Source organism: Vigna angularis, chromosome 3 (genome assembly GCF_016808095.1).
Source record: "Vigna angularis cultivar LongXiaoDou No.4 chromosome 3, ASM1680809v1, whole genome shotgun sequence".
Classification (NCBI taxonomy): Eukaryota; Viridiplantae; Streptophyta; class Magnoliopsida; order Fabales; family Fabaceae; genus Vigna; species Vigna angularis.
This window is the reverse complement of record NC_068972.1, coordinates 10,348,236-10,409,183: the sequence shown is the minus strand read 5'-3', so window position 1 is coordinate 10,409,183 and position 60,948 is coordinate 10,348,236. Positions and strand designations below refer to the sequence as shown.

At 30.9% G+C, this 60,948-nt stretch overlaps 4 protein-coding genes across 4 annotated transcripts; 2 read left to right on the top strand and 2 right to left on the bottom strand.

Annotated features, from left to right (window-relative positions):
* Positions 1–1,344: 1,344 nt before the first annotated feature.
* LOC108321956 (probable U3 small nucleolar RNA-associated protein 7) lies at positions 1,345–8,402 on the top strand. Its single transcript, XM_017553879.2, has 8 exons — positions 1,345–1,546; positions 1,876–1,941; positions 2,029–2,118; positions 2,543–2,675; positions 4,424–4,542; positions 4,952–5,019; positions 5,931–5,979; positions 7,231–8,402. The coding sequence occupies exons 1-8, from the start codon at positions 1,490–1,492 to the stop codon at positions 8,254–8,256; spliced, it is 1,608 nt and encodes a 535-aa protein (XP_017409368.1). The 5' UTR covers positions 1,345–1,489; the 3' UTR covers positions 8,257–8,402.
* A 9,557-nt stretch (positions 8,403–17,959) lies between these two features.
* Positions 17,960–20,137, top strand: LOC108321980 (probable phytol kinase 1, chloroplastic). Its single transcript, XM_017553904.2, has 6 exons — positions 17,960–18,327; positions 18,810–18,877; positions 18,987–19,118; positions 19,232–19,347; positions 19,439–19,553; positions 19,738–20,137. Exons 1-6 carry the CDS (start codon positions 18,034–18,036, stop codon positions 19,919–19,921), a joined length of 909 nt encoding a protein of 302 aa, XP_017409393.1. The 5' UTR covers positions 17,960–18,033; the 3' UTR covers positions 19,922–20,137.
* Positions 20,138–20,938: 801 nt separating this feature from the next.
* On the bottom strand, positions 20,939–33,123 carry LOC108321979 (3-phosphoinositide-dependent protein kinase 2). The gene is made up of 11 exons (XM_017553903.2): positions 32,475–33,123; positions 31,237–31,417; positions 31,020–31,072; positions 24,955–25,056; positions 24,772–24,880; positions 24,608–24,686; positions 24,109–24,274; positions 22,842–22,976; positions 22,547–22,710; positions 21,723–21,945; positions 20,939–21,401 (listed from the first exon to the last, which is right to left on the bottom strand). The coding sequence occupies exons 1-11, from the start codon at positions 32,652–32,654 to the stop codon at positions 21,318–21,320; spliced, it is 1,476 nt and encodes a 491-aa protein (XP_017409392.1). The 5' UTR covers positions 32,655–33,123; the 3' UTR covers positions 20,939–21,317.
* A 4,255-nt stretch (positions 33,124–37,378) lies between these two features.
* On the bottom strand, positions 37,379–42,668 carry LOC108321988 (glucosamine inositolphosphorylceramide transferase 1). Its single transcript, XM_017553918.2, has 4 exons — positions 42,106–42,668; positions 41,720–41,842; positions 39,364–39,531; positions 37,379–39,220 (listed from the first exon to the last, which is right to left on the bottom strand). The coding sequence occupies exons 1-4, from the start codon at positions 42,439–42,441 to the stop codon at positions 37,535–37,537; spliced, it is 2,313 nt and encodes a 770-aa protein (XP_017409407.1). The 5' UTR covers positions 42,442–42,668; the 3' UTR covers positions 37,379–37,534.
* Positions 42,669–60,948: the final 18,280 nt, after the last annotated feature.

Sequence of the window (60,948 nt, the reverse complement as noted above, 5' to 3'; positions counted from 1 at the left end):
TTAACAGACTAATATTATGTGATAACTTGGGGACAATTGTTTTACCATTACAAGTGTACAACTCATTATAGTTCGACAATAACACATATTCGAATTTTGAGTCTAGACGTCTTACCTGTTTAGGTGTTATAGTTTGAAATGAAATATAACATGTTATTATGTGAATGTTATATGTTATTTTTTTATATTAACTTACTCATACTGTATTGGTTGTTGTATTATTTGAACGATCACACGATATGTTTGGGTAAAATAAAATCATCTTAGCACGAAAAGTATTAATATTGAATGTTTAGTGTATTTAGTGATATGTATTTAGTTTATATTTTGAAAAATCGTTTATAAATAAGTAAATAGTTTTAATCAATGTATATTAATTTTAATTATAATTATTTTAAATAACTATATGGAATTGTTCTAATATGATTAAAAATGTAGTGTTCTTGATTGTTTATACTATTTTATAAGATATTATATGATTATATTATCACTTAATAATTAATAATTATAATGATAAATTGATTTTTAAATTGAAAAGAATGATTTCTAATTGACTGAAGTAATTGTATCACAACTTACATTTTTTAAAAATTACAGTGATAACATATAATTGGTTTCTTTAATCAAGGTCCGAGTTTCTATTTCCAACAGGTTAAAAAATTTGTGAAAATTAAAGTTTGCAAGTTATAAAATATCCACATTTATTTTTCCGTTTTTACTCACGATATATATTAGCTTTTAATCATACTGTAAGTAACGTAGTTTTTATTAAAAAAGTAAATATAATGTAAAAAATATTATAAGTATATTACTTTTTATCCATGAACCTTACTCGTTTGGAAACAAACAAGTGATATAAATCGACAATGGTGACAACTTTCTTGGGAATGATGTTGCAATTTTATCCTATATAACCTAACAAAATCTATTATACATGATTTTTTCTAGAAATATTTTTCAGTTTTTAGTTTAAACCGGTAAAATAAAGCTAAAAGTTATATAGATAGCAAGCAATAATGAACTAAGAAAAAGATATTACATTATTATTTATTTAAATGATTTAATTTTGTTTTTCCGATTTGTGACTATACCGGAAAACCAATATATTTTTAAAATTAAATATCAAATTGACTATTTGCATAGAGAAAATTAAAATTTAAGATTAAATAATTTAAGTAAAAAGATGAAATAAAGAATGATTTAGCGAAAAATATATTTGAAATTGTTAAATATTTTTTACAATGTCAAATAACCTATTTTACTCTCTTGCCATAAATGCCAGCAAACTAAACTAAAATTACCAACCAAAAAATTATTCCATAAAATATAGCCGTAAATAATAGAAATTAGGTGGTAGACGAGGCCAATTTCTTTCAAAACCCCAACACAAAACCCTCTAAGCCTGCGACGCCGTTTCCCCATCTCTCTCTGTTCTTCACTCCTCCGCCGTCTGCTCCATCGTCCAAAGAGACCGAAGCCGTGCCTCGAGATGGGGAAGACTGAAGAGAACGATGCTCTTACAAAGAACAAACCTCCCACTGAAAAGGTACTTCCGAACAGAGTTTAATGGAACCTAACTTAGTCTATGAATATTTCATATTGTCATTGTCGTTTCCCTATTATATTGCATTTTGTTCGTAAACGAATGCTGAAACGAAAGGAAGCCATCTTTGGATCTGATTTAATTTATTAATTACACTTTTGAGCTCACAATTCGGAAAGAGGAGTCGTCATAATGGTGTTTTAATATTTTAGTATAGTCTTATTTCTTTGTTAATCCAGGAGCATGCTAAATGTCTGGTATTTATGCTTTGTATTCAGAGTTTTTTTTTATTATTATTTTTTTTATATTGATTTGATAATATTGCTTTGCAGGATATTTTGGCCGAGCTTGAGTTGAAAATGAAGAAGTATCTGAGAGGAGAAAGTGCTAATTTGGAGGTACAAGTCATTGAGATTGCTGGAATTGAGACACTGGTGCTTGATAATGGAATCTTTTAGACTTAATTTGTAAACTATATTTTGCAGGTTTTGAAGGATAAAAAGCTGAAGGGTCAACTAGCTGTTAAAGAGCAGTTATATGGAAAATCCGCACAAGCTGCTGCCAAGGCCGAGAAGGTATTACATTGAATTTATCTTTTATATATTTTGTTTTTACATATCATATGCAATTGGATTGTTCTCTCAAGGTTGTTCATGGGTGTGGACGAAAGCTCTGTGCAAAATATCGACTTGTCATGTTTGGTTTATCGTGAGATGACATGATTTAATGCATAATCATGTTTCAGTGTTTTGCTTCATGGTGGATCATTGTTGAGCCTAGCCAAGTTACTAGTTTCTGGCCTAGGTTTTACTTTACTAATGAACTAGTTGAAGCTTATGCTCTAAATTGGTATGAAGAGAAGTTAATTAAACCCGAATTGCATGGAAATTTGAAATATGACATTTATGCAATTAGTTAATTAGGCTGTTAGGTTACAGTCAACATTGATGTTTTTGTGGTTAAATATCCTTCCTATTAAGTAAAATTTCAACTATGTAGTGGCTTATGCCTAGTGAAGGAGGTTATCTAGAGGCTGAAGGCTTGGAAAAGACATGGAGGATCAAACAGGAGACAATAGCTCATGAAGTAGATATCTCAAGCTCACGGAAGCAGTATGATATTATTTTACCAGGTACTATTAATGATTTTTTTCATTTTAACCTTTTCAATATGTCAGTATTAATTTCTTCTCTGGTGACCTACTTGTATCATTATATACTGTAAATAAAAAATGCTCGATGTACTTGTTAGAAAAAATGTAGTAGTGAGGATATGGTAAAATTTAATTAGTCTGTTTCCTTATTTTTTATCGTCATTACCAATTGGATATGTGGTTTTTTCTTGATCTGTTATTGATCCAATGATATCTTCACTATTTTCTCGTCAAGAAAGTGAGATCATATAATTTGATTATGTCATAAAGTTTGTGTGTGGAAGTAGCAGCACACTGGGTTTGAATTGGTCCCTGGGGCATAGTTGTAAAACTCGGACTGGAATTGTAATCAGTCTGGTCTGTGATGACTTCATTGATTCAGTGTTAAAATGGTAACCTGCTTCCGGTTTAGATGTTAACCCATTAATTCATCAAACTGTGCAGCAGCACATTACCCAACGTTGTCCATCAAGTCCAGGCGTATGTGAATTGAACCTGCTAAGAGGAAAATTCAAATTCAATTTAATAATTGCACTAGCCTAGATTTGATCTCAAGTGCACAAGTTTGGAGCTAATTCCCTGATCACAAAACCAAAGCATTTATTTGGACATGTGATAATGTGACTTATATATATATATATATATATATATATATATATATATATATATATATATATATATATATATATTATACAACTTTTATTTATAGACCAGTTCATATGGTTCAATTATTGATTCATTGGTTCAGTCAGTAACTCATCGACCTAGTACCTTGACCGTTTCAATGACCAACTGGTTTTTAAAACATTGCTATGGGTTGTTTGATTGTTCCTGCCTGTGAGAGGCTAGACTTATGGACTATGATTTATTTCATTGTTCTCTCAGAACCTTCTCCATTCATTAGCCATAAAGCCTATGTTTACCTTGAGGCAAGGAATATGTGTATACCACTACTGATTATTGCATGTAAATTATTTAATGGTGTATTTACATATATTTCATTAATATTAAGAATACATTGAGCATGACATGTGATGCTTGTATGTATGTTGTTCATTTTCTTTTCCTGTTGTATAATGGAAAACCCGATTTCTTTGGCTACCAAGCCAAACGGTTGTTGTGCTATAGGTCAGATTGACCTTTTACACTCAATTCAAGTACATACAAACTTGAAAGCAAATCTGTTTAGTTCAGTAACTTAATGAATAGTTGGGACTTGATGTGAGATGCAGGATGCATGAACCTTATTTTCTCTCCTGTTCTGACTAAACGAAAATCCTTGTTTTTGGTTTGCAAGGCCAAATCATTGTTCTGTGGGCGAGATAAACCCTCTACAATCAGTCCAAGTGCATAAAAAGGGGAAACTGATGTAACTTGCACATAATTACTTGTATATTGTTATAGGTAGCAGATGGTCTTGTTTGTAAGCCTTTTGCTCTTAAGTCCCGATTCTTATTACTGATAAACCCTTTAAGAGATTTTTGCTCCCTAACTGTCTTTCATATTAAATATTATAATTTAATGCAATGAGTTCAATTTCAGTAAAAATTATTGTAGCTGTGTGCTTCATAATTAAGTGACTAGTGAGAAAGTTGATGTTTATTTGATGTAGTTTTTTAGTTTAGTTATATCGTAAAAATAATATTCCTTTCTTTTTTACTTGCTCTTGACTCTGTTATCTTCTTGATTGGCCATTTATTGTATTTGTTTACAATCCATATTTGCAGAACTTGGTCCATACACACTGGATTTTACTTCAAGTGGCCGGTACATGGCTGTGGGTGGTCGAAAGGGCCATCTAGGAATAGTGGACATGATAAATTTGAGCCTAATTAGAGAGCTTCAGGTATGCCCAATCCTAGTTGAGCTTGCTATGCAGGGTTTTACTATTACTAACTAATAAATTTCATAATATGTTTTATGTTCAAGAACATTGTTTGAGTTCTTCTTTTCTAGTGGTATTGTTCATTGTGACATCTATACATGACATCATTTAGTGCTGATATTGACCACTGAAAATAACCAAAACAATGTTTGTTGAGGTTTTTGTAAATAGTTGATTGTTAATTGCCATAGCATTTTAAAACATATTTTTGGTGAAAAAGATTTTTTTTTTCTTTTCAGAAAACGATCCTAGGTTCATGCTAGCTGAAAACTGGTTACAAATACAATTGACCATATAAGGATTTTTTTAATCAGCTGACCATATAAGGATATTATTGAGTTTTCCAGAAAACTGTTTTTTATTGTTTCAGGTAAGGGAAACAGTGCGTGATGTGGTATTCTTGCACAATGAGCTCTTTTTCGCTGCTGCACAGAAAAAGTAATTTATCTTCCTTTATTTGGTATTCCATTGTTTAATCTAAGTAACAACTTGGTTCTAACACTAATTTGATTACTATTGAATTAATGACGTTGACATGTAATCATGCTAGTTACATGTTTATAAGTATTTTGGCATGTGACACTTTCATAGTTCGGACGTCAACACCATTAATTCAGAAGTAACAGAATAACTGCGTGCACCAGGTTAACATATTTATTAAATGTTGAATATCAAAAACATTAAAATGTTTTTTGGAGGTATCAATTTTAATGTTGGAGGCACTAAAAATTTATTCAACCCTTAATTTATGTTGTTACAACAAATGCATCTCTTAAATCTGAATGGTGAAATAAGTGTGGTTGGGGGAGGGGTATGGTTGGAAGTTCCCAAAATAAAAGAGTGACATGAATAAACTTTAATTAAAAAATTTGGGGCAGGGAACTTCAATTTATATGACGCACCCCACCTACACCTGCTATTCAATTTTGCGGACACTTATTAACTAATTATATGTGGCTTTGAAGAAAATAGCATTCATTACAACAATGCATAATTTTTAGAGGTTTTTCTTGCAATAAATTATAGCCAACGATGTGTTCTTTTAGGATTAATTTTATTTTTCCCCTTGGGAGGTGAAACGAATTTAAAAACTATGGTTACCTAATTCTTGTTTTTATGTTTCTTAATTCCATATGCTTCCTGCTTAGTACTTAAACATGAATGTCAGACTTCAGTTCTTTATATAATCTCTTAGATTTTTACTTTTATCTCTGGTTTTGTGGTAGTGTGATGAGCTAATCAATCCATGTAAATCTTGTGATATTCGTGTTGTTTTTCTGTAATGTGGAACCCAAAATAAGATATCCATGAATTCATGTATATGATGACTTGAATATTGAATTTGACAGGTATCCATACATCTATAATCGAGAAGGCACTGAACTTCACTGCCTTAAGGTTGGTATACTTCTTTTGCAATTACTTTTTTTATAAATTTTAGCTATTAGTTCCATTCTTTGGAGTGTTTCTGCATACGCTCATACGTGATGAACAAGTGTTTGTCTTTTGTATTTAAACTTTTCATTTTGGTATACTTGACATTTAAATATCACATTTAGTTGATATTTTTCTTTCCAATGTTATTCATCTGAAGATTCAATAAACTCTTTTACTACCCAGAAACCTGGTTACGTTATGACATGCAGATCCAATACCAGTACTGCTTCACATTGCTATTAATCCTAATTTGGACACTGTTAGGAGTTAGGAGAAAGGGGAGGGAAAATTAGTTAGGACCTATCATTCTGTAAATTGAGCACTTGCTCTTTGTAAAAGGAAGTATTTATTTTGAAGAGGAAACTGTTTGGGGAGAGACCTCTTTCCTTTTTGTTTTCTTTTGCAATCAATCAAGGAATACAATCTTTCTATGCTTCTCTGTTTCCTAATTCGAGTTAGCAGGCACCCGTTCATTTATTTGGTTAGGCTGGTTAAATTATGTTGAATTTAGGATTGAGATACCATTAGTGGAACTTAATGATGACATTTCTATCGAGAATGTAACAAGTAAGCACTCGTTATTTTGAGAAATCAGAACTATAAATCTGTGCAATCAGTCATATTTGAATAGAAGATTAATGGACATTTCTTTTTAAGTGATCATGTGACAAATAATTAACTTTTCATTTTGATAATCCAAGTATGATTGTATGACTTTATAGTTTTCATTCGTTACAATAAGAGTTCTCAATTGATGCACCCCCTTTATATACTAGGAGGGATTATAACTTACGCCACACTAGATCATCAACTTATACACTCTTATATATGTATGTATGCATAGGATTTTATTTTTTATTGATCCAATCCTTGAATTATAATTCTCTGTTACTTTGATTGTGTGCATTGATACTTGTCAAATATAAGAATATGAGACCATGGTACTTGTTATCATATTTTTTGAATTGTAGATTATGTCAATGTCAATTTTGATGTACACATTAGTGAGATATGTACATTGCGTGCATTGATATTTGTCAAATATAAGAATATAAGATCATGGTTCTTGTTATCATATTTTTTTGAATTGTAGATTATGTCAATGTCAATTTTGATGTACATTAGTGAGATATGGAATACTTTTGGTGTAATGTAAGATTTTGGACACATGGGATGCTTCCTTATAGGACAAACGGTTTCCTTTTTCTCCAGGAACATGGTCCGGTGTTGAGGCTTCAGTTTCTGAAAAACCATTTTCTCTTGGCTACACTCAATAAGTTTGGGCAGCTTCGCTATCAGGATGTTACAATGGGTTCAATGGTTGGTAATTTTCGAACTGGCTTAGGACGTACAGATGTGATGCAAGTAAACCCCTTCAATGGAGTTGTTTCTTTAGGTCACTCAGGTGGTACTGTCACCATGTGGAAGCCGACCAGCTCTGCTCCTCTTATCAAGATGCTATGTCATCAGGGGCCTGTTTCAGCGCTGGCATTTCACTCAAATGGCCACTTGATGGCCACTGCAGGAAAAGATAAAAAAGTCAAGCTTTGGGACTTAAGGAAATTTGAAGTTCTTCAAACCTTACCTGGTCATGCAAATACTCTGGATTTTAGTCAGAAGGGTTTACTTGCTTGCGGTAATGGCTCATTGATCCAGGTTCTGCGAGATGTTTCTGGTACACAAAATTATTCCAGGTACATGACTCATTCCATGGTGAAAGGTTACCAGGTAGGAAAATTAATATTTCGACCATATGAAGACGTTTTAGGTATAGGGCATTCCACGGGTTGGTCTAGTATTCTTATTCCAGGAGCTGGAGAACCCAACTTTGACTCATGGGTTGCAAACCCGTTCGAAACTTCCAAACAGAGAAGAGAAAAGGAAATACGGGCTCTACTTGATAAGCTTCCCCCCGAGACTATCATGTTGAATCCCAGCAAGATTGGAACGGTGAAACCAAAAAGAGAGAAGCCAACAAAACAAGAGAGGGAGGCTGAGGTGGAAGCTGCTGTTGAAGCTGCTAAGGGCATGAAACTGAAGAAGAAGACAAAAGGAAGAAACAAACCTGGTAAAAGGGTACAGAAAAAGCAAGAGGCACTTAGTAGAGTGAAGAGGCCCTACTTGGAGCAGAAAATTCAAGAAGAGGAAAACATGTCAAGAAAGAAGCAGAAAACTAGTGAGGGTGTTGAACTACCAAAATCTTTACAACGGTTTGCTCGTAAAAAAGCATCATCGTGATCTAACTTTCCAGTAGCCTTGTATTCTATATTACTGTTCTCCCTTTGATTATAAGCTTGTATTTGTTTGTTGCCCTTCATATTTGTAGCCCTTTATAGTATCGAAGTTGGTGTTTTTGTGTCCTTTAATTAAAGGGCATATCCAAATTTTGCCTCAGAGACCTCTTGATTAGAATTTTTTTAATACTAAAAAATCTTTACCTACACAAAAAAGTGCTCGGAAAACTTTCTTAACTATTATGCTGTGTTTGTATGCACAGATGGTATTATTTATGCATTTGTGAAGACGAGATTATGAGATATACTGTTTATTTTCATTGATTTGGAAGAACTGCACAGCGATGATTTGGGGATTATTGAAAATTCCAATATTTCATTTTGTGCATTGAGACGATTTGTAATTAAATCTTTACTTTACCCTTATACAATTATTATTTTTAATTGAAGTAATCAATTGTAGAGAGAAGAGAACTAAATAATTTGTCTTCCATGCATAGAAGTCTAAGATAATTTTTTTTTTTGAAATCTTAATTTAGTTAACCATTTAAATATTTATTTTTGTGCAATTTTTTCAAAAATGTCCGAGTTTAATTTTTTTCTCTCAGGTAATTCTTGTCGTATTATTTTAAATGTTTTTGAATTTGAAATTTTATTAGACAATGTAATAAATTTTATAAAATTAAGAGATTAAATAATACAAATGTTTATATTATATAATGGTGATTTATGTAGGTAAAGTTTATTTGTAATTATATTTTGTGTGGATGAAGTTTAAAAAAACATAATTTCACTTTACTTAATTTGTTCTTGTATTTTTTTGTTTTTTAATATTTAAAATTCATTTTATCAATAAATATAATTTTGTATTACTTTTAGTATTAAGAATATTTTGGTAATATTTAATTTCTACTGTATTAAATTTTATACTAATTTTTATATATTTTATTTTTAAATCTACGCTGTCTGGTTCACTTTCAAATGTACTAAAAATAATCATCAATTTATCTTTAAGTCCCTTTAAATTCGTTTACTTATTTTTTTTTTCTAAATCAATTATCTAAAATGAATACTATGATTTGATTGAATAAAAGTGGTCTGGACTGGATCTGTGTAATAGAGAAGGTGTCACTCGAGTGTGATAGTACAATAGCAGAGCAGCAATGATTCTTTTTTCGTTTTCATTTACCTCTTATTATTTAACTAAAAGCATAGTGTATTTTTTGTTACTCAACATGTTGCTGAATTCTACACCCAGAGGAACCTTGTGCCATCGTCTTACTCATGGTGGATTTTATTGTGTAGGTAACACATGCATTTTTATTCCATTGAATCAGTAAATGAATGTTTATCACATGGATTAACCACACTTAATAACGTTGTTTATGGTTCTAAAACAATAAATAAAATGTATAACTAAATTTAAATATAATATAATAAAAGTAAATTGACATTATTATTACTATTATTAATAATAATGCTCTCATTGAATCATTATTATTACTTTCCCAAGTCAATTGTGATTGTTAATATTATTATTTTATTTTCTTTCATAGTCATTACCTCTATTTATATCTCTAAATAACCACTCCCTTGTCCATCTTTTCGACTGCTGTAGTTTTCGATAGTTTTATATTTTTATGAAATTGTTGTATTTAAAATTTAAGATAATATTAATTATTTTTTATTTATTTACCCACTTATTCTTCACTTGATATTTAATTAATTTGCATATATCAATTAATTGCAATATAGAAATAAAAAGAATAAATTAAAAATTTGTACAAATATTTTGATAAAATAAAATAAATTTTTATATTTGTTAATCTTGAACAAAACTTGAAAGAAAAAAAAACAGAAAACTTCACCTACTATTATTATAACTATTATTTTCATTCTTTAATATAGTCTCCTCTTATCATTATAATTGTTGTGATTCTTCCTCTTATATTCTCCACTATTTCGTGAATATGTATTAGAGCAAAGACTATTTATTACTATCTTGCTATGTCATTCATATATCATTATATATATTCTAATATAATATGTACGCACAACTACCTTCCACCAACTATCCAATATATAGGTACATCCATAAACGAGAATTAATACTTATAAGATATAAATTTATTGGATGACATTTATATAAAAGAGTAATGGTTATAAGGTTTTCTCTATATAACTTGAATTCTTAATATAGTTTTAAAATCATATAAAACTTATTTTAACAATGTTGAATTTATTGTTATTATTTGTTATCGGATAACAATTATTATTTAGATTTTCGTTTGAAATATATATATTTTAACCTGAGAATGTGTTAAAATTTTTACATATGAAACAAACCATATATAAATGAGTATTAATCTTATTTTATACTAATCACCAACTCGAATGCTAAAATGATCCTGTTTAGAAAGACAAAAACTATCTAACCATTACACCATATGACAACAAAAAAAATGCACCAAAAAAGGTTGTTTATGCTAAATCTGCAACTCCATTTTAACACCTTGTATCAAATTTAGAATGGAACAAATGCAATCAAACTAGAAAGATAAATATTTAATAGATTCAAGAATTAAAAAAAGTCCTATAATGGAAACAAAATTCAAAAAAGGGAAGTCAATTTACACTTTCAATATTTATATATTTTTAATTTAATAAAAAATATAATTAAATAAAAATATGAATAAAATAAAAACATCATTCATTATTATTAAATCAGCATTTATCTATTTTTTTATTTGATTTCTAAAACTAGAATACAATATAATACAAAATTCACTTCATATTGTATATTAATTTGTGAATTGTACTTCAAGAATAAATTCTTTATAAATAAAATATGAAGAGAAAAAAAGAAAAAAAAAAGATAAAGAGGCACTTGAAAATACAATTAAACTATAAGTTGTGATCACCTATATATATAGATAGATAGATTTGCTATTAATTATTAATGTAATAGAATTGGATGAGAGCAACTCTAAACTTAAAAATCTTTAAATAAAAACAAAATTAACTAAAAAAAACTGAAACACCATCCTTATTTACTCATTGAAAACTTGTTTGGATGTATAGAGACAAGTAGACCCAAAATATTTAAAGTTTGTAAGCTTTGTTGGATAATTGTTGAAGGGGTGTTGGCAGAATGAAATAAATTTATGAAGGAAACTTTCATATTAGGCTTTGGTACAACCCAAATTTAATTCTTTTTTTCCCATTATCTTGAGTCTTTTTCCATTCATACATACAAAAAACATAGGCATAAGATCCATCATCTTTATATCTGCATTGAAAACCTAACTCACAGCTACAAAATTTCATATTTGCAAAAAAATTTAATCTAACCAAAAATCCAAATTTACAAAAATTAGGATAACCAGAAATCTCATTCAAGATCCACATGGGTCATGTTCACTGTTATGAGTCTCAATAAAAAAACTCAATGAAAAACGTAGAAAACAAATTGAATGGTGAAAGAAAGAAAACTCACTTATGAATAATGAAAAAAAGAAGGAAGGAAAGGAGAGTCAGAAGAGAGAAAAACAACTTCTACAAGGATAAATGTTTAACAGAGTATAAAATTTTAGAAAAAAATAACCCTAAATTCATTTAGACTTCGTTTAAAATTAAATAAGAAAACATCAATATCATTTTTTAAATTAATAAAAAATTTAGACACTAATTCTCTAATAATCGAAACTGAAACTGAAATATGTGTTTCGATTTTTATTAAAATTAAAATCTAAACAAGTTAAATGAATTTTTACACTAATATATTATTTTTAATCATTCTAATAAAATTTCAATTAGAATTGACATAAAGAAAATATGATACATAATTTCTTGTTTTACCATTTTTCTTATAGCATTGCAGCTCAAACATTTTCCGATTTTTTTTTTCTTTTATAACATAGTTTTAAATATTTACGTAGATATCACGGTTTTATAGATAAAACGTAGACAGTGTACGTTTAATATATTTTATTATTTTTATAATTATTATTAAATTAATAAAAATATTAAAACTAAAAGTAATAATAATAAATTAATAATAATAATATGAAATGTTATTTAATATATTATAAAATATTAAATCATATTAAAATAATAAAATAAATTATTTATTAATTAATTTTAATTTTAAAAAAATAAAAAAATGTTAGACGGTTTTTGAAGTTTAACATATTTTTATTTTATTTTATTTAAATTTTAATTAATAATTAACTTATTTTAATATATTAATATAACATTTTTCAATTTAAAAAATTTCTTAAATTAATTTTAGTATAAAATTTAGAAAATATTTAATTTATTTTAATATAATTTAATATATGTTACTATTTTAATAATTATTTTGAAAATTATAATAGTAATAATAAAACTAAAAATAAATATAAATATAATAATAATAATGTAAAATTTGATTTAATATAATATAACATATTAAATAATATTAAAATAAATTAATTATTTATTAATTTTAAATTAAAAGCAAAATTTAAAAAATATGTTAAAAGTACATATCCTTTAATGGTTTTTGAAAATCATTTAAGTAGATTTCGAAAACTTTTAACCTCTCACCAATTTTTGAAAATCGAGTCTTAAACAATTTTCGAAAACCACTTCACAAAAATTCATTAAAAAAGAAAATCAGAGTTCGATTTCCGAGAAACCAAATTTTAACATATTCTTTTAGTAAAAATTTTGAAATAAGAAGAACCGAATTCACATATAAAAACTTTTACAAAACCGTGCTATTTATATAAATATTATGTAAATACAAGCTCTGATATGCTATCACCTAAATTAAAAATAAAACTGTTATAAAAGAAAAAAAATCACATGTTGCATGTTTTATATATGTCCACTTTAATATATATTTTTCAATATAAACACATTGAAATCATACCTTTTTTTTCCTAAAACATGATTGAAAAAAATTCACATATTTATTTAGAATTCATCCAATTTTCAGTAAATTTACCCATTTTTATAGATAAGAATTATTGGGGCATGTAACATAACCCATGTGGAATCAGAAAAATAATTGATGGGACCCCATGGGTAAACAGTGGTGCAGGTTTTGCACAAGGTTTATTCATACCCCCACACACCTGCTCAACCAGACATTTATCATAAAAATTAATACTTTGAGGAGACTTTATTTTGTAAGATTGAATCATGAATAAAATTTATATACAATTCTATAAATTACTTTTTATATGTTATTAAACTTTTTTATTTCTATTCAATTTTAAATTCTTAATTACTATAATATTTATAAAATTATTAAAATTAAAAATAAGATTAATTCATAATAATTTATAATATATAAATAAATATAAATCTGACTTTATGAACTAATTTTATAAAATTAAGTTAAACTTAAATTTCATCCATTATCTTACAATTAATTTTACAAAATTAAATTAAACTTAAAGTTTACATATTCAATATTTATATTTTAATTATTTTATAATTAATTTTATAAAATTAAGTTAGAGTTATGCATGTTTAATATTTTTAATCTTAAAAGAGTACGCAATTAAACTCTGCAGAAAAAACTGCAACTAGAGGTGATTATTTATGCAGGTTTTGGTTTTATCTGACGTTGTTGTCGTGATTGTGGGCCATGAAAGAGGTGGAAAAACTAATAGGGCAACCTGCGAACCAAACCCAATGTGTCTGCTTTCAATTGAGATGTGACTTCGTACAAGATTCTTCCACTTTTCACTCTCACTCACTATTTTACATACACATACTTTATAAAAAATTAAACTTATTAATTTACTTATTTGAACTAATAGTCCAATCATAAGACTCTTGCTCTAAAAAATATAGTTAAAATTAATTACATATTATTTTTAAGCAAACGAAATGTTTAAACCAAAAACATATTCAAATTTGAATAACACAATATATATTTCATAAAATATTTTATTGACGAAACTGATCGTCATCTAAGAAGTCATCTAAGAATTGATATTTTCTTTATATTGTAATAAACAAAAAATATTCTGATTGCTTATTTTTTTTATGATAAATAGATACTTTATGTTTTTTTCAAAAAAATTAATTGTGTTTAAATAAATTAATTTTACATACCGTTAACATCTTTAATACTATTTTAATATTTGCATGTGTAAGTATTTAGTCAAATATAATTTTAATAAAAACGACTATAATGCTTGTATTTGATATTTATAAAACATTAAGGAATTGAATAAATTGAAAATTTGTTTAAAACAATTTTTTTCTAAAATTAAATATAAAAGGCGAACTGAAGAGAAATTTTTACATTTTCTGCAATATAACTAATTAATTAACTAACCATATGATTTTTACCATGAGAGTAAAAGAAGAGGAAATAAATATTTGATATTAATGTTCCACCAGATTAAATGGAGATCCGATAAATGGGGTTATTTACTTAAGAAGCAAAGATTAACATAAAGGAAAAAAAATAAAATTCCTAAGTACCATTTCAAAGCGGATTTAGTAAGATCAAATTTAGTGGAGTGGGTGAGAAATTTTATCCTATCATTTAATTTTGGCTTGACCTAATTAATCTACCAAATTGGTACAGGAACAATAAGATATGCTCATATTAAACAATTTCTTAAAAAAAAAATTTTTATAATATATTTTTATTTTATAATTTTTGTTTTATCTAATTTTCACAAGTATAATGACATCAGAAGGAACTATGATTTTTTTTCAATTAGGACTACAATGAAGATGACAGAGAAAATTATAAAGTAAGAGAAATCAAAGAGAAATAATTGAGAGGAATGAAAGAGGTGAGTAAGGGTTTGCAGTTTTTTCTCTTTAGTTTTGAGATTAAAAATTATTGAAATATCCTTGACTTTAAAATTAGAATTCATAATATTTTTGTCTACTAAAACACGATACACATTGCTAAAATGTAAAAAATAACATACCCAAGTTAGCAAACCTCATATATATATATATATATATATATATATATATATATATATATATATATATATATATATATATATATATATATATATATATATATATATATATATATATATATATATATATATATATATATATATATATGACAAATTTAAAAAAAAAATAGAGACGAACTCACCTGTTTCTCTAACTGAACAAGTCACAAATTTCAACCCGTTTTATTATGGTAAATCAATTTGTCTTATTTTATTTTTGGTGGAACAATGACAGTTTAGATCACGGGCTAACCTGTTTTGTAACTCCTGTTTAATATATTGAAAAGTGTTTAATCATGTTCAAAGGGAATGTCGAAATATTAATTAACCAAAGTATTTTTTTAGTATAATATGTAGACTTTCTGACTAAAGTATTGAGAATTGAGTGTCTTACTAAGGGTGATAGGTGCATTTTATAGACTGTGGTTGGTTTCTTGTTACCGTCAATCCTAGACAATATTCTCTATCTTTTAAAATCTTATATTAACTTTTTAATTCATTTCAAGGGCCAATAGATATTTTTGTCTAACATTTCAAGTAGTTTGAATAAATCCCTTTCTTAATGATTAGCATACTCTTTTTAGTAGAAGATTAGTTAACTGTCATACAACTTTAATATGGATTAAAACTCTAAGATATGTTCCTACAAAAAAATATTATCATTATAAACTTTTATTTTTCTTAAATTATCTTTATAATTCTGAACCTATTTTCCTATTTATTTATTTTTATAAGAAGTTGCACTCGATAGTAGAGATTAGGATAATATGAAGTGATCATTGCATTTTTTTAGTAAGTTTTTCTTTCTTTCAGATGTATATATAGTTTTCTCTTTCTCCGTTGGCATAGATATATATGGGTTTTATTGCAGACGTGAGATGTAATCCGAATACTTTAATTTCTACTAATTTAGTATGTTTTGTATGTGAAACAGTATCTTTGGGAGCCAGTTGTCACCAAAAATAAAAAATAAAAAAAAGGAGAATTAATAATTTTGAGTTAATTAAGTTATTTTTGGATTTTTAAAATTGAATCGAAAGATTAAAAGATGATTTGAGATTAAGAATTTGAAAAAGAAAAGTTAGCATAATTTGGATAAACTTTGTGTTTGAAGTAATTATAATTGGATATTGTATGAGTGTTTATAATAAATACTGAGTTAAAGTGATATATAAGTTTTATAGTATTAATATGGTGTGATTTTTGTTTAAATATATACGTAAAGGTTTAATCATTCACTAAGTCCCTATTTTCGTATGAAATCTCAATTTGGTCTCTTTCTTTCTGGAAATATCAATTGGGTCCCAAATTTATGAAAATTGCAACAAATAGATCCTTTCCGTTAAATAGGGTCCAACGGCGTTACAATGTGTTTGACGTGGCACGCTGGTTCGAACTTGTTATCTGACGTGGTTGATTCAGATGCTGTCAAGGGCATTTTTGAGATACAACAGTTCCCTCCCGTTTCAGATGCTGTCAAGGGCATTTTTGAGATTCCCTCCAAAATACAACATGAGATCACCGCCGTGGACCCTGCCCTCCGGCAGATTAAAGTCTAGGCCTTTCTGAGCAGTGCTGCAACCTGCAGCTGAGCTGTGACAGTTTCTGTCGTAGTCTGGCTTCTTAGCAATCAAGAAGTTGGAATAAGATGGTGATTTCATTGAAAGCGGAACTAACACCTCCTTCGGTATGAGGTGTCTTTGTGCTGGAGTTTCCATAGAATCATTGGAGTCAGACACAACACTGACGCCTGAGGAAGAATTGTTCTCAAAACTGCTACAGACAGTGGAAGCAGCAGCTACAAGACCGCGGAAAAGTCCAGGAGCAATCATGCCCTTGTTCACACTTTCCATCTCCCCAGCTACATCGCTTTCCTCCGCCATGGGCCTTGCAAAAGTCTGTGCTCCCTTGAGCACTTTTCCCACAACCTTCAAACCTGCATCGCTTACCCCCACCATGCCTAACGCAACAGTCGGTACGGCCACGTGCACTCTTGGTGCAACCTGCAACAACACACCTCTTCCCACCACCATGAGCAACACAAAAGTTTTGCCTCCATGTACACTTTTGGGGCGCATGGAGCAACGGCAAGATGAAGGTCCTAGAAATCGCAATCCCTAATTCGATCTGCACGAAACCTCAGTCCCCAATTTCGTTTAAAACAATTCTTTTCTTTTTACTTAAAAAATTTTCAATATCCACGTGCTTCACTGCTGCTGCTTGAATCAACCACGTCAGATAACAAGTTCGAACCAGCGTGCCACGTCAAACACACTGTAACGCCGTTGGACCCTATTTAACGGAAAGGATCTATTTGTTGCAATTTTCATAAATTTGGAACCCAATTGATATTTTCAGAAAAAAAGGAACCAAATTGAGATTTCATGCGAAAATAGGGACCTAGTGAATGATTAAACCTATATGTAAAGGATGATCGAATACATATGTTATTAGTAAATATTAAAGTTGGAGTTTGTTCTCTCAAACGTTTTTATCAAAACTAGAGCTTGGGTTGAGTGATAAAGTGAGTAACACTTCCTTAACATGTGTTACGTAAATGATGATCATGTCCCACGTGGAGTAAATTGATTGGACCGTGTTACTATTTGTTTTGAACTTTTCTTTTTATGTAAATTTCTGTTATAATATAATTCTCATTAAATTATTATGCATTGAAAACTATAAAATGTGAATTTTGTAATTAAACAATGGTTGCTTAAACACAAATAAACAAATAAGAAGGTTATCCCTCCAATTTTTTATTTTTTTGCTGTCTGCTAGTGTTTGTGTTTTGAACCATGACGCTCTTATCCTCTCACCTCCTACTATTCTCGGCCGTGCACCGACGAACACCGCCGCCGTGCACCACCGTCTTTCGTTGGAACAAGCCAACAATAGACGGCACTGTCCGGTTTCTGCGTTCTCCTGTCATGACAGCTGTTGTTTTGGATCAAAGGGTGGCGCGGTTTGTTGTCCCCGCCGCAGCAGAAGATCTGCTCTACAATGCCGGGGCCACCGTTGGTGTTCTCGGCGGCGCTTACGCCCTCGTACGTGCCTTTGATCAACTCACGCGGAGGAACATCCTCCATCAGGTACAACTTCGATCTTTGTTCAGTCACTGCTTGCATGCAGATACACAATTTCCAAAACATTTGACGAATTATTGATAAATATTCGTAGAAAAATATTAGAAAATAAAATGAATTAAATTCGTTTTACAGTTAAAAGAGAGTTTATATAAAAGCTATGCTTTACGAGAAATTTTAATTTTTGAGAAAATCTTAATTCATTTCACTTTTCCTTGTGTTCTTTCATCCATAAGAAGAAATTTTAAGTCGCAAATTGTTATGATGCTGATTCCAATGCAAATTTAAGCTACAAGTAACAAATAGTCTATCTTTTAGGAAACCTACGCTGAAGGCTTGAAAAGGGTACCACAAAAATAGGTTTATTTGTTGCCTTCAATTTGGGTTCTGGGTCTCGTTTTCTGATTTGTGTGTTTGGTTTGGTGGAAGTTTGGGTGCTTACTTAACTATGATGTGAACCTTTGGTTCTGTGGAAATTGGTTGGACAGGGTCTGAGCAGAAAGCTGGTCCACATATTGTCTGGCTTGCTTTTTCTGGTTTCTTGGCCTATTTTCAGGTATCTCATTTCTGTGCTTGATCGTGGTTTTTTATCTTTCATACGAGGAAGATGTGAGCTGTATGTAATGCTGCTTTGTTTGAATGTTTTGATTTTAATGCTAGGATAGCAACTCCCCTAAGGCTCGCTACTTTGCCGCTTTTGTACCTCTAGTCAATTGCTTGAGGCTTTTGGTGAATGGTCTGTCATTGGCTTCTGATGAGGGACTCATCAAATCATTGACCAGAGAAGGAGATCCACAGTAAATTTCTTTTTCTTTTTTATCACTGGTTTTTTGTTTTATATGCTAATTGGGTTGTTGAGAAACTGCAAATTTGGTCTAGGCAAGGCATTAATGTTCATTTTTGCCTGCAGAGAATTGCTAAGGGGGCCTCTTTATTATGTTCTGATATTGATCTTTTGTGCTCTTGTGTTCTGGCGTGAGTCTCCAATTGGTGTGGTCTCGTTGGGAATGATGTGTGGAGGGGATGGTAATATAGTAAATAGACTTTCTTCTACATTCTTATCTAAGTGATGGTTTTCTGCTTTGTTTTCTCAGCATTGAACTTGATGATTTTGCAGGTGTAGCTGATATCATCGGTAGAAAATATGGGTCCATAAAGATTCCTTACAATCAAAACAAGAGTTGGATCGGTAGCATATCTATGCTTGTGTTTGGATTCTTGGTTTCAATTGGGTGTGTAACAATCTTATCCAACTTTTCCTTTCACTCTTTAGGAAATCGACTTAAAGATCAACTTCAGTCGTGTTTCTACTTTAGGGCTGGACATATTAACCAAAAATACTTTTAAAAATGGGAAAAAGACATTTTTCATGGTAGATATTGTCACTGATGCTTTTGATATTATTATTGCATGTAGGATACTCTGCTACTATTCAGTTTTAGGACACGTGCAGTTGGATTGGGCAAGTACTGTACCCAGAGTTGCTTTTATTTCTTTAGTGGCAACAATTGTGGAGTCCCTTCCCATTACTGAGATAGTAGATGACAACATCTCTGTTCCACTAGTTACGATGGCAGTGGCATTTTTCACTTTTCACTAACTCCTGAAGCCTACGGCTTAGATCCCCAGAAAAGTCATACGTATATTCTCTATTCAAAATTTTCCTGCTATACGTATCCTCTAGTTTCTTTCTTGTAGAGGAATTGTTTTAAAAAATTACTAAAAATCATTGTTGAGAATAGCTATAACTATTCTGTTGTGTTGATGTAAAAAAAATAAGCGATTAATCACAATCGACACCAAGTCTCTTTGAAAATTACACCCAAATCTATGGATGGTAATAAGCGGGTTAATCAAGTGGTGTAGCATAATATACGATAGCAAGTTTTTAATGTCAGAGTAATGACTATGCAGTGGCAATTTTGCATGTCTCGTCCCAATTGGAGTCCAATTTCCCTCTAAAGATGAGTCACGGAACACACTCCAAAGCGTAGCTTAGATCCTTAGAATAATTTAGGTGAACTTTGCATAGTTTATTTTAATTTCACTTCAGCAATGGAGCTAATACACCAACACTGGTTGGATGTTGAATTTGTCCTTTAATGAAAACGTCACATCTTTACCTAACTAGCTACCATTCTGAACCCAGCAATTAGTCAAAAATATGCATGTCTGGCCAAAGGAAAAGGGTCCTTATTAAGAGTTTTTGGTATCGCGTGTAATTAAGCACAAACAACTTTTAGTTTGTTTGGCAGAATTGAATGGTCAAGTCCACTTGGTGTGCAATACAATTGCACAATTGTTATTGATGGTAAATGGAATGATTGATGAATACAGCCTTGGTTCATCTGCAATCTGAACCACACGTCAGGAAATAATTGATAATTGATGGGGTACAAGTGCAACAGTGTCTCTTCATGGCATGTGGTCTCTCTATCTAGATTCTAGACTTCAGCACAACAAACAAATAGTGATTGAATTTATGCAGATGTACTTTTACAGCAGAGCTTACCAAATGCACTCTAATTTGCTTGTATTCAGTACCTTAAACTACATAGAATTGCCAGATTACACCTATATTATTTACAGATTGCCAAGGGCCATAAATTCCACGGGCTGAAGAAACAATAAATTGAGCAATTCAATGATTCACACAGTATGACAACCAAAATGATATCATCTTTCAACTCATAATATTAATATAAAATTTAAAAAAAGAAAAACGAATCTTTTCTTACAAAGTATTGGCTCCAACCTTTGACATAGCTACAATTAGAACTTCCACATTTTATCATCCCTTCGAAGCATGAAAGAGGATGGAAGAACTCATCACAAAATTAAGTTGTGTTGAGGAATTATAGCTAGAACCAGCTTCCAAAATCTTCAATTTTGTTTTCTCTTAATGAATAATTGATTGTTGGGCAGTCTACTGTTTTACCCCTTCTTGCTGAACAATCAGGATATCTAAAAGAATATGTCTCAAAACCAGAATAAATTCACCGGTTTTGAAGTCCTTCAATTGCCTTCTTCCACTGCCATGCTCTTTGCTTAGCATCTTCAAACGACATTACCTTTTTAGGCTGCATCAACATTATTTATAAAGAAAAGTGTGAAATTTGGAACACAAAATGTACTTGAATTAAGACTTGAAATTTATGTATGAAGGAGTTGGGGTGTGTGTGTGTATTGCAAGTTAGAGAAAATCACTTACAAAAATATGGCATGAAAAGAATTCAAATCAAAGCCCTTTCAGGTCTTGCTATTTGCTTGGGTGTTACATACTTAAAATATTTCAAGCATTAGCATGGCCACCTAGGAATCCAACTTTGGACTCTCACATGTACTACTTTCTATATTTATAAATCGCACAAATTGTACAAGAACTAGTCAAGAAAGCTTACTGTGCAAATCTTGAAATTTGATGCAGTAGTCACTTGGATGCTTAGATCATTTGGATTATCAGACCATATTATATTTCCCTTCACAATTAGCTTTGATGGGTCCACATAGATCAACTTTGGTTTGTTGGTGAGGATGAGCTGCACCTTCTTGCTTGTTAGTTTTTGTAATTTCTTCACCATAGAGATCATAAGAACAGATTCCCCAGGATCCAAAAACTGTTGCCTGTAATATGAGCATAAATTGACAGTTTGAAAAGCCAGGTAATCTTGAACTTCAGGCACTGTACGCAAGAGCTTTTCTTTATTTTATTTTTCTAAACGTTAAGTTTCTGCTTGAAAGGGAATAGATTTGTATCTCTCTGAGAATGCAATTTTTTTAATTAAACACTACCAGCGAAAGGACATTGGAGAACATATAACCAAACATCTATGTAAATTAATATTAATAGATGAAATAGACCTCAACGTAGCTGTTATTTTTTGTCCCCCAGTTGTGATTCCAAAAAGATAAATAAATGTACTGTGTTCTTTGCGTGAAAAGCTGTAAAGTATGAAAATAAAATAAAACAAAAGATAGCATTCACCATGTGGTAAAAATATTAAAACGTTGAGGATATAGCTTCAAAATATTCTTTTGGCCATATTTGAACGTTTTATTTAATTTGAAAATTATACTAACATTTGAGCCTCTTTTAAGGTGACATGATTTATAAATAGTTAAGATCTTCATAAAACCATTAATATTAAAGTGAACACATCATATCAATTCCCCTTCACTAGACTATGATTAAAAGAAAAAACAACAAGAAAAGGTTTCAACATACCATTTTGAATCAAAGGAATCAATTGAAGCTAGCCTAGTTATGTGACCAGACCCATCAGAAGATGTAGCACCATCAGGTTGTCTAACTGAAGCCGAGGGACAATCCCCAATGTGAGAAGGACTCCATGACGAATCATGAACATCATCAGCTGCAGGTGACTGAGTCTGCAAGTTAAAGTTATGTCAGTGTCAGAAACTTCATGTTCATCAACAGGTAAAGGAGGACAAGAAATGAAGGTTCCTTTTCTTATTCTCGATAAATAACATTTCAGAGAGCAAAGCAATGGTAATCACACCCCAGGTTCCGGAGCAAGTTTTGGAGGAATTTGTGCCCTCAAGTTCTTCCAGTCAACTCCCTTGAAAAATGGGTGTGCTTTCAAAATAGCATAACCATCAGGTCCAGCACCTGGTCTCCTGCTGGGTTCCAAATCCTGCATCATAATAACATTGATTTCAAATTAAAACTCCATAATTAAAACCCAATGGCATGCAACTTAAAGCATGCTAAAAAAGTTGTCATATTATCATATATATATATATATATATATATATATATATTATATATACCATTACATGATAATCTTTAGTATTACAATTAACGTACTGTTTTTTCATGTTTTACGCACTTATAAAATAACATGACGTCTTTTCAATATTCATTCATGTATAATATTTACGTAATAGTCTTCATAAAAACCTAAAAGGTGCTTGACTTGCTAAAACCTGAGTGACTAAATAGCATTACAATACTTCTTTCATGTGGCCTTTAAAATTGGTTGGACTTGTTGGACGGAACAAAACAAAATGACATAACGTAATGGTGACAATTTTTTGTCCTTCAATAATGATCCAAAAATAGAAAATACCCATCAATTTGGCCAAAATCCCACAACTGTCAACTGAGAACAGCCAGGAAGCCCAATTGGGCTTTTAACCTAGCACAAATTTCCACTCCACCCTTTGAAATTGTTTTGCATAAACCACGTCCATAAAATAGACAAAACAAAAAGTAGTGTTGAGGCTCAGTTTCTTAACTTCTGCTTGTGTTGTCCACTTATCCTTCAAATATCCATCAAAAGCACCCATTATGTGTTATCTTATAGTCTACAACTACACCTTCTTGCTTCTGGTTATTATTATATTATTTATTAAAAAGGGCACACCATGCACCAATTTGACTCATCATCCCACCCCCTCAGAGGCAGTATAGCCTTTCTTAAAGGCTATATATTTTGCAAGGTATCAGAAGTACCTTGGAATAAATGAATGTGAATAAAACTATGAAAATGTTCTAAACCTGACAACCAATAAAAACCAATGGGTACTGGTTAGAAGAATGAAATTGACCATTGCAACTACCGAATTAACAAAAAATACATGCAAAACTCACCCCATCTCAAAACATTGTCCTTCAAGAAGGCCAGAAATGAAACATCTTAATATGTATATATTGAGTTGGTATCTAATGGACAAAAATAGAAAAGAGATTTTTTTTTAAGCAATTAGAAACGTATAAAAATTATGTGATGCTAAGATTTCTATGTGCACAGTTAAAAGACTAACCAACAGACGGTCAATGAGCTCTCTTGCTTCATCAGAAAAGTAATCTGGAAATCTAAGTTCCCTTGCTACAATTCTTTGAAAAATAAGCCATTCACTTGCGTCTTTAAAAGGGGAAGTTCCAGAAAGCATTTGGTATAATGTGCAGCCAAGTGCCCATAGGTCATTGCTGTTGTGATATATTGAGGGAAGAAAAACAAAAATAAAAGTTATTATATGGGAACCTGGTATGAAAAATAAAGCAAAATAAAGAAACTCAGTGCATGAACAAACGTAAAATGTGAGTTGTAAAAAATTAATTCTTGATTTTCAGAAAAAAAGAAAAAAAAAAAGTAAAAAATTGAAGTGAAAAATGTACATGCATGAAAAACTGGCACAACCAATAATATTTTCTTGGATAAAAGTAAATGACTATATTCAAAAGTAACTCCATGATGGAGACTTAAGAAATAATACTATCAACATAGAATTCATCTGCATTACTTGACAATTTAATGCCTACCCAAAAGTTGCTGGAGAGGAATTAAGAACCTCTGGAGGAACATAAGCAGCTGTTCCCACAAAAGTGCAGGCTTTGTCATCTAGAAATTTAAAAAATATAAATAAATATAAATACAATATAAGAGAAACTTATAAAAAGCAGCATCCACATTGCGCCTATTTTACCAGACGCTGCATTTGGAAGGACAGTGATTTGACTATCCTGCATAGGCTTCACACTCCCAAAATCTGCTATTTTAATGTGTCCGTCAGCTGTGAGTAACAAGTTCTCTGGCTGCAGTTGAAGAAATTCAATATTCAAATGGCCAAATACAGCAATGATGCAGTATAATCATGATACAGAACTACCTTAATATCACGATGTATGACTCCCAAACTATGTATGTATTCAAGAGCATCAACAACTTCAGCTGCATAGAACCGTGCCTCATCCTCAGTTAGACGACCTTTCTGCACAAAGAAATAAGAAAGCTTGCTAGTAGATATCATGTAGTAACAAGCATGCACAAAAATACTAGCAGACAAATTAACAACGTCCATATCCAAAATAGTACCTAGTACAAATACTTTCGTATGCCACTGACACAGCTGATGAACAATGATAAAGAAAATATGGGCGTACATGGGTAATTTTGTTTGGAGGTAAGAGGGGGCATTAGGTAATACTAGTAGAGCATGGACAAATGCTATTTTAGTACTGCCATCGTTTTGGGAATCATTGTTCTAGTAAGTAGTGTGGATCCGTACTTTGAAACCAGATGTTCTAATGTGATTTATTGATAATACAATCTATCCCATTTAAACCTTTTAGTGATATAAGTGCTTGTATGAATAGCCTATTTTGGAATAAGAAAATCTTATAATAAAAAATGCAGCAACTAAAGCTCTTGGCTGAAAAGCATTTTTTTCATGTTAAGATATTGTGCTAGAGATAATATCTAAAGAAAATATAAGTCCTTCTCTTCTTTGTTTCCTTAGTTTCCTTGCTTTACCAATTACAACTTCTAAACTTTGGGAATTGATTCAACCCTTATGTTTACAAGTGTATCAATCATTTACTAATATACACGAAGGACTTATTTTTACCATCTCAAATTGGTAGCAAAGCTCTTTGGTAAGCCATTCCTCAGTTTCCAGTTAGGGATTTGGTCACTTGGTGTGCAATGCCTCAAAGGCTTATATTCCTTTTCAGTATCCTTTTTTTGTGTGCTGTCACAAAAACTTCAAGCCATCCATGTTTAACTGCCGGTCTTTATTTGCTATCTAGGTGTTGTGATTGGCATTACATTTTTGGTTTCCCTTTTTGTGTTCATAGTTTCTCACTTGCTCATCATGGTAGAGAGTCTTACAACTTTGACCAAGTGAAGAGGTTGTAGTTGTAGGGGTAGTGGCTATGGCAGAAGACATTCTAAAGGAATTTATCATTTTTCTCCCAGAGAACATAAGTGTCTTCAAATCAAGGTATCCCAACTGGATTCCTCTTTAGCAACTATTACTCACGCAGTAATCCTACTATATACCTATCTCACCTTGCATTTGTAGAGATAATGAATTTTTATTTTGGTACTTCTAATCATGTTAGTAATCTCTCTTATTTCTAACCTCTCATCTGAATCAACTCACCACATCACCCTCATTGATTGTTTTGGAGGAAAGATAGCTGGTATTGGTTAAGCTTTGTCTTTTCAAAAGTTATCTCTAATTCCTTCTTAGTTGTACTAAGTTACCCCTTCAATTTGATTTCAATCAATCAACTAACTGTTCTCTCGATTGTTCTGTAACATTAAAACTAGACGTTTTCTTCATACAAGATTGGAATATGAGACAGATGGTTGGAGAAATATCTAAAATATGGAGTCTCAATAACCTCCTTCATCCACTATGTTTTGTAGATAATAGGTCATCCAAGTTTGAATAAGTTAAAGCAAGTGGTCCATCTTTCACATTCAAAGTCCTTGGAGCGAGTCATGTCAGCTTGGTAAAAATATTAGGACAATGTTTTAAACTAGTGTCAAGAATCTGATGGTTAGGTCCTAGTCACGTGCCTTCTAATTTTGGATAGAAATGTCACATTCATTGATAACCTCAAAAGATGCACATTCTTACTTTTAACGAAAGATCCAACAACAACAAAGCCTTATCCCACAAATTGAGATCCGTTATATGAATTACAAGATGTCATTTCAAGATTTTTGTTCAAAGATAAGAAATCAATTTAGACAAACAATTGGTGTTGTAAATGGTGTGACTGAACATAAACATTGTACAAATCCATCCTACGGCATCACAGATCAATTTAGTAGCTCTCGATCACCATAACAAAAATTGTGTGTGAAGAACAAAAGTATTGTCATATTATTGATGACTTAGACACCATTGATAAGTGCATTAACTTTGAGGGTGCTGTTCTCATCACCGGTAATTCAATAACTTGTATGCCATCATCAATTTTAGTGATGAGAATTCTTACTCTCTTTTGCTTCCCAAGAACCCCTTTATGTTGTTCCCCATCCAAGTGTTCGGTTTCACTTGTTTTGTTTATGATCCCACTCCTACTTGCTTGCCATGGCAATAAAATAAACATTGATTGGGCATTTCAAAGTACAAAATGGGTATCAAGGATTTTCTACATCTATGCATCATTTTATGGTCTTCGTACGGGGTCCTTTGATGCCTTTCTTTGCATCTGTAGCTGTAACAGATTCCTCAATTCCACTTTCACTTATTCCTAACTTTTAGTTGCCCATCTCTACTCAGTTCTCCACAAATCCCAAGATGACCCTTAGTTGCAAAGTTGAGGTCTCCATGCTCTTGAGATTTTTCCTATTGATTGTGATTCAACCCCCACTCTAGCATTTTTCTACCGCTTAGGTCCCACCTAAACCTAGCCCTTCTATTAACATGTCTATTGACATTTGGGTAAACCATCAATTGTTAGTTCTCATCCTATTTATAACTTTTTGTCATCAATTGTCTCATTCTATTTGCTACATCTCAAAAGACTGTCTAGGAAGCATTATCCCATTCTAGATGATGATAGGAAATGCTGGAAGAGATGGCTACTTTGGAGTTCAATCCCATCCACTCGAAAAATCTACAATTGGTTGTTGGTGGGTCTTTGCTAATAAAATGAACCCAAACAGAGGGGTGGGTCGATTGAAAGCTTAAATGGTGACAAATGGATACACTCAAATGTATGGCTTGGTTACCTTGTCTCCAAATGTTAAATGGACGTCTATTCACTTATTCTTGTCTCTAGATGCAACAAGTCGTTGGCCTTTGGGGACCTTGATGAATAGGTAAATCGATTGAAAACCCATATGGTGACAATAGGATGCACTCAACTTTATGGTTTAAACTACAATGATACCTTGTCACCAAATGCTAAAATGATGCCTATTCACTTATTATTGTCAACGGGTGAAATGAGTCATAGGCCTTTGTGTAGCTCAATATTAAAATTGCATTTTACACAGTAATTTAGAATAGATCTATAGAGAGCAACCACTTGGCTTAGTTGCTCAGGGCTGATGGGCATTTGTTTAGTAGGTTAAAAAAATTGGCGTACAGTCTAAAGCAATCACCTTAAGCTTGGTTAAGGAAGTTTAGCAAAATTATTCAAAAGTTTACATGGTTTGAAATGAGATTGGTCATTGTATATTCTCTAGATGTTCATCTTTGAATAAACTAATTTATTGTGGTATAAGTATATGATATTGTCATTACATGTGATGATCGAGATTAAGGACCTAAAGCAACACTTAGTCAAGCACCTTTGAACCAATGATTGAGGCTATTATATTATTTTCTTGGAATTGAAGAGGGTCAATCATAGGTGTTAGAATTATTGTTAGAATGATTAGTGTGTGTGCTGTTCGTATGAGCTGTGTGTGTGAGTTGTGTTCCAACCAAAGTGAGTTGGAAAGGAAGTGAGTAGTTACTTTCTTTCCCTTATAAATGTAATGCTAATGTAAGAGAAGGAATCAAGCCCTCTCATTCAATAATATGCTTCTATGATTTCTGTGTTCATTCAATATGGTATCAGAGCGGGTCGATCCCGCTCTAGTTTTTTCTTTCCTCAGTTGAGCTATCAGATATAGCTCCACCATTATCACTCATCATCTACCATAATCATATATCAACCTCCTTTTTTTTCAAACTTTATTCACTGTTTGGCACACCCATCACCACATATCGCCACCTTCCGCCGTTGTCCGCCGCCGTCCACCGCCGTCCGCCATCGTCCGCCACCGTCGGTCAACCCAGTTTCGTCCGGCGACCAGCAGATCTGGAGCGCCTCTTCGAGCGACGGCCAACCACGCCGGTTTCGAGAGCCACTTCATCAACTAGATATAAAAAATGCCTTCCTTCATGGTGATCTTGAGGACGACATTTACATGGAGCAACCTCCAGGGTTTGTTGCTCAGGGGGAGTATGGAATGGTATGCAAATTGCATCGCTCTCTATATGGTCTCAAGCAGTCACCACGTGCTTGGTTTGGAAAATTCAGCTCTATTGTTCAACAATTTGGCTTGAAACGAAGTGAAGCAGATCATTCAGTTTTTTACTATACTACATCTCTTGGGAAATGTGTTTATCTAATAGTATATGTGGATGATATAGTCATCACAGGAAATGATGTTGTTGGAATATCTCAACTGAAGAAACACTTATGCAAACATTTCCAAACCAAAGATCTTGGAAGCCTCAAATACTTCTTAGGCATTGAAGTAGCTCGGTCAAAAGATGGAATTGTAGTCTCTCAAAGGAAATATGCTCTTGATATATTACAAGAGACAGGAATGATTGATTGTAGACCAATAGACAGTCCTATGGACCCAAATCAAAAATTAGCTTCAAGCGAAGGTGAATTTTTCTCCGATCCAGAAAGATACAAAAGACTTGTTGGAAAACTGATTTATCTCACTATTACAAGACCGGATCTATCTTTTGCAGTTGGAGTGGTCAGTCAATTCATGCAGGCTCCATGTCTTGGCCATTGGAATGCTATCATTCGTATTCTAAGATACCTAAAAAAGGCTCCTGGACAAGGGTTGTTATATGAAGATAAAGAAAGCATTCAAGTCTCTGGATACTGTGATGCAGATTGGGCAGGCTCGCCTATTGATAGACGGTCTACTACTAGATATTGTGTTCTCCTTGGGGGAAATATCATTTCATGGAAGAGTAAGAAACAAAATGTAGTAGCCCGATCAACAGCTGAAGCTAAATATAGGGCTATGGCATCACTAACAAGTGAACTTATATGGGTGAAGCAATTTCTTCAAGAGCTCAACTTCTGTAACATTCAAACCATGAAGATGTATTGCGATAATCAAGCTGCTCTCCACATTGCATCAAACCCAGTGTTTCACGAGAGGACCAAACATATAGAAATTGACTGCCATTTTGTTAGGGAAAAATTGTTGTCCAAAGAAATTTGTACTGAGTTTGTTGGGTCAAATGATCAACTTGCATATATGTTAACTAAGTCCTTAAGAGGACCTAGAATTGAATTCATTAGTTCCAAGCTTGGTACATACAATTTGTATGCTCCAGCTTGAGGGGGAGTGTTAGAATTATTGTTAGAATGATTAGTGTGTGTGCTGTCAGTATGAGCTGTGTGTGTGAGTTGTGTTCCAACCAAAGTGAGTTGGAAAGGAAGTGGGTAGTTACTTTCTTTCCCTTATAAATGTAATGCTAATGTAAGAGAAGGAATCAAGCCCTCTCATTCAATATGCTTTTATGATTTCTGTGTTCATTCAATAATAGGCAAGTATTGTGATTTCTTCTAGAAAATATAACCTTAACACTTTAAAAGAGCCAAGGGTGCTTGATTGTAAGTCAAATAATACTCCTATGGATCCAGATGTAAGCTTCTACCTAATTAAAGAGAAAGGGGGCCGTATCTTGACCCAGACTGCAGAATTCTCAAGTTCAATCAATGTTTAAGTATTCACATATTCACACTTTTTAAAGAAGATTGAAGATATTAAACTGAAAAAAGATTGACAACTCAAAGGAGAGATGAATGGTAAAATATTGAAATAAAATTAAAAGTACTCTCTGAATTAAATGACAAATGTACCCAGTGAAACAAAACTACAAAAAAAAGGGGGATTGACCACGACACCACACTGCATGGTTATACACGGAATTAATGAAAAAAGTTTATGTCAAATCTTAGAAAACCCCATGTTAAAAGAAATTATGCTTAACTTACTCTCTTTAGACAACCATAAGAGCATAGCAAACGTCATTGTTTTAATGTTTAATACTAAGGCCTAATGTAGGACTAAACTTGGGTCCTGCAGGACTAGCACCTTCAGCACAAGTTATGTAAGATTTTTACGAACAAATTATTAATACCCCAGCACAGGGAACATGTGCCTTTAAGTTTCACGTTAGCTTACCCTGGTTATTTGATCAAAAAGTTCTCCACCTTCGCAGGATTCAAGTGCCATGTCTTCACCGATGTAAAAGGAACAGAAGGGAAAAAAGATAACATCAAAATAATATAAACCAACTTGGCAAGCAAGGGTGTAAAAGGAAGACTTGAGAAGATAACATAGACGAGTAAGCCACGGCAAAAGCAAGTGTTTAAGATAAAATACACCCAGAAATACTTACATAGAGAAAATGAATCTTGAAATGTGAAATATAACCGCACAATGCCTGGATGATCCAATTGATCTAGCACAATGCGTTCCAATTTCACATAAGCTGTTTTGTTCTCCTTAGTTATAAACTTTTTATCCATGATCTTCAATGCATAGACAGTTCCTGTGTCCTTCTTCTTTGCCCTCACAACCTTTGATAAGAAATATATTAGTTGGTAATTTACAAGGGGAAATAAATCCAATCAAACAACAGCTCACCGTATAACAGAAGAAAAAAATTGTTGCAAAATTGTAGAAATTATAGATATTTCCATCAATTGGTATAATTTTTTGTGCACGGCTAATCAAAACAGTTGAATAAAGAAGAAACCAAATCATAAATCACGTAAGAGACGGAGCGTGCAGTTAAGGGAGCTGGAAAGGCAGAAGCATCGGCAATCTATGATATCGCAAGCAAATAGAGAAAAGGAAACATATGTTTTCTTGTAAGATGTCACATACTCCTATTTGATATCAACGTAGTTTAATAAGTACACACTACTACTGGCATAAGGCAACAAAATAATACACTCAAAGGGGGAATAATATAATGCTGTTTTCTGCACTACTGGATTCATGTGTAAACCCCACAAAACCAAGCCAATCAGTTCTTCAGTTCGCTTCACTTTCTACAGCCTATAATTTCTTTTACTTCCAGCTCAGTAATTCAATATATTCTCCATAATTAATTCAGAGATAATCGACAGGAATAATTTGTTTAAACAAAAAACCAGCTTGATTTCCAAATCTGAAGCTTTGAATTTAGTTCACAATACAGCTTAGAAAAAACGTTGAGTATTTTCCTATTCTGTAAAATGAAGAGAGCGGCTTCAGAGAGAATAGGAACGTGTGGGGGTACAAGCAGCCTTCATAAAATTTTTAGCAAACATTAATGTCATAGCATAAAAAAAATCCCCCAGCCAACCAAAATTCCCAAATGAAGATAATACACCAAATGGTGCTTCATAATAATACATAGCAACAACGATGACAATATTGCCCAATGATCTCTGCATCTTAATAAGCATCAATGATTATCCTAGGCAACCAACACGTATTATCTAACAGAACTACAAAGGCAACATCATTTACAGGATTCATGTATTACTATTATCCATCAAAACATTGCACACATACAAAAGAAAGAAAAAAAGTAAACCAACATCATCAACCCACTAAAAAAAACCATTAGAAGTCCAGGTATGAGACCTTAGAATAAGAGCCAACACCATAGATCTTGCCCAATTCAAAGTCCTGGATAGTGTAATTCTCCTGAGGAGCCCTAAAAGCAAAGCTCTTGGATCTCTGGACATTGCCTCCGCCATTGGAAGATGAGGTATTCCCCTGAATCTTCAGCTTCGAATCAAAATCCTTCTCCATTTCCAACATTGCTCGGTCACCACCAACAGCAAGGAGAAGAAAAAAAAACAAGAGAAGCTCCACTCTACGTTGGCATGGAGACTGTCTCTCTCTAGAAAAGCAGTTATGTTTGTCTTTCTAGAGGCCTGGGGAGGCGAGCCCGGAACGGTCAAAGAGAGGCGAAGCCCCGGAGACCCTTTTGTGAGAAAAGGAAAAGGGCGAAGGGAATTGTGCGAATGGATGGGAAAGGTGTGAGCTTTGAGGTTTGGGGTTGGTTGATTGAAACCGAAATTGAAAACCCTAGAGAGAGGGGTGGCACATCACATGGGGAAGGAATGATGATGGAGATCGTTCATTTTCTCATGCCTTCTTTCTCTCTCTCTTTGTGGCTATTATGCCTAATTCAGGAACAATGCAAACACCTGTCATGGAATGGGATGGGAAGAGAAGGTAAAGAAAAGGAGGGTGTGGTGTTTTGGAGTGTTTGCATAAATAATGCATATCATTACAAGCTTTTGTGCAATTTCATGCTTTTCTGTCACTGTCCTGTTTCCAAATTCATTAGTCCAATGGACACACACATCCTCTCTTACTTCCAACATTGCTTTGGATTAGATTGCATTTTTTTATTCCTTTCTTTGACCCTTTTGACTGCACATCTTACGTATTTATTCAAGTCTTCTCAATAAAAAATACAATTACAAACAGAGCCTTTATTATAAATAATCTACCATTTTTTTTCGATAGAGTTGCAAAAATTATAAATATTTCATAAAATAAGAGGGAAAAATAAACTGTTTTATCTGGCTTGATCGAAGAGAGATATGAAAAGAGACGTGTCATCTTATTTAATAATAAATAAATAAAAGTATTATTAAATATGTAAATAATTTTAATGAGACTACGGATATAGTCATGTTTCACTGCTCTTATGTTGCACTTTTAAATGATCCTTTAAGACCATAGCAGATCTCCTGTCAGTTTTATGAGAAGCAATTCCGAGTAACGTTTTAAAAAACAATTCCTTATTTTTTATATTATTAATAGAATTTCGGTGTTAGATTAAACCTGTCTTAATTCATGAAGTAAATGAATTAATTTAACTTTATCAATCTTTGAATAAGTATTAAAAATGTACTTAACACGGATCGACATATTTTCATGTTTTTTTATTTAATTATCTATTTAAATTTAAAAAGTATATTATGGATGTATATTTTAATTTAACCACGTTACATTATATTATTTATCTCAAATATTATATATATATATATATATATATATATATATATATTAATGAATTTTTTATATTTGTCTAATTTTATTATTATTTATCTCATGGTCTTGTCATTTCACAAGTATAAAAGTTTATTCATTTAATGTTAAGTATATATCAAAAAAAGAGGTTTACTAAGGATATAAACATTAATGAGACGTAGTCTAATCACATACAGAGTTGATATCACTCTCAAGTTAAATGTGATATTTAGATTCTAACTTGGATTCCCAATACTTAATAATACACCTTTAAAGGTATACTCATTCAATGAGTCATGACTCATTTCAATGAGTCATGACTCATTTCAATGACTAGTTTCTTCTAAGTTTATTGGATTTTCATTCATTTATTTTCAAACATTGAAATAACTGAGTTGTCATGTGACCAGATAATAGGAATAAAAATCACACAAATTTGTCCAACGAGATTAAATTTTCCTATCAACCTAACCATTGTAAGCTATTTGATATTTCACTAAAATATTTTTGCTCAAAAAGTATTTTACTCGTCCAATAACCCAAATTCCTAAAACCATTTTCCACAATACCCACTTAGTAATTGACTCACAAACAAATATAATGACTTGAACTATTTAAATTTTTAAAAATTTATTTTTGCTTAATTGGGTTGCCTAAAGAGTTTACATACTTTTAGAAATTAAATAAATATATCATATCATCAATTTGTTTATTTGAAGAGTTTTACTTCTTTCTCATGTTACAAATACAACCATTTAGTTAAAAAGAACATCTTAAATATAACAAATTGATAAAAGTAGTATATTATCATCGTTCAAAACTCACTTAACCCAAAATTATTTGATACATCCCTTTTTCATTCAGCATTCAAAATTTTAATCCACCCATCACTCCAAAACAATTCAACATTTTAAATCAAACTTATCCCTGATCAACTCACAAAGACAACGAATTATAATTTTTTTTAAAATTAATTCATTCAATAAAATATACAAACTAGTTTCCCGTATCTAGACTAGGTTTTTCAACTATGTTCCAAAGGTTCTAACTCTCCTAATATACTGTACTTATAAAAAAAAACTCAAACCGATTATATAAAAATGATTACTACAAAAAAATATTCATCTAAAACTTTTTTTAGTTACATGCTACCACAAATACAACACAAAACCTTAAAATAACTAAAAAAAGATAAATTTACTCTAACAACAATTCTACCGGACAAAAATTTTGTGCTTTAAATTTTAAGTTAAGACTTTTGTGGTATAGTCTTTAATTTTTAAATAAAAAGTTTAGAAAAAATATAGATAAAAAAAGAGGAATAGTTTTATAAAAAAAAATGGTACTTTTTATAAAATGAAACTTAATTAATTTAATTGATTTTTCTATTTATAACTTGATGTTCCGATAATAAAATGATTATTTTCTGTATTCTTATATACACAAATATATCAATATAAAAGTGATATAAATATTTATACTTTTTTATAATAAAATAATCATTTTCTATGTCCTTGAACACACACGTATATCACATAAAAAGTGGTATGAATATTTAAATTGGATAATAAAAGTGATACTACTAATTACTTTTTAATATACTTGTTACAATACGTTTGAATTTATTAAAATAAAACTCTTCATTCCTCTTGGGTTCTTTGTCATGGTAAGCTCTTTATGTTTTAAGGGAAAAAAAAAAGCTCTTTCTGGAATTGGAATATAAGTCTTTCTCTAGTTGTCATCATCTTTAATTTGTTTATTAAGTATAGTATCTTTAAGGATTTTTTTTTATCCTTAGCAAAATCACATCACATTAGTTAGTTTTTTTTATCACAATATCACGTGTTTTGTAATCTTTAATGAAAATGATAAAATGGAAAATTATACAGATATTTTATTAAAATTAAGAGACACTATTACTTACTAGTTTCTACAAAGCAACTTTAAAAAGAAGATAAAAATAAAATGTTAAAAGAATATTTTTTAAAGCATCGGCAGGGACTCCTCTATTTGTTTTTTTGAAAATATATTATAACACACTTTTACGTTCGTTTAACATAGGATACAAGAGTAAAATGATATAAAAATGTAAAATTTTATATTTTTTCAAGAAAAAAGAGAATGAAAAGTAAATAAGGGATAATATTAAATGAACGTAAAATATTTAGGTGTGTCAAAGATTATTTTATTTTTTTTTCTTCAGAGTTCTTTTTGCATACATCAAGCGATGGAATAAATTTTATTTATCACAATAAGATAGTTATATAATATTTTACTTTACTCCTTTATTTTATATATATATATATATATATATATATATATATATATATATATATATATATATATATATATATATATATATATATATATAAAAAGAAACAAAATCATTAATAATTAACGAAATTATTAGTTGTAGTGTGCATTTGTGGAAGTAACCACTTGTTCCCCCATTTCAAATGAATTTTTTATATTGGTAAATGGATGATCTGATTATTAGCCCTAACCTATGAATTTTATTATTGTGTAAATTTCACCTATGCTGAGCTTTTCATGAATTTTAGGAATCGTGAATCTAGAAATTATAATTCCTATGATTAAAATTTGTTAGTTAGTAAAATATATTATTTATTAAAAATAACTTATATACCTTTTTTTGACAAAGAGAATAATGTAGTTTATCAATAATTTAATTATTTATCCTATTAGGTGGTCCAATAAAAGTAAAGTTGGAAACGTTTATTTTCGACCTCTCTGTGATTATAAAAACATGTTTTCGCTTTTTTTTTTTTAAATATTATCAAACCCTAAAACTAAAGAATTCACTTGTTTTTTAAAGTTTGACAAGAAAAGTAACTATTGTACTGCTTGACTCCCAAATGGCTACATAGTTCAAGAATAATACTTTTAACTACTGGTACTGCTAATAATTTAATAAAAAATAATTAATAAGCATTCTCTTTTAAGTGTCAGAAATTGTACAAAATACTAAAACCCAATAAACATATATAAAAAATTGAAATTTTACAACAGTATACAAAATGCAATGACTACATTGGACCAAACATATCAAACATGCATCACCTAAATGTGAGCTTCTGCGTACATTTTTTTTTGGATATTTAGAGAAAAATTGGTGAAAATTACAGAAACATGTCATTGTTCCTGAGAGATGAAACTGTGGTCTATTTTGTCTGTGAGTGATGCCCATGCGTCATAGTTCATATTCACCTCCTTCAATCAGAAACCAAAGTCCAATCTAAGAAAAGAAAGGCACCCTTCAAAATTGAAAGGCTTAGAAATAGTCAAAAAGCAATGCAAATTAGAATCAATAGCAGGATTAGAATCACAGTTCCTGAGAAAGAAATGTCTTTGTCCTATTTTGCTTTGGTCTAATCCTTCTTGAGTCATTCTCTCTCCCTGTTTTTCCTTCCATCACAAACCATCCCCCAGGGGTTGGAGGCACAAAATAGAAAAAATTTAACAAGAGAAGGCCATTATGGAACCAATTTACATGTTGCAGACATTCATTCTATTGGAAAACCCCCTAAAATAAGATTCACAGTGGGGTACAAGTATGGACAAGAAGACTTTATACCCGCAAAGATGAAAATTACAAAAGTTGGCAAGAACCTACCTATAACAAAAACTCCCTACTATACATCCCAACCATCTTTCCTACTGTCAAATCCACATTTACGACCACCTAAACTTCCATACATCTCTGAAAATTTCACCAGGCACTGGCTTCTTAGCTCGTAATGAACTTGTGTGTTTCGGCTAATGGCTGCACCAGAAAACTTTGAAGTGTCAATTGCCCAAGCTGGTTTCACATAATCAACAGTCCTTGGTGATGAGCTTGCATTGGCATACAAGTAATTTAATAGCACATCTTCACAGTTAAAATACTGGTCCACCAGTTCCCTCCCTTGCTTTGCTTCCTTGCTCCAGTACCTCTTGAAAGCTACTTGAGAATCAATAAAAGCTGCACCAGTGAGAATCATGTTGTACCCTTTATGCAACCTAGCATACTTTTCTCCCCTATATTTTAAAGGGCTCCCTGCAATGAGTCTAGGGTAGAATCCAACAATCCGATCTGGGTGCTGACGCCAAACGTTAAAACCTCGCTCGATATCATCACATGGCATCATAATGTCATCATCAAGCTCCAGGACAGAGCGTGTCTTTATCAATGGATCGACCCTGAACCGATTATTCAGAGAGTTCTTTTCCTCTAACCTGATCCTTACTGGTACAGCAGAGTCTAGATCACTCAGTTTCGGAGGAACTCCCTTGTTCCACACCACCACAATCTCCCGCACAGAAGAGCATCTTGAGTAGTGTTTCACATACATTTTCAAGTTCCAGAGTCGAGCATCATAGGTCATTGTTAACAATGTAAACTGAGAATACTTCCCTTTCAGCGGGTAAGGTTCTTCTGAACCGTTACCACCATAAATATTTTTCACTCCAATGCACATCAATCCAACCCCCACAGCAAATATCATGGAAAGAATAAACCTCCTAGCACAAGCATTATGCTTAATCTTACCTCGCAGAAACGTTGGGGCCCTGTTCAGACGGCTGCAAAACCGCCTTACCCTTGAAGAGAACATATTTGACCTTTCCCAAGATAAGATAGTCAAATTCCTTTTTCCAGAGTTGTGAATGAACCAATTTAGAGGGACAATACAATTCACAAATCCAAGCAAGACACCCAATAGCACAATGAGTATAGCAGCAACTGCAACAGAAGCACAGCCAACTGTGAATCGCCTGACTGAATCTCCGGAAGGAACACGATCCCCATCCATGACCCCAACCCAGCCACCAGATGGCAGGTGTTGCACATCTAAGTGATGGTGTCGAGCACCATTCCAAGCATTTCGACCTTTGTTCGGTTCAACAAAGCCTGAGGGTACTTCAACTTCTTTGTATTCATCAGTAGTGAGAGTTTCTATCTTAAAAACGCGTACCTGTCTCCCATATGTATCACCACAGTCCTGCCCCACGCGATAAAGATTTCCTTCATATTTAAATGGCCTGCCTCCATTGCGAGCTCCAAAGCTCTTGTCAATGTTATAAATGGGATTCTTCTTGTGAGGTTTCCAAGGACCAAGAGGTGAATTGCTGTACCAAATCTCCAACTGCCCATTTTTCTTGGAGCCAAAACCACTATGATCTGAGCCAAAAAGCCAATACCTCCCACCATAATTGATGATAAAAGAATCAACAAGGGGCTTTTTTATAATGACCTTTGCCAACCTCCACTGCAGAGGAAAGTTAACTGCACGGTAGAGACGAAGGTCTCCCTTCCTGCTTCCCTCAGGCATCATATATATCTGAAATTATAAACAAGCAAAAAATGAATCCCATAAATATAATTAACTACAATAACTAGTTTGAGAAGTAGAAGACCATTCCACAAATGATATGCATCAAGTTAATAACTAAACATGAACATTATTTTTTTCAAGAGCAATACCTGGCCATCATGCTCAAAGACATATGGATAAGAAAGATGCCAATCCTCATTCAATGCAATTCCCAGCTGTTGCCATGTTGCTCCCTTATCAATACTTTTTGAAACACCAATATTTCCTTGATTAGTGATTGAATCTTTTGTCTCATAGAACAAGTAAAAAGTATTTCCCTGAATTGAAATGCCAACATGAGTGAATAGGTTCTTAATGACTATCCATACATATAGAAAACAACAAACTTCAAAAGGACAGACAACTTCAAATGAGATATTAACCTATTCTCCTTTAATACTCCAACCATTAATGTACCATCTGCATAATCATTCATATTCTTCTTTGTGCATGAGTAAAAAATTACAATATTTTTTTAATAATTATAACTTTTTCACTTGGAGATTAGGATATCAGACTGAAACAAAAAGTAGATACTATGGTGAATGGACTAAAATCTGTATGGGAGCATGACAGATAAATACAAAATGTATGACAGATAAAAAATTGTTGCAGTCTCAATGATGTTAGAATCACTGACAAACTGATAGTTTAATAGACAAATTTTAACAAGCGATAGAAAATGAGGGGGAAAAATATTAGAAAATAATTCTAGGTTTTTGAAATTATATTGTTCAAAGAGTGAACTTGCTTATATACTTTGAAAGGCATGACTCATTTCGTTAGAATAATTCCATAGAAATATAACCCTTTCTCCAATGCTAAACCCAACTCACCATCTCACCCACTATATTTTCCCTGACAACAACACTTAAGACATTTTCCCTACAATGGTGAGATCTTTATGCACTGGGCTGCTTTTTGTTGAGACACTTAAAAGAACTAAACACTTCAAAAAACACCATGCATGGTAATCGTCCTCCTCCAAGAAAAGCACTTCGAATTCAAGTTACATTCTAATGGTCCAAAGGAAGTGTGGCTCATTTCCTTTTCAAAAACAAACATGGTCCAAAGGAAGAAAAACCATATTGGCAATACATCATGTACAAGACCCATTAGTTTAATCAAAATGTAAATTTAAGGGGCGAATTATAGATAAACTAGATATTGGAACTGTTCTAGGCACTCCATATCATTGGGTCCATTCTAATTAGCCTGTTTTCAATTATAAAACATAAAACAAACAACCATACGAGCAACTGATTCATTTTTTAAACAAAGAAAACCCCCCATTATTAAAGCTATTGACTCAGTGATGACACTAAAACTCAGAAGATTTAATAAATATCTTCTTACAATAAAAAAAGAAGGATAAGACCTTGTGCTACAACACACGTATAGATATACATTCAGCGAGTAGGAAGCCTACTTTTCATGTTATATAGAATACTAGTAATACTAGTACTCAAAAGTACAAACAACTGATTGTAACTACAGATAAGCATGACACGTATAGAACCCTACTTTTCATGTTTAAATAGAATACTGATATTAGGTACTCAACAGTATAAACAACTGGTTGTTTAGCTACGATCCTCTTTTAAGTATGACACACAGTATTAGTAAGGACCTCGCTATCTTGCAGATAAGGACCTTGAGGATAAGAACAAAATACAGGAAGTCACACGAGTCCTACCTAATCATAAATTTCTATCTCATTACACACTTCAATTGTTACAATCAGACATATCATGAACTCCCCGTCAACTTTTCAGCGGCTTACGGAATCAACTCAAGCAGCTAAGAAAATATCACTTGCATTATATGTAGGTCCAGGCTACCTGCCTTCAGCCAGAAAAGCTATATACGTATATATGCTTGGTTTTCCGTTGGATTATCCAAAACAAAAACAAGTTGATGTAACATGATTTTTGGTAAATTTTCATGTTAGATTCTATGTTAAAGAATTGATTTTAAATGGAAACAACTTTAGGTAACTTCTGTGTCAGACAAAAAAATTCTAATGAATTTTACAACTCACTTCTAAAAGAAAAACATCCGACAAACATAAACCACATGAACTCAAAATCAATTTTGCAGACCCTCACCCAGAAACACGCTATCGCTCCATGTCAGACTTTAAGATCCTAGCAAATTCCACCAGATATATGCAAGTTAACCCGGTTAAATATAGTAACAATAACATGACGTATTATCTTTCACCATTTCCCTAAACGTTCCAACACCAAGCCTCTATCCCGAAAGATTCATAACTGAATCTAGAAACTGAGTTGGCAAACAAAACATTAAGTAAAAAAAGTAGGATTTTGCCGGTCCAAAATGCAGACACAGAAGGAATAAAAAGGTGAAATAAAAACAACTACTTCACAGAATCAGAAACACCAGATAGATACATGATGAGGGAAGGAAGGAACAAGGGTGACAACAAGAACCTATTATTATTACCTGAATAAATAGAAAAGGGTCAGCAACAAAATTACTAGGGAAACCAGCATCAGAAACTGAAGCACACGTCACCACAGGATTGGCGACAGGCCAAGCAGCACTCTCATCGTTGGATACATTCGCCTGCACACAATCAACAACACCATCACTCTCCAAACCAAAAAAAAAAAAAAACACCCCACATCACAAAAAACCCAATTAAAATAATTCACAACCATCACTCCACCAAAACAAAACCAACACTCCCAACAACCTTAAAACAAGTACCCCCAAACAAAAAATATATATTTTGTCTCTAATTTTTATCTTTAAAAAAAAAACTTCAAAGGAAAAATTAACACATACATGCATATGAAAGAGTGGGGGCAAAAGGAGAAGAAACTTACAGCTTCTATGGGTTTAAGAGAGAAAGGGGAGTCACCGTAGAAAATCCCAATAGACCAAGAACCCTCATTGTCATCACGACAACCGTAAGAGGAGAGAGAGGTGCGCACAGCAGGGGAAAAAGCGACCCAACCGTAGAGGGTGGCAATGGATCCGAACAAAACGAAACAGCCGAAGAAGAAAACGAAACCCGAAGAAAATAACCGCTTATAGTACTGTTGGTTCTCCAATCTCCACCTACACGAACACTTCACACTCATGTCACAACAACTCCCGCTGCCGCTGTTAGAAGAACCACCGTTTCCTCCGCCGCCGCCGCCAATCTGCCCCGAACCCATCCCACCGGAGAAATGCTCGGTGCCGCCGGGAGATCTCACACCACCCTGGCACGTTGCAACTCCGTCACCAGCATCCCACAATTCACACAACACAACCGAACCCAACCCAACCCGTTTTTTTTTCCTTCGGGTCTCTTTCTCTCTCTATTCTCTCCCTTTCTCTCTATGCGTGTTTTTCCTTTCACGAGGGCAAGGTCGTAATTTAAGAAATTATTGTGCGACTGGACCTTCCTTACCTCGGTGATCTACTATATATGCCGTTTCGCACTTAATGTTAAACGCTCTTTAAATTTTTTTTTTAAATATTGGGTTTATTTATTAATTGGGTAATTATCAATTAATTCATAATTTGGTCCAACGTTAATTGCGCGCGTACGGGATGAATAGTACTCGCTGCCAGTGGCGAACACCTCAACTCTCACGCGCAAGACAAAACATGAAGAAACTCTTTCTTCCCACCAAATGACGTCATCCACCGGTAAGAAAACATGATGCAAATAATACTGCTTTCAATTTAAATTCCAACACTATGACTTCAAGTTTTTATTACAATTATATTTTATATTTTGTATAATTTTAAAATAAATACCTACAAACACACTAACCTAATTAAAGAATAAATACGATGATAAATATATAATAATTACTAAATCATGTAATGAGATTGTCACCTATTATAATAAGAGATTTTTATTTTATGACTCTGTAAAACGATCCTATTTTTAATTAGGTTTTAAAATTATTAATATAATGATTTTATCACGTCTTTAAGCGTTCATTGATTTTATTACAGGTTTAATTTGTCTAAATAATTTTGTTTAAATATTTAACTTCAAAATATTAATGGTAATTTTTGGTAGAACAAGATATCTAATTGTACAAATTTTTTTTTCTTACAATACATTAATAGGTTTATGATGGGTATTGCGGTAATTATATGGAAAAATTATTAAAAAAACAAAAAAAAAAGTATATAAAAATTACACAAAATACATGATAAAATTACGAAAAAAATAGTAAATTAATGTTATTATGTATGTCACGAGATTTATAATTAGGCAATTCTATAACATTCCATAAACCACAAAAACTCATTATTGTTTTTTAGGTTTAGTATTAATTTTCTTTTATTTACTTTATAAGATTTTCTTATAATTTGAATTTGTTCGTCATCATTCTCTGTATTAGAATTACTAACCTCATCAAGTATGTTAACTTATTTATTATTTAATTATAATTCTTCTGCAAAAATATTTTTCTTAGAGAACAATGAGTTAAAAACTATCTCATAATTATTGAGGTGAATTGAAATGTTATAAACCTGCATATCACGGGTTAAAACAAATTTGCATAAAACTCTCTTCTAAGAAAAAATACTAAAATCTTTTCCTACCTCCTAAAAGAACTGTCATTCAAAATGATAATGATGGTTTATAATTTCCAAAGAGAGACATTCAAGTTTAAAATAAAATAATATAAAGTTATTTTTAATTATTGATTATTGTTAAGATAATTATTAATATTCTATTTAGTTGTAGATAAAAACATGATAGTCGGAAGAGATGGATAATTAAAATATGAAGTATAATATTTTAAGTTGTTTAAAAGGTTATATTACTATAATCTCTAATGTTATAAAAAACATATTCATTTTAAACTCAAATTTATTTCCCAATATAAAAAAACTGAAGTAAAAAGTTTGTAAAATAAAAATATCAGATACTCATGATTATTTTAGAAATTAAAACTTCTTGTGTCCTTAGAAAATGGTGCTACCTTAGGCAATATGGTAAATGGAGGGCACTGTTTGGACAACTAAGGATTGTGGACCCACTTCCTTTTATTTATAATTAGGAAAATCATGGAGCTGATTACAAAGATGTGCCCAATAAATAAAGTATATATATCACATCATATATGTACTATATATTATAATATAATATAATACAAAAACCACAAGGTTTTATACAGGGTGGATATATATGGCCAAACTCTACCCTTAACCAAACTAAAATTGTATTATTTGGATTTTCATTGGAAGATTGTATAGTTAGGCTTAAATCAAATCCTTAAGAACCAAGATAAAAGTTATCTTATTTTTCACACTGTCTTGTTGAATATTTGTTCCATTGTTCATAACGCCATATTTCGTGTTTTTCCTTTGTTCGTTGTTGTGGATTTTCCATTATTAAATATTTGTTCCACGAGTTAAAATTTTCACTTTTCATTTTTATGTATATTTAAACCATTTCCAACAAAGTATTTATTCCATCAAGAAAATGTTATCAAATAACATAACAATAGAGTTGTCATGAGTTTCGGTGGGCTATTTTGACTTTTTATGCGATTAAGTTTACATTTATCAAGAGTTAAATATATTTTTTTATTATTTAATTTTTAGTTAAAATTAAAAATAGTTTTTTTTATTAAAACTTGTATCAAATTTAATTTTTTTTTAATTTTAAAAATATGTGAATTTAATATTTTGATCCAATTTGGTTAAGTTTATTTAACATTCTAAATGTATTTCATGATTGCATCTAAGTTATTTATAGTGTGTGACACATTTTTCTTCCATTTTTATTAAAAAATGTATTTGAAATCTTAAATAAACTTAACAAAATCATATTAAAAAGACTAAATTACACATTTTCAAAAATAAAAAACTAAATTAATCTTAAATTTGGAAGGGGTACTAATTTTCACTTAACCAAAAATATATTTAATCCTTTAATAACTTATATTATTAATGAATTAAACAATTTTTGACAGTAAATATAATCATAATTCATTAATAATAACTTATTATTATTTTTAATCATTTATTATTATAATTATTTTATTGTTTGTAATTATGTAAGTTTACAATTTAATATTTAAGAATTATAATTCACTCAATTAATCAATCTTTAATAGATCGAATCATGTTGAGTTTACCATTTTAAATCTAACATATATAAATTATAATAACTCAATTATAAAACATACCTAAATACAAATAGCAGCTGTTTTTCTTAAAATAAAATAATGATGCGCTTAGCGAATTCTCTTTATATAATCTCCTAGTTCGATTTTAATACTCCAATATATTTTCCTCTTGTTCATATTTTACATTATCCATGTATTGACTAATTTCTGTGGTTATGTTGTGTGAATATTAATTTCATGTTTAATACATCAACTGTCACAAAAATAGTTAAATTTAATTATATTAATTTATTTACTATGTGCTATACATATTTAACTTCTGTAACAATAAAAAAGTAATTTTTAATATATCAAACATTAAAACTGACAAAACATGTCAGCTTGTTTAATTTTAACTTGTTCCGCTTTTGGTTTGTAAAAAATCGGTTAGTCTGAGTTGGTTTATTACAAAAAAAAAATCCATAAATTATAACTCGATCTATCATAAGGTGGGTTTGTTGACTGACACTCTTTTCTTGCTATTTTTTTATGAAAAATATTTATTTTTAAAATTTGTTTAAATATATACATGTATAACTATAAATAAATATTTAAATTATGTTTAATTATATAAATATTTTCTAAACTCTTAAGTGATTAATTAATATTTTTAATTTGATAAATTAAAATAATTATCACATTTTTATGTTGGATTCCTTTATTATACTAATAATTAGAACTTAATGTGTAATTTTAATGATTTAAATTATAATAGTATTGTATAATAATATTTTTATAAAATATAATATAAAAAATTTAATCTTTTTAATTATTTTAATTTTAACTTTTAAATTTTAAAAAAATGGGTCAGTAAAAGACGAGCTAACTCATCAATTTAAGTAATTAAATAAAACAAACCAAAACGAATCAATAAATTAAAAATTCTAATTCAACCCGCCATGTTCTGAGAGATCGAACTAACTCGTAGCCACATCCCACTCCAACACCCCTATCTTACATACAACTAATATCTTTAATACCAACAATTATACTTTTCTATAATAAACTTCACTTCCAAAAATTACATGAGTGTAACCTTTTTATATTTAATTATCATTTAATATTAAAGTATAAACATTTATGTATAATGTTTTGTAGAAACTTAAAAATATTTTACCATCTCATAATCAATTTTACACAAACCCATTAATAACTTTCCACTGCAATCTCAACCTATGATCTTGCACAAACCATCACAAAAAATATTTTTACTTATCTCTCATGTGTACACCAAAATCTTCTTTCATTAAATATAACTTTTTATGTCAAATTTTCTGAAAATTAAAATTCATTACTAACATATCATTAAGATAACAAAAATAATATAATCAGATTGATATCTATTCAGTAAACAACAATATTTAATGTTGCACTCCTAAAAATATTCCCTGTACGTAGCTTTCAAACTTCGTATACCATATACTTTCCAAACCATTCAAACTTTTTTTCTTATACATATTTATAAATAAATTTAGAAATATTTAAAAACAAATTTAAAATTACAAAGAAGTGATTAATTTTGGATTAAGTACCTTTCATTTGCAACTAAGAAGTGGGGAGGATATTACGAAGATGTTCACAATAATAAAAATATCACTAACTACAAGGTTCTATACAGGGCAGGTGTATTTGGCCTTGAAGATAGCTAGCTATGACTAAACTAATAATTGTTTTATTTGAATTTTGTTTGGTTGACTTAAAACAAAAATAATCATTCCTTTAGAACCTAGATCCCCATGACTTTTCTTTTAAGTATTTTTTTTTTACTTTATTTACCTCTACATAAGAACAAAATTATCTTATTTTTTATGCTGCCATGTTATGAGCTCATATTTAGTAATTTCTCTTTTTATCCGCGACTCTGAATTCTTTGTTAAATATTTATTCTGCCACGAATAAAATTTTCGTTTTTCCAATTTCAGTGATTTTTAAACCATTTTTAGCAAAATATTTATTTCAAATGAGGTAAGATTATACCATGAAGAAAAAAAGTAGATAAATTGTTACTATTCTAAAGTTTAAGTTTACTTTCACATATTAAAATTAAGTCTTAAGAGCATTATAATAAACTAATATATATATATATATATATATATATATGGGTTTGCTAACGCGGGTACGCATATTTTTCACTTGGTACATTTTAGTAATGTGTACCGGATTTTAGTAGACAAAAATACCTTTATATATCATTGATTATAAGTTTTAAGTATAAGGGTATTTTAATAATTTTCATTCTCAAAACTATAATAAAAGAAACCCCCAAACTTTTACTCACCTCTCTCGTTCCTCTCAACCCTTTCTCTTTCATCTCTCTCACTCCAACATTTTCTCTATCATCCCTACTGTAGTCCCAATTGAAAAAATTAGAAACATTTGTAAACAATTTGTCTTTGCAAAGAGTTGAGTCACTGACATATTCACCTTCAGGCAAAGGTTTATTCAAGATCTCTTCAATTTCACCCTCTTCACTGACCTCTCTAATTTCATCATCTGCATATGTTGAATCATCGTCTATAAAAATAATCCTCCAGGCCAATTACCAATTCCTTCGGATGTCACTATGCTTGTGAAAATTAGATAAAATTATATACGACAAAAATTATAAAATGAAAACTCATTATAAAATTATTTTTTGTAAGAAATTGTTTAATAACGAGTGTTTCTGATTTTTTTTCAAGCCAATTACCAATTCCGTTAATATCATTATGCTTGTGAAAATTAGATAAGACAAAAAATATAAAATGAAAACTAATTATAAAATTATTTTTTGTAAGAAATTTTTTAACATCGAGTATTTTTTCCATTAAGGATCACATTGTTAAAATATGTATTCGTATCAGTGAAGGTAAAAGATTGTTTTTAGTTTCTCACTTAGAAGAAAAATATTTATCTCACTTTTAATTTCACATGAATAACAGTATTTTTCCTAAACAAAATACATATCACATGAAACTACAATCCTTTTCAAATATGTTATATACATATATATAATCTTTATTATCCTTAAAAAAAAATTTCTAACAAAAAAAATCATTTTCTATTACAACTTGCACTCAAACTAAAAATAGCTTCTTCAAAATTTCAATAACAAATTAACAACATAAATTCAAATAACTTTATCATTTTGAAATAATACGTTAATTGATTCCATTTATAACAATTTCAATATAATTAAAGAACATAGATGTGATTAGATGTACCTAACACTATAAACCTATAAAATAACTTAACAAAGATAAACAACTATTCATCCCTTTTTCAAATATCTATTCAACTCAAACTCCACTACAATCATCAAATCAATTTAAGTCACATATCTAAATTAACTTAAACAATAGATTTTATTAATATTTTAAACCGTCAATTATATCAAACCAATTGTATGAAACTTCTTTCTCTGATTAAATGGTGGTGCCTATTATTCAGCATTGATTCAACTAGACGGCTTCTACTTATAAAATAAAACCGAATGAAAAGCCAAAAAGGAAAAGCTAACTTTTTGCCCTTTTCTGCTAAATTAATATTAAATACAAAATTATCACTAAATGCGTCTTTCATTGTTGCCATACGATAATTCTTGTTTCGATCAACCAGACGGCTCTCACACAATGTTTCATTTTGTCATTTGGTATCAAAAGATATAGAATATTTACAAAGATGTTTTCTCCAAACAACCCTTATATCAATTTTTTATTTTTGTTTTGTTTATTATCATAGAATAATGTCATAAAATGACGGGATTAACTTTTTCTATAAAGATTCTTATTTTCATATATACAAAATTTCTTCTAAGAAATTATACTTGAAGACAATCATGCTCATATCACCTTAATTAAAATGTTATTCAAATGTTAACACATAATATTGGTTTATATATTTCATTATATATACGTAATTATCAAATTATCTTATACTTTAGACTCCAACATGTAACATGAACACGATGCGTAACTCCTTCTTAATGACTTTTCATCCCAAATAAGTTCAAATTGTTCGTCACCTTTTTAGTGCCTAGTATTTTCATTAATATATAATTTAGATTATTCATAACATTTTTTTTCATTATTCCATAACTCAATATAAACCACTTTTCACACATTAATTTCATTGATGTAAAACCTTTTTTCATATATAACATTCATAAAAATACACTAGTAAACAAACTAATTGTATAATGTAACCCATTATAATATAGTACACAACATTTGCAACCTTTAAAACCAAATAAAAGAAAAAGAAAACATTTCCTTGAGAAATAGGAAAATAGTTACTTAAATGAAATCTCTTCATTAATATAATGATAATTCTAACAAATGTTCATATTTAATAAAATAGACTTTAAGTCTAACTAAACTTTATAAAAAATATTTCTAAAATGAGAATTTTATTATTTATTTAAATTATCTCATTTTAGTCGATAAGAAAATATAATTTTTTTGATAAGAATGGTGATTAAGAAAGAAAGAGTAAGTTTCGTGGTGAGAAGAGTGACGCTTTTTGTGGCGTTTTGTTGAGACTAGAGAAGCTTCGTGGTGGGGGTAATCACGTAACCTTTGGAAAGGCCGTAACATGATTGTGAGAGTCACAGTTTGGTCAATGGAGCGATATGATATGAATGTTTGAGATATTTTCGTGTGGACAATGCTATACTTTGACAATGGCTTTCATGCTTCTCATACCCACTCATTCTCTCATTTTACATCCAACTTCTTCACTTGTCATTTGTCAAAACAAAAATTGAATGCCTTTGTTGACTAAAATACAACCAAGTCCTCCAAATGCTTCTGCTGTTTAATAGTTCTTCAATAAAACCAAAACTAAATCATGATAAATGCTTTCTTAGATTCTCTCATCCTCATATTGTTTATAGTTTTCTCTAAGAAGATTTAATCATTTTTTAAATTTCTCATAAATTTAGCCATTTTTAATTGAGTTTTCATTAATTGTTTAGTGTTTATTTAGCTACCAAAATATATATATATATATATATATATATATATATATATATATATATATATATATATATATATATATATATATATATATATTTTCAGTTGAGTCTTCGTCGCTTATTTTTTTTGTTAATTGGTATATTCTCTTAAGTGTTAAAATATACGAGATTTTTGTAATTTATATAAAATAATACTAAAATAATGTAAGATATATGGTTATTTTATATTAATTACAAAATCAAATAGTTTGAATTATAAAATTTTTAAATACTCAATAAAAAATTAGTTAAAATATTCCAATTTTGTAAAAACTTAAGTCTTCTAAGAATTGTTAGATTAAGAATATTAATTTACCAAAATTTGTTTTAGTTGTGTTTATTAGTTTTATCCAAATATGTGATGAGCGAGTGGTTGGCACAGTTTTGCTTTTGATGAATTATTATAGGTTTAAGGGTAGTGGGGCATGCACCCAAAAGAAACCAACATTGACTATGAAATTTATAGAGTGGACACAATGGTGGCGGCATAAGGTTTCATAAATATCAGTTTTCTTTGGATCAACCCTTATATAAATTCTTTCTGCAATGTGTATAAGCAATTCAGACATTTTAGGTTTCATGAAAAATACCAAAAAATAATAATAATAATAATAATAATAATAATAATACACAAATTATTCCATGAAAGTATATATGTGGAAAAATGGGGTTTAGTGTCGTAGAAGTTTAGAATACGATAATTGAACATTTGTGATGTGGTTTATGAAACATCAACCTCTAATGTCCCAGTTGTACCTTTATATATAACGAAGAATATCATACCTTTTTTCAACCTCACTTCTTCTTGCTTGATTGAAACATCAACTTAATCTAAATTCAGACACCATTAGTGGAAAAAGGAATATGTGCAAAGAATCTTCCAATCGTCAAAAACAAAAGAAAATTTATAAACAGTTGTTGTGGAATTTATTATCTACAAGTATATGCTGGGTATCCCTTTTATAAACACAATTTATATTGATCAAAAGTACGTATAAACACAATTCTTCAGATCATTAGTATAAACAATTAAACTAATACAAATATATATAAATAAAATATCAACAAAATATAAAATCTTTATTTTCTTCTAGATGTCATCCTATATTTGTATTTAGAAATGATAACGGGTCATTTTATTATTCACCAGAAATTTGTTTAAATCATTTCAGTTTAACTTTAATCGTTCAAACTTATTAGAAATCACAGAAATAGAAAAATAATATTTTAAACAAAAACACATTAATATATAAGAACATAAATTTAAATAAAAACATTAAAAAAATATAAAAATATGTGATTCACTGTTCATTAATCATTTAAATGACATTAACAAAAATTAATAAATTAAAAAAAATTAATAAAAACTAAATTTTCATTAAATAAAATAACATGTAAAACTAAATTGACAAAATCGAACCAAATTACAAACTAAATTAGTATTTTAATCTTTTATATATTTTATGATTTACATAAATATTCTTTAAATATCAAGTTAATATAATATTCATTTTTTTTATAAGTTGACAAATCGTTTTTACTGTCAGATCTGTCGGTTTGTTTTTATCTAGGAATATTAATTTGTTTATTTATTTTGTTTAAGTAGTGTAAGATAGATTTTATTTATCACAAGGGTAAGACTATCTTCGGTGTAATGGTTAAAACATTTGTTAAAACATTTGTTTTTTTCAATAACTCTACTCAATTTGGTGTTTCTTCTTCAATAATTCTAGATGTTCAATCTTTCTTCCTCGGTCTATACTAAGGTAAAATTGGACACTTGAAGAGTTGTATTGATTTTTGAGTATTTACAAGACTCAAGCCAAAAGTGAAATTCTCATAAGCTTAGGAAGGAACATCTATTATTGTAATGATGAAATTAATTAAATCTTATGTCTTTGCTTGATTCATTCAGTCTAAACATCTCCTACTTATCTATATATATGTGTCTTAGCCGGTTTAACGTGCAATGCTAGTTATTAATTAATTCACTTAATTGGTATCTACACTTATAATATTAAGACCTATTCTAATATAATTTATTACACTATCCAGTAGTACCTTACGTTTATAACTCCTAATCCTATCATGTATCCACACCATAAAATTTATAAATTCAACAAATCAATGACAAGTAATAGTTGAGATTGCATCAAACATGTTTATAGAATTGAAGTTCACTCAAAACAACCATGAATCGCTACACTGATACCATAAAACAATGACAAGTAGTATTTGTTCATCATGTGAATTATTAAATCATGATCAGCCCTAGACTAGACATAATGTATGTAAATTCCACACAAACTAATAACCAAAGATAATATCAAGTGGAAATTAATAGCAAAAGATTGACTTCATTTACCTAATTAGTTTATAATTCATTTCAATAAACAGTCAAACATATACGCATCGTAAGGCCAAAGTAATAAATTTCAATTTGCTTATTCAATACACGTACTAGAAACTAGATGAGCTCACTCCCCAAAGTCCTTGCCAAGCTAGGCATATTAGAGGTTTCACAGTTGGGTTGGGTACGTGTCATTTCTCTCTGCACACAGAGAATTATTGTTATTATGATTCGTAATGAGTTCGTAGGATAAATCCACAACTCTTAGGTCGTCATAAGGACGAACCACTCTGATAGTTTCTCTGTTCACACAGAGAATTATTGTCAGTATGATTCATAATGAGTTCGTAGGATAAATCCACTTCTGACACCACTGATATACAGAACCAAGCTGATTCCTTAAACCTTGCTACACCAATGCTTACCCAAAGCTCCTCTTATTCTAGCTTTTGAACTCAACTCTTCTTGTGAAACGTAAGATATCTGATCTCCTGATTTTGTTATTGAAAACTTTTTCACACAAAACATTACTTCTAAACATCAACATCTTCACCCATCCTTTGAAACCTAAACTCTGGTCTTCTATCTCCTTATCTTCGAGGCAAGAATTTGCCTCAAAGGCTTTAACCAATTCTAATGAAGGTATACAGGTCAAGTTGTCCTTGAGTCTGCATCCCTCTACCACTATAGAGCATAGTACACTACCACAAAGGCAAGAAGAAGACAAAGATTTCTAAATACAACCACACTGGAACCACAACTCTATCTTTCCCCAAACCTTCAGAATTAAGAAAGGAAAATCATCTCTGGTAAAAGTCATGAGTGTGCACCCTTATCACTCCTATTAAGACGTTTTCTATTCTCAAAACCTCTAGTTAGATACAATACTCTACTCTCTAGACTTGGAGGAAATGGTAAATTATACCCTTTAGACTCAATTCTTTACAGAGAAGACACGACAGACCCACAACACACAGGTCATCCTAAGGACGAACTGCTCTGATACCATTAATGTAACATCTCAATATCTCACACTTGATAATTCATATTTTATATATTGTAACATTACATTTACGGTAACATCCTGTAATCTCACACTTAAAAATTCATAGTTGATATATGTCTATACATGTTTTAAACTCAGATTTCAACTACAAAATCATAATTATAACTTGAGTTCTTCTACTTTATTCTTCTATCTTTCTCTTCATTGGCACTGAATCAGACGACATTCCTTCATCTGCTCCCGTATAACGAATTATACGATCATCGCACATACCCAAACACAAACACAAACAAGTAAGGTGAGCTAACATGCAACCAATCATTTATAAAACATGCATATTTACTTTGATGCACTCAACAAACCTCATATAATAATTATGTGAGACACACTCATACCATCATACAACAATCACATCATATATACTCATACCATCATACAACAATCGCATCATAGATACTCATCCCACAATACCACAATTACTAATCGACACTCATCCCATAATACTTAATAGACACTCGTTCCACAATACTCAATAGACACTCATTCCACAATACTCAATGGATACCCATTCCACAATACCCAATAGACACTTATCTCGATGATATGTTGATGAGCGGTCACAGGAGGTTATGCACTTGTGATGACTTCTACTTCCTCTTACAAATACATTTCCAAAATACTCCATACCATCCACAAGGTTAGTCCTCAACACTATGTCCAAAACCGGCACATAGACCAGGATCTCCTGCTCCTCTCACCACATAATTCATCCTTCTCTACTTGAGACTGAATGATTATTAGAGTATCAGGATAACCTCCAACTACAGGACCCTCAACATCAACATATACACAAATACCACATCATTACTGAATCTCTCCATGAGACTCATACCATGCTCATATTCCTCAACTCACATTATGCCCTTACAAAATCTCCCCATAATACTCATATCATGTTCAGATGCATAAATTCAAATCCAATAAAATCCAACCATCGCAGAAATCATACAAAATGAATATATCACAAAATAAATTAACAATACTAAAATATCACCATAAATGTGTTACCAATGAAGAGCATTGGTAAATTTGAAGATAAATGATTTTGATGATGCTGAAAGATGATACATTGTTATAGTTGTTTTAAAAGCAATTTGTAGTTTATAAATGTATTAGGAAAAGCCTTAAACGTGTAATACTTAGAAAAATTTGTATTTTTAGAACTGCTACGCATTTAATCGATTATTAGAAGCTATAATCGATTATCCTGAGCCCTTCTGAAAAACCTCGTTGCTCTGGAATAATCGATTATTACTCCAAATAATCGATTATCACTAGTTCTGATGAGAACTGCCAAAGTCTCTGGCATAATCGATTATTCCTCAGGATAATCGATTATCACTCTTTGAAAACCCTGTAACGGACTCGAATAATCGATTATCACTAACAATAATCGATTATCTGTGGCAGTTATAATTCATATCTGCGAAATTAGAATAGTTGGCTATATAAGGTTCTTCCAAAACTCTAAGAAGACAACTCTGAGCTTTTTGAGAATACAGTTTGTCTAAGGAAGTTCTAAAAAGCTAGTTCAAGTGCTTTGCTTAGTCTCGTGAATAGGAGAAGCTCGCGTTTCGTGTGTCGATAGTCGGAGCGGTTCTCTTCGAGTTGGCAAGGTGGTCATCTTCCGGTTCGTTCGTTGAAGGAAGGTTTTATCTCTCTGTTTTTTTTTACTCTTATTGTAATTGGTGAAATTGATTTTAGTGAAAAAGTTAATCACTTTTTATAGTGATTAACAACTGGACGTAGATTCTTTTGAATCGAACCAGGATAAAAATCCAGTGTATCAATTTTTCTACTCCCTACTCTTTTTATTGTTTTATGCACATCAACTGTTTGATAAATTTTCTCTAAGAAAATTGTTTTTCTAAAACGGACCATCGAAACTTGATTTGTGACTGTAAAATGCTTTCCAAATATTTTATTCCGCTGCGCAACTCTATAACGGTACCGATTGTTCCAACAATTAGTATCAGAGCTTGCTTTGATATTCTTTCAAACTTTTGCTAAAATGGCCGGTCATCAAAATCAAGTTTATGCTGAGGGTGCTTCTATTGATAGACCTCATTTGTTTACGGGGGAAAATTATGCGTTTTGGAAAATAAGAATGCAAATATTTTTAGAGTCAATTGACAGAGGCATCTGGGAAGCCGTACAAAATGGTCCATATATTCCTAAAAATACAGTTGATGGTGTGGAAGTAGAAAAATCATATTTTGACTGGACTGTTGAGGAAAATAGAAGAGCCCAATTTGATATTAAGGCTCGGAATATAATTTTATCTGCACTAACCATTAATGATTTTTTCAAAGTATCTGTTTATAAAAGTGCTCAGGAAATGTGGAAATTTTTAAGAGTCACTCATGATGAAGTATCGAATGTGGCTAAGTTGACTTGTTCGAACTCATGCTCTACATCAAACTCCTCAAGCTCAAGCGATTCTAATGAGCAAGAAAATCTATGCTTGATGGCCAACGATAAATCATCTGAAAGCAAAATCTTGAACGAAAAGAAGGACTATCAAGGTTCCTCTTCAAGCTTCAAATGTTATGGATGTGGTGAAAGAGGCCATGTGAAAGCTTATTGTTCAAGCAACAAAAGAATTAAAGAAAGAAAAGAAAAGAAAATTCACAAGATGAAGAAGGTTCACATTGCTTGGGAGGATAATGCATCAACCACCTCTAGTTCAAGTGATTCTGTTGAAGAAGCAAACTTATGTTTGACAGCTAATGTTGATGACACTGCAAGCCAAGTAAGTTGCTCTAGCCTTGACACTAGTGAATTTGATGTACAAAAAGCTTTTCTTGAATTGCTTGATGAATCTGAGAAACTGAATGTTGCTCATAAAAATTTGAAAAAGGAATTTAAACAATTGCAAATTAAATATGATAAAGCATTAGATGAGGAAGTAAGTTTGAGAAATAAAATTTGCAACTTGGAAATGAAAGAGTCTTCAAATGTTGAACATCCTGTTGAATGTCTTTCATGTAAGAGTCATATGCTTGATATTGATATTCTTGAAAATCTTCTTGAAGTTGCAACTAGAAATAATAATGTTGAAATGCCTATAACTGTTAGAAAAGTTTATAAAAACAAAAGTGTTTTTAAAAGTAAGAACAAAATTTAAAGAACCCGTAGGGTATGGGTTGAAAAAGGAACTGTGTCTTATAGAAACCCAAATGTTGTCACATGCTTTTATTGTATGAAAAAGGGGCACACTTCTAACAAATGTAGAATTAAACATTTTGATGTTCCAAATGGAAAATATGTTTGGATTCCTGTTATAAAGTAATGTTTCTCTAACCTCAAAGGACCCAAATAAGATTATGGGTACCAAACTATATTGTTTTACTTTGTAGGTTAAGTTTTCAAAAGGAGAAGATAACTCTATGATATTCTGCTTTTGGAATTGATGCTCCAAGCCAGGAAGTAACTCCATCAAGTGGTATCCAAAGCCTTTGTTCGAGCACCAAGTAATTGAGCTAAGTGTTGTTTAAACTGTGATGTTGCATCTTGTATTTACTTGATCTTCCATTATTTAGTTACTGTTATATTCATTCCTAGTTAAGCAAATGATATGTTCATCAATGTTTCATTCATCCTGTGGTATGTTCTTTCTGTTTACACATTTTGATCAAGTGAAATTCATTTATTTAAGATATTCATGTGCTGAATTTCATTCATGTCATGTAAAGCCATGTGCATTGTTATTTCAGTGCTATGTTGATAATTATCTATTGAATTTGTGTTTAACTGGCTTAATATCCAATTTCATGAGTACTATGAAGTTACCTTTGGTGTAATCTCTGTCAAGCATCAAAAACTATGAGAAAGTCATTTAAATGAGTTGGCTGACAGATTTTCATTAGCAATTTTGGATGATTAAGACATGTGAAAATTAAATTGTCATTTCTATTTCAAAGTTGGTTCTGTGGAGATTTGTTTTTAAGTTCAAATGCATAACGAATGAGCTATGATAATATACATTGAGAGCCTGGATGCAGAAAATGAACTTATCAAATTTGCATAATTTTGATGTAAATTATTTTGTTTAAAAAATGTTGAAAGATAGCACCTGAATCAGCTCTTGTGGTTGAATTTTTGCAAATGTTGTTTTGATATGCATAGTTGAATATATGAAGTTGAACAAATTGGGATATGAGAGTGCATGAATCATAGTTGGTGTTTGGGAAGTTGAAATTTGTGCTGTCAAAATTAGTTTTTGAACTGATTGTGCTAGCTGAAATGCTTTCTTGTTAAACCTGGAGTAGTTGTGATCACATTCATTTAAGCTACTATTGCATTCATTCTAGCTTATAAATTGTTTGTAGAATCATTAATTTCTAATTCGTTTGAAAACTAACTGTTGATTTCAATGAATTAATTAAGTCTGATAAAAGTTGAATTTGATCTCTAAGAAGTATTGAAACTAGTTTGGGATTGCAAATACTAATCTCAACTAGCTTGTAAGTATTTCTGCATTGCATTGGACTGAATAGATCTTAAAAAAAATTTTCAGAATTTTTTTAAGTTTAAGGGAAATATCACATTTAGGGGGAGAAATTTTTGTTTTGAATTCCTAGGATGTTTTATCATGTTCATGTCTTGCTTTATGTGCCCTTGTAATCTTTGATGTTTTCACGAATAAAATGATCTATTGTTTTAGTACATACCCTGTTTAATTGAGGGGGAGCTCATCTTAAGGGGGAACATTATCACTCTTTTTGCTTCTGATCAAAAAAGGGGAGAAATATGTGCAGTTACTACTAACTCCTATTGTTGTTTGTCAGTTTGTATCTTTTGCAGATAACCCAAAGTGCTTTTAAAAAGTGATTTTTGATCATCATCAAAAAGGGGGAGATTGTTACCAATGAAGAGCATTGGTAAATTTGAAGATAAATGATTTTGATGATGCTGAAAGATGATACATTGTTATAGTTGCTTTAAAAGCAATTTGTAGTTTATAAATGTATTAGGAAAAGCCTTAAACGTGTAATACTTAGAAAAATTTGTATTTTTAGAACTGCTACGCATTTAATTGATTATTAGAAGCTATAATCGATTATCCTGAGCCCTTCTGAAAAACCTCGTTGCTCTGGAATAATCGATTATTACTCCAAATAATCGATTATCACTAGTTCTGATGAGAACTGCCAAAGTCTCTGGCATAATCGATTATTCCTCAGGATAATCGATTATCACTCTTTGAAAACCCTGTAACGGACTCGAATAATCGATTATCACTAACAATAATCGATTATCTGTGGCAGTTATAATTCATATCTGCGAAATTAGAATAGTTGGCTATATAAGGTTCTTCCAAAACTCTAAGAAGACAACTCTGAGCTTTTTGAGAATACAGTTTGTCTAAGGAAGTTCTAAAAAGCTAGTTCAAGTGCTTTGCTTAGTCTCGTGAATAGGAGAAGCTCGCGTTTCGTGTGTCGATAGTCGGAGCGGTTCTCTTCGAGTTGGCAAGGTGGTCATCTTCCGGTTCGTTCGTCGAAGGAAGGTTTTATCTCTCTGTTTTTTTTTACTCTTATTGTAATTGGTGAAATTGATTTTAGTGAAAAAGTTAATCACTTTTTATAGTGATTAACAACTGGACGTAGATTCTTTTGAATCGAACCAGGATAAAAATCCAGTGTATCAATTTTTCTACTCCCTACTCTTTTTATTGTTTTATGCACATCAACTGTTTGATAAATTTTCTCTAAGAAAATTGTTTTTCTAAAACGGACCATCGAAACTTGATTTGTGACCGTAACACGCTTTCCAAATATTTTATTCCGCTGCGCAACTCTATAACGGTACCGATTGTTCCAACAAAATGGTCACCGGAGAAGAATCAAATGTTTGACGAATCAAACTCACCATAAACGCCAGTACATATGACTAGTCACAACTTACTGGATTGGACCATGGCTGCTCTATGATCAGGGATGTACCAACTCCGGTTTTTAAGATTCCTCTATCCTACCATCACAATTATAATTCATAATTTCGTATCTACCACAATAACATGAATTCATTCCAACGAGATATATTGCACAATAGTTTAACAGTACATAATCTGTTCAACAAGATTTAAGTTAAAAACTTGTCGAGTAGACTTTCAGGAAAGAGAGGTGCGTCACAATGGACAACTTAAGTACCAAGTCTTTCCTTAGCCAAAGTGTTCCTCAACTAGTTTTAACAAATTTCTTATTTACAGATTCAAAACAGCAGCATATAATATTAACACAGAAATTCAATATAGATAGATATACAGTAAGCATTAACAATATTCACACAGAATTTCAAGACATGAATAGTAATAAAACAGTACTAAATCATACTATAAAAGCTTAGAAGGGTTAGCTTCCCTACCTCTTCTCCAGAATTATTTTTCTACTAGAAGTTGTTCTCCGAAAACTCTTCAGAATCTCTACTCTTCTTACAACTAAAATTTCTTCCTAACTCTTTCTTCTCTAAATTTTAAGATTTCTCTCTTGATTCTTCCTCTCTTTGTGCAGAATACCCTTCCCTCCCATGGCTATTTATAAGTAAATTTTTTTTACTATTTAATAATTTTTTAATATTATTTATTATTTTAATATTATTTTAAAAAATAATATTTTAATCATCCACCTGATCAAATCTGATCGTAACTCCTTCCATGCTAGGAATTCTTATCTTTTTAATTTTTTTTTACTATTCACTTTTTACTATTCAATTTTCTTAAAAAAAATCCTAAATAAGTTATCAAAAATTTGAACCTCTCCTTCTAGAATTACTATAATTTTATTTCAAAAATTTAAATTTTTCTACCATAATTTTCTATTTAATTATATTTTCTATCATTAAAATTATTATTACTAATAAAATGTTAAAATTTACTATTATAAATATTTTTCATGAGTCTTAAAAAATCATTTTCAGGTTATAAGTTTTTCATGTTTTAATTGTCATGTATATAATTCTTTTTTTTTGTTAGTATTGCTAATAAGAATTTAAAATACATTTAAATTTTTAGAAAACTAGAATAATAACTGTATGAACAAGTATTTGATATATTTTAAAATTGTGCACGACACAAAATAATTTTTTAATTTTAAAACATAATTAAAAAAACATTTCAATTATGAATGGAAC

What these genes read in the sequence shown, in the direction of transcription:
- LOC108321956 (XM_017553879.2), top strand. Translation starts at nt 1,490, where the DNA reads ATGGGGAAGACTGAAGAGAACGATGCTCTTACAAAGAACAAACCTCCC. An exon ending in GTATGATATTATTTTACCAG is followed by an intron (nt 2,676 to 4,423) that starts GTACTATTAATG and finishes CCATATTTGCAG; the next exon opens with AACTTGGTCCATACACACTG. An exon ending in TTCGCTGCTGCACAGAAAAA is followed by an intron (nt 5,020 to 5,930) that starts GTAATTTATCTT and finishes TGAATTTGACAG; the next exon opens with GTATCCATACATCTATAATC.
- LOC108321980 (XM_017553904.2), top strand. Translation starts at nt 18,034, where the DNA reads ATGACGCTCTTATCCTCTCACCTCCTACTATTCTCGGCCGTGCACCGA. An exon ending in GTTTCTTGGCCTATTTTCAG is followed by an intron (nt 18,878 to 18,986) that starts GTATCTCATTTC and finishes ATGCTAGGATAG; the next exon opens with CAACTCCCCTAAGGCTCGCT. An exon ending in ACCAGAGAAGGAGATCCACA is followed by an intron (nt 19,119 to 19,231) that starts GTAAATTTCTTT and finishes TTTTGCCTGCAG; the next exon opens with AGAATTGCTAAGGGGGCCTC.
- LOC108321979 (XM_017553903.2), bottom strand. Translation starts at nt 32,654, where the DNA reads ATGTTGGAAATGGAGAAGGATTTTGATTCGAAGCTGAAGATTCAGGGG. An exon ending in TCCTCTCCAGCAACTTTTGG is followed by an intron (nt 24,275 to 24,607) that starts GTAGGCATTAAA and finishes ATATCACAACAG; the next exon opens with CAATGACCTATGGGCACTTG. An exon ending in AACTTGCTCCGGAACCTGGG is followed by an intron (nt 22,711 to 22,841) that starts GTGTGATTACCA and finishes TTTAACTTGCAG; the next exon opens with ACTCAGTCACCTGCAGCTGA.
- LOC108321988 (XM_017553918.2), bottom strand. Translation starts at nt 42,441, where the DNA reads ATGGGTTCGGGGCAGATTGGCGGCGGCGGCGGAGGAAACGGTGGTTCT. An exon ending in CTCTTAAACCCATAGAAGCT is followed by an intron (nt 41,843 to 42,105) that starts GTAAGTTTCTTC and finishes GATTGTGTGCAG; the next exon opens with GCGAATGTATCCAACGATGA. An exon ending in ACCCTTTTCTATTTATTCAG is followed by an intron (nt 39,532 to 41,719) that starts GTAATAATAATA and finishes ATTTCAATTCAG; the next exon opens with GGAAATACTTTTTACTTGTT.